Source organism: Rosa rugosa, chromosome 4 (assembly GCF_958449725.1).
Source record: "Rosa rugosa chromosome 4, drRosRugo1.1, whole genome shotgun sequence".
NCBI classification, from domain to species: domain Eukaryota; kingdom Viridiplantae; phylum Streptophyta; class Magnoliopsida; order Rosales; family Rosaceae; genus Rosa; species Rosa rugosa.
In genome coordinates this window covers 7542844-7614932 of record NC_084823.1, presented here as the reverse complement: position 1 = coordinate 7614932, position 72089 = coordinate 7542844, and the positions used below count along the sequence as shown (strand labels likewise).

The following is a 72089-nucleotide window of genomic DNA, read 5'->3' as shown; positions in this document are numbered from 1 at the left end:
ACCAAAACTCTCAAATAAAAATTCTCCAATCTGCAACAAAATGCACATCTTTAAATAAAAAATAAACACAACATAATCAGAAGCCAAAGAAAGCATCAAGAAATCCCAAAGCCCAACAAAAGCTCATTCACTTATTGTTACTGCTTTTTTTTTTAGCCAGTAATTTATCATCAAAGACATCAGTCATCACTCATGAGTCGGTACATCAAAGAGACAAAGACATCAGTCGGTACACAACTAACACAAGTACATAACGAAATCTCATACCATGATACCAACCGAGACAAGTATTGGAGATCAAAAAAAAAAAACCCCTAAAAGAAGTATCCACCGACTGACCTGACCGAAAGAAGTATTGGAGATAAAAAAAAAACCGAAAGAACTCAAAGAAGTATCCACCGAAAGAAGTATTACAAGTTACTGGATTGACCGACCATGATCAAGATCCTCACTTGAGTCACTTCCTCAGCTAACATGGAATCTCTCTCTCTCTCTCTCTCTCTCTCTCTCTCTCTCTCTCTCTCTCTCTCTCTCTCTCTCTCTCTCTCTCTCTCTCTCTCTCTCTCTCTCTCTCTCCCCCAATCCTTAACTTATACAGAAAAGCCCAACTCACAATTAGTCAATTACATCAGAATCGGCGAGAGGAGATCTGGGATTTCTTTGAGAAAACCCCATTGGGAATCACAGAGCAGGAAGAAGAACTGAAGAACAGAGATGTATCAAAAATAAAAACAGGGGAGATCGATAGAGCTTCATACCCCGTTTACGAGAAGGCTAAAGGTAGTGTGACTGTGTGAGGCTGTGAGCTGCTATCAGTGTTGTGAAGCTGTGGTCTATGGGAGACTGGGAATACGCGAGAGACGCGACTTTGATCAGTTGATGGATAATTTTTTTTTTCTTTGGGCTGGTATGGGCTGAAAGGTAGATATATATATATATATATATATATATATATATATATATATATATATATATATATATATATACCTAAGGGTTTTTAGCCCAAAATCTTGTCTAGGCTTGAGCCCAGATAGCCTTCTAAGTCCATCCACCACTATTCCTAGGCCCAAGATAAACCCCTTCAGCGCATGTGAAATGCTCCAACTGTGCAATGCAGCACAGTGCCTGGCCACTTTGACAGCTTCGAGGTTCAAACCTAGGTTGGGGAGCACACCCAACTAGGCAAGAACCACTAGGCCACTTTGATAGTTTCGAGGTTCTGTTCTAAATTTGTTCAGTTGATAATTAATTTCAAAAACATCTAAAAAATCTATCATAACAAAAAAAGTATTTAATAATGCAAAATATGGTTTAAAAAAAACGTACTTACTCCGTACTCATTCATCCTGTTTTTTCTTTCGACTTATCCCCACTCCGCCTTTCCTCTTATTCTGGTGGGAATCATAAGTACAGAATGAGCTATGTCAACAAAACAGACCGACCTCATCTTGATGGTTACATATTCATTTTTGTATGGTATGAATGCTCATTTTCAGGCATACCTCTTTTTTTTTTTTTTTTTAAATAAATTTTCAGGCAAATCTCTTTTTCCTTTCAGAAACAGAGTAAAATATATTTAAACTAGTCACGATTACAACCGCTAGAATTGACATTTCGATTCTTCAGTTATCCAAGTATGATTTAACACTAAGGCAAGAGAAATTGTAAGGCGTAATACACCAATCGGATCTCCAATTGCAACAATGACGCTCTCTATTTGGAAATGAAAAAAAAATATGACTACAAACTAATGATGTATGTCATTGTCCCAGAAACTGCTTTGCGTGTCAATGCACTCGATTATGGTGCTTATAGTATAGTTAACTAACACTTGTTGTTGCGATAAAATGTAATGACCACTAGCAAGTTGCAAGAAAAGAAATCTACACCAATGAAAAAAACTGACCATTTGGCTACTAAGGACCTTTAATACTAATCTAGTCAAGAGACAATGTCTTCGAAGTAGGCCTGGGCTCGGTGCGGGTCGGCCCGGTTTGAGGCCCAAACCGCATCCGCACCGTATTTTCGGTTTGGCTATTTTCGGAACCGCAACCGGTTTTTCAGAGGGCTGGGCCGCATTTTCGGTTTACACCGAAATGCGGTTCGGTGCGGTCCGGTAACCGATTTCTTTAGGCCATTAACAGACCTTTAATCACCATTTGAGGCCCTAAAGACCAGGCCCAATACATTCATGAAAAACATTCATCAATTCTTCAGTTCAACACTGCAATTGAAACTGCAAGTGAAACTGCAGTTCAAAACATTCATCATAAAATCCAAGCTGCAAGTGAACAATCAACAGTTCAACACTTCATGAAAGTATCAAACTGCAAAGTTCAAAGTTCAAACTGATCAAATTAAAACCAACAAGGCAAAGTGCAGTTCAACACAATACACAGTTCAACCAACTTCAGAGTTCATACTTCATACATAAAACCAGCAAGAAATTACAAGCTATAAGTCTAAAACATGCCGGAAAATTGGTTCAGCCTTCATTCTTCAATCTTCATCATCAGAATTCCCTTCAGCTGGATCTATCCAAGTATTCAAGTATTCAACAATCCCAACATAAAGCAACAAAACAGAAAATCAAATCGAAAGTTAGAATTCGAAACAATGTTTAACAAAATGCAAGAAATCTGAAAGTTGTTCCAGTTTTTCAACTTACCAATTTCAAGTTTTTCCAACACAGCGTACAGGTCCATCTCATCTTTGGTGGGCTCCTTGTATGCACTAAAGCCTCCTCCCTTTAGTCAATCACTCAAGCAGACCAAAGCCTCAACCATCTTAGGTGTGAGTGATGCTCGGAAAGGATCCACAACTCTTTTTCCAAGGCTGAAGGCAGACTCCGAAGCCACAGTTGACGCCGGTACAGCAAAGACATCCTTGGCTATTTTGGATAGAATAGGATATCTAGGAGCATTCTCCTTCCACCAGTCTAAAATATGGAATTTTGAATTGGAAGGGTCTTCTGCAGCCTCCAACAAATACTTGTCCAACTCATTCTTGATCACCACGACATCTTTCTTCTGCCTTAGAAGCTTGAACTGGTGCAGGTTTGCTGCATGACTATCCTCTTGCTCTTGCACAGATGTAGACTCGATTTTTGGCATTGTGACATCCCTTGAAGCTGCTGCTGCCACTGGATCAGATTCTACAAATAAAAAAAATAGTTGAGATTAGTGTATCATTATTAAAACTGCAAGGTTATAAAGCGAAAAAAAGTAAAAAACTCATTTACCTTCATATTCTGTATACAGGTTACGCAATACATCCCTCACTTCATCAATCATGAGACTTTGTAAGGTCTGATCTGCTTGCAACTTCGGGAAGAAGAACTCAAGATACAACAGTTTGTATCTTGGATCTAAAATCACGGCAATGATCAGAATCTTGTTTAAATCCGTAAGATGCAGCCAATACTTGTTAAACTTCTTTTTTCATCGAGCTTGCAATGGTAACTAATAAAGGATCATCACTGCTCAAGCACTTCTCCATCTCACCCACGATTGTGCACATCCAAAGCAAAGGCTCATTTGCAGTTACAAACTTTGTGGCACTAAATTTCAGGGTGGCTTCATAGAAAATCTTTAGGAACTTGACGAGCCTTGATGCCTTATCCCAATCAGCATCTCTAGGGGGCCCTTCTCTCTTATTTCCACCCACTCTCTCTTGGAAATAGTTCTCAAACTGCTGGTCTTCATCCTCAAGCCTCGCAAAGGCCTTCTTATACTTCACAGCGATATCCAACATAAAGTATGTTGAATTCCATCGGGTGCAGACATCTAAAGGAACAATTCCTCCCTGATGCTCAACCTTTTCTTGAGCTGCACACTTCCTAAACTTATCTAGCCTTGCCGGTGAAGATCTAATGTACTTCACTGAATTTCTAATGCCATAAATGGATAAGTCTAGCTCCTCCATTCCATCCCTCACAATGAGGTTTAGAATATGGCAGCTGACAGGACCCGCCCCGGATTTCACCCCGAAATCCGAAGTGGCCCTGCGGGGCCCACTTTAGAAGAAATTCTACCAAAAATTTGGCGGAACTTCCCCTAAAAGTAGGCTACCCAAAACCTGTAGGAAAACATTTACACTTCTAAATCATCCATCCTTATTCTCCTGGAGCCATCTGCTCCCCAAATCACAACTCCAATTTCACAAATATCAGTCTCAACCCAAAAACAATATTAATCTCATAGATTATCAGAGCAATACTAATCCCCTAAGTAACAAAGAAAACAGAAATAGAATGAGTACGCGGAAGCAATGCTGTTGGCTATGCCTTGACTCCATGTACGCCCGACCTCAACTAATTTCGCCTGCAAACTGGGCATTTAAAACCGAAGGGCCCAGGGGAAAGTATTGAAAACACGTTAGTGTGAGTGGACAAAAATAAATAATTAAGATGATTTAAATGAAACAAACTTAAATACTTTCCCACTTATTTAAATTTATAAAACCTCGATGCATGCCACGTTTATAAAACACATTTCTTTAAACTCAAAATCTCGTGAAAACATACCAGCCCCGCTGATTAAGAGATATCGGACTAGGCCCCGCTAGTCAAGTAATAATAGGATATGGGGAAGAGATATCACCATACGGGTAAAGGAGCCCCTTAGGCTCTACCTACCCTCGACTGCCACCCACACATAGATTGTGTGAGGAGGAGAACTAATAACCTCGACTACCACTCACGTGAGGAGGAGAATAAACTACCTCAACTGCCACTCACAAACACAAAGTAAGTGAGGAGGAGACCTAATCGAACGACCCGAGTATGGTGAGGAAAAACAATCGAAAACCAGTAAATCAGTAAGGCTTCCCCAACCTCGCAACAAAAACACGAGTATGAATCCCATCCATACTCGGAAAATCTCAAGAAAATATATACTCCAATGACGTGGCCCCGCACGCCAAAATATTCTAGAATTCATAAACCATTAGGCGAGAAATAATCGATAAAATAATTCAATCAAAAATCCCATTTTCGAAAAATATTCCAAAAAATCTCAATATCGACGAATAAAATATATTAATAAATTCCGGAAATCACCTCGGAAAGTAATTCGTCGAAAATCACTTAAATCATGATTTCAAATAAAAGCCATATATCGGAGATACTTATCAAAGGCTCAAAATCCATTCCCGAATCATAATTGAAAATAAATTATAATTAATCTCCGAAAATTTAATCATATTCCGAAAACAAATCATAAAATCCAAATCTGAGCATAATAGATTCGTATCTGAAATTCATATGGAAAAACAATGCCAAAATTATAATCCAAGGCAAAATATTATGCTCGATAATAAAATGATAAATGAATTATTATTTCGGGAAAAATAAATGCATGCATCATTCTTTAAAAATAAAAGTCCACTCACAGTACTATTCAGGTGATCACGCATACGAGTTCCTTCGTCGAGCAATCGCTCGGTGCGTCACCCTTCGACGCCGATTTGGTGGCCGGAGGTGGTCGGAATCGCCGAAAAACCCCAACTGCTACAGTGATCTTCTTAGTTCAATTCCGAGCTTTTCCGGCCAAATCTTCGAAAACCAAGGTTACTAGCGTGTTGGGAGGGAGGGGGCGCTCCTCTGGTGACCGGTTGCACGCCGGCTGGTGGCCGGAAAGTGAAAAATCGAAGGGAGGACGAAAATGGCCGAACCGGAAAAGAGAGAGGTCGGGAGAGAGGAGAGAGAAAGAGCCGGGTAAGTTTCCCAAATTTGGAAACTTACCACAGTAACTTCCTATATTTATAGAAACTTACCGTGAACAGTAACTTTCACAATTTCGCTTATAACTTTCGCATACGAGCTCCGATTTTTACAAACCACATATGCACGCGCTCGGTTTAACGTCCTCCACAACTTTCACGAAGGAAGTTTTCTCAAATTTTGACCCGATCAAAAAGTCAACTTTTAGGGCCACTAAAGTTACCGAAAAAGAGTAAAAGTAAATCGAATTGTCGTTTACTGTCCAAATGACTAGTAAACCGGTGAATTAAGATACGGGATGTTACAGCAGCAACATCTCAAATGCGAAAAAGAACCTCCCAACAACAACTTGTCCCAATTTCCTATCTTCTCCTTCATGTAATCTAAAGCAACCTGATTGGGACTTGCATTGTCCACAACTATAGTAAAAACCCTCTCAATCCCCCACTTTATCAAACACGATTCAACTAGATTTCCTATGGTTTTCCCTTTGTGATTTGGAATCACACAGAAATTCAAAATCCTCTTATGCAGCCTCCATTTTGAATCAATAAAGTGCGCTGTCAACACCATGTAGTTGATGTTTTGAATACTTGTCCAAGTATCCGTAGTCAGCGACACTCTCTGCTCATTAGCAACAAGAAATCCCCTAATCCTCTCCCTCTCTGCCTCATATAACTTCAAAACATCCCTAGCTATTGTTCTCCTAGAAGGTGACTTAAATAGAGGCTGAGTCACCTTCATGAATTCTTTAAAACCTTCATTCTCAACAAAAGAAAATGGCAGTTCATCACGAACCACCATTTTCGCACAAGCTAGCCTAGAAACACGCTTTTCATAACTCATAGCAATTAAATTACCTCCATTTTCTGGGCTGTCAAAGGTCAGCAACTTCTGCTTCTTGTTGGCGACATAAATGGGACACTTTCTGCACTGGTAGAGCAAATGGTTCCTCATTGCTGATGTGCCGTTGCTTCTGGTGTCGTTGGCGTATGTCTGGGGGCAGTACTTGCACTTTGAACGAGCTGGCTTCATGATACTCCCATCTGTGTTCTTGCACTTGTCGAAATGCACCCACACGACCGAAACGACTCTTTCTCTCTGCATTCAGTTTCTGCATCTCACACCAAACCTGGCAAACCACACGAGTCGTCTTGTTAGCATTTGCAATAATCAAAAATCAAACTTGATGCTCACTTGGAAATTTTCATTGAAAAAAAACTTCAAACCAAATTAAATTGTATCAGGAGCTTACCCACTTAACTTTCACTCCTCTTCAACCTCCAGCTAGCACTCTGTAATCTCAAACGGATGATTTGGTTTTCTCCTGCTTTACAAATTCAAGCTCAGTTGCACATCTCTGTAAGAATATCGAAACCCCAAAACCTAAGTAAGAATATCGAAACCCGAGCTTTAGAGAAGCAGATCTTTCAGAGGTCAAGAGAGATTTAGAGAGCTTACCCTCGCAGGTTCTCGGCCGAGAGAGAAGCAGATCTTTCAGAGGTCAAGAGAGATTGAGAGAGTTGGGAGAGGTCAAGAGAGATCGTGAGAGTTGGGAGAGGCGGAGAGGTCGAGAGAGTTTGGCAAAATGGCAAATGAATTCGTGCGGCCAGAGGCTGAGAGTATTACCCTATTAGGGTTTCTGCAGAGATCGGGTGCATGCAAGCTCACATAGGCTTGGTTTTTGACCAATCATAATTAGACAAGTATTAAAATTAATTCAAAAATAAATAAAATAAAAAATTCGGTTCAGGCGGTTTCATTCGGTCGATTCAACACCTGGAACCGATTCCGAACCGTTAACAACCGGTTCGATTCGGTTTGACTCCAAAACGGCGCCGTTTATGTTCGGTCCGGTTACCAAACCGGAAAATCCGGTTCGGACGGTTCGGTAACCGGATTTCCGGTGTGTTATGCCCACTCCTACTTCGAAGAACAAAGAACCCCAAAATAAATTACCTAGCTTCCCCCCATATCCTATATTCGAAACTGAAAACAAATCTCTTATGAAAATTAAAACAAAAAAATAATTTCACGGAAAAACTCTCTCAACTCTAGGGTTCTCTTTAGAGTTTCGTTAGTTTTGGAATAGCCGTCGAAAGTGAACGATGGTGGAGGATGTCTCGACTCGTATGGCTGTTGCACTTGCTATCACAGACAATGGGTTGGTTTCCTTTGGAGTAGCTGGTACGGCGGCGATCTACAGCAATTCATATGCCATTGGGAGGCTTCTCTCCCAAAAGAAAAACAATTGATCCTAAACCTTTCATGGCCACCATGGCTAACGTTTGGGGGCCAAAACAACGACTCATGATCAGAAATCAAGGGGAGCGTTTCATCTTGAGATTCAACAAGGAGGAAGAGAGGAACAAGATTTTGCTCAGGGGGTTGTGGTTCTATGGTCGTACCATGTTTGCGTTGGCAGCGTACGATGGACGTAGCGATGCAGCGGTAGTGTCAATTTCGATGATACCTGTTTGGGTAGAGGTGTTAGGGCTACCTCCGATCTTGATGATTGTTGAAGCGATGCCCATAATTGGTGAATCGTTGGGCAAGGTGCTGCATCTGGATAAGTCAAACATCCGACGAGGAGTGAAGGCTAGGGTTCAGATTTCTCACGACATAACGACGTCGGTGAAACAATGGCCTCCGATGTTGTTTGAGTTTGGAACTGGAAGCTCAGGAGTCTCCGCCATGGTTAATTTCAGGTATGAGAAGGTTTATGGGTTTTGTCATGTCTGTGGTTTGTTAGAACACCCAACAATGGGTTGTGCATGCTTGCCGGATAGGTCCGGTGTCCAAGTGGCAGCCGGGGTGCAGGAGGAGGGGAGCTATTCTAATTCCAACCCTAACCCTAACCTTAGTAGAGCTTTGATGATTGGAGGACTCAGGTCGGGTTCGAAGGGGGCACATATGCTTCCATGTGTGGGTTGCAGTACGGCGGTGCTACCACTAGTCATTAATCCCTAAGCTCCCTCCGGCTTTGTGCTTTCTATTCCAGGAGTTTGGCGGAGGAGCTAACTAGGCAGTTAACACATTATAGCCCTAAGGAGGTTCTTCCAGCAATCTCTCCTCCTCCACGTTGTCCTGTGGTGGAGCGTGCGGTGGCTAGTGGCATGAAGAGGTCTACGAACACCATGGAGCTGCTAACATACAGTAAGAAGGCTAAGGCTGTGGTGCCTATTCCTGAAACTGCTTCTATAGATTTAGGGTTTGTGGCTGAGCAATCCCTCAACAGACTGTAGAACTTTTGATCTCCTCTCCCAGAAAGCGCAAAGTTAGATGCCCTTTAAGTGTGAAGAACAAGCCAAATATCAAAGATATCAAATCCTTGGAAGCTTGAGGCTGCAGCCACGAACAAAGGTAAGAAACGTCTGTTTCATTCTGCTAAACGGGTTTTGGAAATGGAAGTGGATATACAGTGGTGACTGAGGATGCTGTGGTTGCTGTTAAAGAAGACACTTCTATGAGTGTGGTTACTGTGGAACCTGGGGATGCCCCCTCAACATAGGGAGGTCCAAGGTTTCGTTGAATAAGTTAGGGACTTTTTCTGCCCTAACATTGTCTAATGTTTGGTTCTTGGTCCTATTTTTATGGAAATTTCATTAGGATGCTTTAGGGTAGCCTGTATGACTTAATATTGACATGGCCCTCTCGGGTAAGTCATGTTGTGTAATTACCTACATTTGGTTCTATTAAGTCGTGAGTCCTTCTTTAAAAAAAAAAAAAAGATAATTTAAACAACCCATTAATTAGTCTCTTGCATCCAAACTATCATGGAAGGGATGGAAACCTAAAAATAAGCCACCCGGCCATGGGTCTAAAAAACTCCACACATTCATCAGTAGCCTTTCTTTACCAAAGAACCAGACCGCTCAACCACCAGCACAAAGCCGTGATCCTGAACTAGCAATAGAGACGATGTTATTCAGGGTGTTGCCTGACTTCGAAAGTCATAATAATGATCATGGGCGATTCAGTCTAATATTCTTTCAATAGATAAAATTCTGCCACAGAGTTTAATCAAATCCCAAAGATGAAATCAATGTACCATGGATTAACCATCAAGAAAGGCCAATAATATTCTAGAACGCGGCTATTGGTTGGGCCAATAATATGGATGATGGTCCTTATTCATCAGCGGAGAAGCACATCATGGCTGAAGGTGGAGATCTCACATAAGGAATGTGAAAATTATAATATGAGATTTTGTCCATTTATCCTACTTACCTCATTAATTTTTTTTTAGACTATTTTACCTTCATCCCTTTCTTACATAGAGAGAGAGAGAGAGAGAGAGAAATGAAAAAGAGAGAAACTATAGGAGACTTCGCCGGAGTCCAGTCACCGGTTGCCGGAATCCGGCCAACGGTCGCGGGAATCCGGTCACCGGTGCTAGGCCTGGGCATAGTCGGGCCGGGTCGGTTTCAGGCCCAAACCGAAGTCGAACCGACTACAATCGGAAATACCATTTTTGACACCGAACACCATTTTGTTGCTAGCTGGGCCGAAAATTCGGTTGGGCCGAATTCTGGAATCGGGGCGGGTCGGTTTCGGTTTTATTATGGGCCCAAATTTTCATTTTCAAGCCCAATGTGAAATATTATTTCTAGGCATATTATAGTCAATTTTCAGCACATAATGACTTTTTCAGTCTATTTTCACTTTCAGTCTTTCACAAACGTGAAAAGAACTAAAGAAGCATCACAAAATCCAAGCACTTGCAAAATCTAAGCACACTAACATTACAAACATGATTCAAAATCCAAGCACAAAACATTCAAAATCTAAGCATGAATGGATGATAACCTAAAATTTCAACCATAACTCATAACATGATAACATCATAACTCAGCACATCTGCAAATGCATCAATCATCATATTATGTTATCAACATTTCAAACCTGCAAATGCATCACCATCACAGACAAACATGCAGCAAATGATAACCATTTCAAAATTCAAACCTGCAAAAGACTTGGACCCAAATCTAAGCAATTCAAACGAATCAAACCTGCAAATTATCAAACCTAAAATTTTAGACATCACTAAGCAGTTCAAGTGTCCAACATTAGTCTCTCAAGTAAGTTCAAAGCAATGAAACTAAATAAGTTAAGTTATTACAAACCGAATAGCTAGCATTGTAGGGAAAAAAAAAAACATTGCTGCCATAAAAAATAGGCCTTCAGGAGCTAGCTCAACTCATCATGCCATCATCACAAGCAGTTCATTCCTCAGATGCCACCTGAGTAACCCCTGATTCTAGTTCAAGAAAAAGAAAACAGATAAAAGAACATGTATTAGACAAAATAAAACTAAAAAATATATGCAAATAGTCAAATACATATAATGACTGAAATTAAACAAACTTTTACCTGATTCAAGCTTTTCCAATCTGAAGGAAATTATAACTTCGGCACATTCAGACCAACTTACAAACAACCTCCAATCTAGTAACCAAAGCACCCGAAAACAGAATAGTTGCCCCCACTATTAATTTCAATCCACCAAGTCCTAGAAACATATGGGTTTCAAGGACCAACAGTGGTTGCGTATCAACGCAAACTGGAGATGGGTATTGTCTAGTTCTAAGAGAATCTTTGTATATATGAAGACATAACAGTCCATATCAGGCAACCCAAACATAATTCTTCATACCAAATTGGGTGAGCAATCGAAACAACAGAATCACAACGAGAAAATCTAAGACAGAACTGCTAGATTCTGCACGACCAGATATCTGCAAATATCTTCTGAAGATACTTCAATACAAGCTTATTCATTAGAAAACTGACGTTCATAACAAACAATAAACTTGCAGTTATTGCAAACCACTTCATAATCTGAGCAAACAACAATAAAAAACAAATCAAGTTCGTGACCTTAATTAGTTAATTTCATAATCTGAGCCCACAAGGCCACAACAATAAAAAAACAAAACCCACAAACACCAACACACAAAGATAGAAACCAAAGTTGTAAAACCCACAAACAATATCAGAAATCAAAGCAGAAAACTAGAAAACCCTAAATCTAAATTCCCAATTAGACAAACATGCATCACATACCGGAGCCCGGAGAAGAGAGAGACGTCGGAGAAGAGGGAGACGTCGAAGATGGCTGAGAGAGACGCCGGAGATGGAGATCCGTGGTTATTGTTCGTAGAGAATGAGATCGCCTGTGTTGAGAGATAGAAACAAAAGTTGTAAAACCCACAAACAATATCAGAAATCAAAGCAGAAAACTAGAAAACCCTAAATCTAAATTCCCAATTAGACAAACATGCATCACATACCGGAGCCCGGAGAAGAGAGAGATGTCGGAGAAGAGGGAGACGTCGGAGATGGTTGAGAGAGACGCCGGAGATGGCTGAGAGAGACGCCGTGGTGTTCGTTCGTAGAGACTGAGATCGGCAGATCGCCTGTGTTGAGAGAAAGTGACTCGAGAGAAAGTGAGATCTGAAATGAGTGAGATCGGTATCGGGTATTAGGTTTTCTTTTAGATGAATAGATTCAGTGAGGTAAGGTGTACTGAAAGAAAAAATAAAACCAATCAAATATTGACACATAATATAAATTATATATTTTTAATATATATTAGGAAACAAGTTCAACCGGTCGGAAACAAGTTCAACACCGATTCCGACCCGCATACAGTCGGTTTCGGTTCGGAAAATAAGGGTTTTTTCCTTTCTTAATTCGGTTCGGAAACCGAACTGATTTTTTCGGTTCGGAAACCGAACCGATTTTTTCGGTTCGAAACTGTTGGAAAACCGTATGTGATTCGGTTATGCCCAGCCCTAACCGGTGCCACCCACCTGACTTCTCTAAAAACCTTGTCGGAGGTCCCCAAAGAGGTCGTCGGAGATTTCATAGGTTGCCGGAAAGGTTTATTGACCCCAAATAGACCTTTATTGTCCCCGAATAAACCTCTATTGCCCCCCAATACACCTTTATTGCCTCCCAATAGAACTTTCGGTCACCGGAATAGGAACTAATCTCTCTAAAATTAGACAAATCAAAATTTGATTAAAGAAAAAAAAATGAGGAGATTACATCAATTCAAAACGTCTATTACCTCCCAATAGAACTTTTTTTTTTTTTTCATTTTTCTTTCCTTCTGGGCCTTCTGCCACCATTTTACCAAAAAAAAAAAAGATTTGGGCACCCACGTCGTCTTCTTCTCCCTTCGCTGCGCCGGTTGCAGCTTCTCTTTCTCCTTCTTCTCCTTGTCCCCCAACTTCAAACACATTCCGCCTGTATATGATAACATCATCAATTACGTCAGCAAATCAAAATTACAACTGCCACTATTGGACTGATGAATTTTCACTTACCTCCGCCACTCTCTCCGTCACCTCGATTTCAGCCAGAGTTTGAGTCAACTGCTCCTATCAATGTCGGACTCATTGCTGGCTATAGGGTCGTCCGGCAGTGAAGTCGATTTTTGGTCTGGAGGGTCCCATGGTCTGAACGCAGCAAAGCTGGATGCAGGAGGCGCCTGGACCGGCCGGAGATCGGGGATCGTGTTCTGATCCAATCGGGATCTGGGCGCAGTGATCAGTCGACAGGGTCTGGGCGCAGTGATCAGTCGACAGGGTCTGGGCGAAGTGAAGGTTCGGCGGTGGTAGGCTTCGTCCTCTAGTTCCGGAGCCGCGCGCCATGGCAGACAGAGAGAGAGAGGAGAGAGAGATCAGTGTAGAGATGGGAGGATAGAGAGAGTAGCGTGCTGTAATTTATTAATTAGATTCAGGACAAAATTGCCATTTCACTTTAAATTGAGTTAGTGATAATAAAAATCTGTTGCTGAGGTAAGTGAGATAATTTTGGCCAATTTTAGTGCTTTGGGTCAAGGTAACTTGTTAGTATATGACTTATTCCTAATTACACTAAGACCTTTTGAGTTAAAATCTATTACTTAATAAGTGGTTAAGTAGGGACAATATTAATACAATATCAAGCCACGGACAATGCTTTTTGTTATTTAACACGTTATAATAAGAAAAGAATCTCATACATTGATAGATTTCGATGAATATTTCTAAAAACTAAATATCTCTCTCCTCCTCTCTATATGTATTGAGATCTAAAAACTAAATGTTGTAATAGAGTCATTTAGAAAGTCTACTTGAGAGCCAAAAAGTGCACATGGCTTTTCATACTCAGGTAAAACTCATAGATTTTCAAATAGCCCATAGTTGGTCGACTAATGTACATTGGACTCTCCCCTTGTTGACAAAACAACTAAAAATTGGATAAAATTAGAAAATATAGGGACTTAAATGTTTTATGATGTAAAAATAGAGAAAGTAAAGTGAAATTTAGAAACAAAAAAAATTGTGTGTATATATAAGCCCTTACTTTTTTTTTTTTTTTTTGAGAATAAATGTCAACTCCATTAATAATAAGAAAGATTACAAAAGACAAATGTAGAAACTACAATATAAATGAAAAGTATGAAGATAAAACAATGAACATAAAACCTAGCAAAGATACGATGGGATGCAAAAATGCATCTGAGGACGCAGCGGGTGTAAACCGTGCTATGTGAAAAGTTACTAATAGTATGACCGACCATAAAAGGGCAATCTTCTATCAAAGCAACCGGTGGTATGACCGACCAAGCAGATTCCTCGTACATCTTACGTCGAAAAGAGAACAATCTTCCACCTAAGTTATCGATAGTGTGATCGACCACTAAAGGGCAATCTTCTAACAATATAACTGGTGATGTGACCATCCAAACATCTTCCACGTAAAAAGTACGCCAAACAGAGATCAATCTTCCACCAAAGGGACCTATGAAAAAAGCTAAAAACCAAATAAACATCAACCTCAAAGCCCACATCCAGGCCCAGTACCAAGCCCAAAACCAGATCCGACCAATGATCCGGATCCAAACCCAGCACCAGATCCAAAGCTGGGTCCGACCCGGATCCCAAATCCGGATCTGCAAACCAGTCTGCACCCAAATCAAGTACGGCAGCACACCAGACCGCCTCCAGTCGACGACGCCGGACGGGGAGGTCATCCACCGCAGGTCGTCGCCATAGTCGCCTCTCCCAGCAGCAGCCAATCCTGCTCCAGCACGGATCAACGCTGCATCTGTTAGCCTGGCCGCGCAATCCTCCTTGTACGACGCCCAATCACCAGCCATCGTCACCGCCCAGCCGCCTGGCACAAAACGAAAGCCCGAGGAGGCAGACCTCCCCCCAGTGCTCCACTCCGCGACCCGACGAACCAAACCTTCATTGCCTTGAATTTTGAGAATCCGACTACGGGGAACCCCACCATCCTCAATCCCCCAACGACTAGACGAGAAGGAAACCCCATCTCCTCTAACCCAATTCGCAGAACCGCCGCCAGGAGGCCACGACTTCCACCCACCTCTCAGAGAGAGTAACCTAGACATCTTATGGATAAACCAGTCCGGTTAGTTTAATTTTTAAGCCCTTACTTATCACAACCCCAAATTGAACAATTTCTTGTTTAAAATTGTTTAGTGAAGACCAGAACATAAGTGTATATATGCCTAATTTTTTGACGCGTACGTACACATGCATAATTAGACTATATAATCGATTCAGAATACCTCCGTCCTCTTGAGAATTCGGCCTTCCACTATTTAGAGGGACAAGTGCACTGTAAATGAGATATATATGACACTGCGCAGATACATTAATTTAATATTATTATATGATAATCTTTAGATACATCTCAACAGCTTAGCTAGGTCCGCAAATTATTTCAAGCATATCGGTAGAATGTCCATGTTTTTATTAGGAGATGGAAATCTGGGCTGTACTGCGCTAGTTAAACTCAACTCATATATACGTACCTAGATTTAGAAAAAAAGTATATATATATATATATATATATATATATATATTAACTTATTAAGTATCGAGACTTTAGAAAACAAATCATGATGATGTTTTCGTGATTCATATGCATCAATCTCTGTTAAATAGAAGACTACATATCCCAAAAGTTTTGATCAAATATCAAATAATGTGGCTTTAACGCACTTCACAAATTGGGGCTATTGAAACCCTCTGCATCAGGTTTTCTCCTTTTCTTTTGAGAGTCGGTGAGATTCATCCTCGTCCACCTTAGATGCTTTTGCTTGGGGTTTTTCTCTGATCTGAGGTATCGAGCCTCTCCTTTTCCTTTTGTTTGTTTCCCTTTCTGTTTTATATATATATCTTCTGTTTCAAGTTCGACTTGACCCCAATTCCTTTCTCTCCATATTTCTCCTCCTTCTTCCTCTCAAACCATTTACTACTCTCCACTGCCAAAAAAAAAAAAAAAAACCATTTGCTACTCGTCTCTCGCTACTTCTAGCGGCTTACATTTTTTTTTTTTTTTTTGCCATGGTCTGTACATATACTCCTCTGAACTCTATTTTAAACGAGGTTTAGCGTTATAGTAAGTACAGGGCATTCATGATGAATTTAGAAGTACAGTGGTATATATAAATGATGTATGGTATAAAAATCAAGGAGGTAAAATGAAATTTGAGTAAGAGTAAAATGGGAATTGGCCTACTCATTTCATTAAATAGTCTCTTTATATAGGGAGATAATTACAATGGAAATATCAATTACAATAATGACAGTAAATGATGATTGAGCTATAATCGCTAATTCCTTAATTCCTTCTTCGTCAGTTACTTTAACGAAGGCACATAATGTGTTTTTCCTTTAACACTCCCTCTTGTGCCAAGTCAAAGACGAAATGGTGCATGAATTGTTGCCTCACTAAAAAACTTGCCAAGTAAAAACAAAAACCCTGTGGGAAAGAAAAAAAACACCTTGGTCTAAGGAAAAGAGCACAACGCACCTATTACATTTGATGATGACATGTGTGTGTTAGACTCCCCCTGATCCTTACATTAGTCAAGGGAGCTTGGAAAGTCTTCGCATTCTTATGTTTTTCAGATGTCTCTCAAATATGGCCTTAGGCAATGATTTGGTAATCAAATCTGCCACATTCTCCTCAGAGCTTACTTGATTCACTTGAATCTTGAGCAGAGCTTGTTGTTGCTGATTGTAGAAAAACTTTGGCTATATGTGCACCCTTGATATAACCTAGCTTCATATGTTCGATGCAAGCTGCATTATCTTCATAAATGTAAGTAGGCTCTTTAGTGGTAGAACTCAAACCACTAGTCCCTCGAATATGTGTAATGATAGATCTTAACCATATACACTCACGAATCGCCTCATGTAGAACAATGATCTCAGAGTGGTTAGAGGAGGTAGCCACAAGGGTTTGCTTGGTTGATCTCCAAGATATCGCCATGTTGCCAATGGTAAATACATAACCAGTTTGGGAACGACCTTTGTGTGGGTCAGAGAAGTACCCAGCATCAGCAAAACCAACCAAAACATTATTTGGGGTTTCGGTGTAGTGAGTGGCGTTTTCGCCATCAACATTTCCTTTGGGGATTGCAGTTCCATCGGCGTCCCCTCTTGTCTCTCTGAGGGGAAATAACAGTCCCAAGTCAATGGTTCCTTTTAGGTATCGGAAAATATTCTTGATACCTTTCCAGTGAAGCTGCGTTGGCGCTGAGCTAAATCTAGCTAACAAGTTCACTGAGAATCCAATGCCTGGTCGAGTGCATTGGGCTAAGTACAATAATGCGCATATTGCACTTAGATAGGGAATTTCAGCTCCCAACACCTTTTCGTCATCTTCCTTTGGACAAAATGGATCTTTCCTTGCATACAAACTTTAACCGATCATGGGAGCGCTAGCAGGATGCGCTTTGTCCATGTTAATCGCCTGAGCATCTTTTGGACATACGCAGACTGGTGGATTAGTATTCCACAAACTTGATGTTCTAGTTCAAGGCCTAGATAGAATCGAGTTTTCCCAAGATCCTTCATCTCAAATTCGGATTTCAAGTAGCTCGCGGTTTCTCTTATTTCATCAAGAGTACCTATTATGTTCATATCATCGACATATACAGCTACAATTACAAATCTGGAACTTGTTCTCTTTATTAATACGCAGGGGCATAATTCATCGTTCTTATATCCCTTCCCAATCAAGTAGTCACTTAGACGGGTATACCACATCGGGCCGGACTGTTTCAATCCGTAAAGTGAGCGTGTCAACCTAATTGCAAACGTACTCCGTGGTTTAGAGTCACTTGATTTGGGTAATGTAAGGCCATCATGCACTTTCATATATATCTCTGAATCAAGATCCCCATAGAGATATGCAGTAACCACATCCATGAGTTGTATTTCCAGTTCTTCGGAAACTACAAAGCTAACTAAATAGCGGGACGTTATAAAGTCCATTACGGGAGAGTATGTCTCCTCGTAGTCAATTCTAGGGCGTTGTGAGAAACCTTGCTTCACAAGGCGAGCCTTATACCTTAGGACTTCATTCTTCTCATTACGCTTTCCGACAAATACCCATTTATGTCCTACAAGCTTTACACATGGTGGGGTTAGCACTATCGGACCAAATGCCTGTCTCTTTGCTAGATAATCTAGTTCTGCCTGGATTGGTTCTTTCCATTTAGGCCAATCTGCTCTTTGTTGACATTCTGCAACATAGCGCGGTTTGATATCATCGTGCTCTATGATTTCTTGAGCAATAGTGTATGCAAATACATCATCAATGTGTATGGAAGATCTTTTCATCAACTCATACACACTCTCATAATCCATTGAGATTTCTTTGTTCTCTGGAATCATTTCAAACATCGAAGCGTCCTCTAGTATTGATTCATGGACATAACTATAATAAAAAACAATCTCATGAGAGGGATTCTCTACATTGATGATTAATGGATCAGTTTGTGACTTACTCGCCCTCTTCTTCCTTGGGTAAGTGTCAGTCAAACCAAGTGGCCTCCCCCTTTTCCTTTGGGGAGCCACGGCCTCAAACACACCTCCACTAAGTGTGGTTGTAGCGCCTCTATCTGCGGCGCCGTGCCCCTTGTTGGGGACTTCTAACCTTGCAGGCACATTTGCAGCTAGTATATGTGATCTTGTCACTTTTGCGATATCAGTAAACACATTAGGCATAGAATCTGCTACGTTATGAAGATTATTGCGGGGATCAAAATGAGACAGAGTGGGGACAAACCACGACAATTCCCGTCGTTCCCTTGGAAAACCTTTTTCCTATCTCCCTCTAATGACGGGAAGACTGTTTCATCAAAGTGACAATCCACAAATCTAGCGGTAAAAAGATCGCCTGTCAAGGGTTCCAAATAGGGAATAATGGTTGGCGATTCGTATCCAACATCGTCTCCTAGGACCCATTTTTGTGCGATGTGGGGGCGCTATAGGCACATATACTGCACAACCAAATATGCGTAATTGTGAAATGTCAGGCTCATATCCAGTTACCAACTGGCATGCATAAAATGGTTGGCTAGCAGTGGGTCTAAAACGAATAAGTAAAGCTGCATGCAATAATGCATAACCCCAAGCAGATATAGGCAGGTTGGTGCACAAAACCAGTGCCATAGCCACCATCTGTAGCCTTTTGATGGTGGCTTCTGCGAGACCATTTTGTGTATGCACATGGGGTATAGGATGCTCTACATCGATCCCAATAGACATGCAATAATCATCAAATGCTTTTGATATAAACTCTCCAGCATTATCAAGCCTTATAGACTTGATTAGGTGATCAAGGTGGTAAGCCCTTAAACGTATAATCTGTGCTAGGAGTTTTGCAAATGCAGCATTTTTTGTGGACAATAAAGTGACATGTGACCAGCGTGTCGAAGCATCCACCATAACCATAAAGTACTTGAATGGTTCGCATTCTAGATGAATAGGTCCACAGATATCTCCATGTATCCTTTGTAAGAATGGAATGTTTTGTATTCTATCTTTAGCATAGGAAAGTCTCGATCCTGTTTTTGCTAAAGGGCAGGCTTTGCAAAGCGAGTGACGTGCCTTTGAAATAGTCAATGAGGCATAGTGGGATGGAGGTAGTGCTTCTTGTACTTCAGAAGGCAATAGCTACAGTTGAGCAATACTATGACCCACACATTGTAGTGTGGCAGATTTTTGTCCCATTTTATTTTTCACTCGAAAGAAGGATGTCCGTGTGAGTTCTTTAAAGTACGAATCATGATGTCACGACCAAGATGCCCTAGGCGGTCATGCCAAAGCCTATATGAGTCAGTGTCCCACATTTCATTGTTTGTGACGGCATAGGATTCAATTAGGATTAAATTATGTTTAGTCCATGTACTATGACCCTTTTTTCGTTTCAGTCCCTGACATTCTCAATTAATCTGAAAAGTCCCTAACGTCAAAATTTCCGTCTGATTGGTCCCTCTCGCGTTAAATTAGGAGTTGATCTTAGGTGAAATGTCCAATATACCCCTCTGTTATTTCTTTTTCCTTTTTAATTTCTTTTTCTCTTTTTTTTTTCTTTTTCCTTTTTAATTTCTTTTTCTCTTTTTTCTTTTTAATTTCTTTTTTTCTTTTTCTTCTTTTTTTCTTGTTCCTTTTTTTTTTTTCCTTTTTAATTTCTTTTTTGCTTTTTCTTCTTTTTTTCTTGTTCCTTTTTAATTTCTTTTTTTCCTTTTTTTTTCTTTTCGTTTTGCCTACCCTCAACCCACCAATCTCATTCCGATCAAACTCCACAATCCATCTGTTTCTCTCCCCAAATTGAAACCAAACCCAGCAAAGACCTAGCTTGGCGGTGCAAAGATGGACATCGAGCAAAAGCAAGAGGCTAGGAGCTGATCGATCACTTCTTCACCTTCTCTGAAGCCATCTCCCTCTGTTAGGATCCGCCCTCGCCTCCATCGTCGCCGACGCCATCTCCCAAACACAAGCAGATCCCAATCAACTTGGAAATTCGCCGCTAAACCACTCCCCTCTTGTTTTCACAGCCTACTTCTCTCTCTCCCACTCAAATCTCACTTTCTCTCTCCACATCAAGCCTCAATTTGGAAACTTTTCACTGAAAACTACCATTTTTTCAGACCCTGAGGTTTTTGGGTCTTGCTCAAAATGCTGATTTGGATTTTGGGTCTGGTTGAAATGATGGTTTTTGATGGCCAAGTTGACCAAAACCAGAAGTGAAGAAGAAGAATAGTGATGGTAAAGAAAAATGGCCGCCGGCGTGGAGAACAATAATTGGGGTTTCGGGTCGATCTGGATTGGTTCGCCGACGTGGCGCTACCGATGCAGTAGGATACGATGGTCATTAAAAAGGAAAAAGGAAAAAGGAAAAAGAAAAAAGAAAAAAGAAAAGAAAAAGGAAAAAAGAAATTAAAAAGGAAAAAGGAAAAAAAAAAAAAAAAAGAGGGCCGCCAACGTGGAGAACAAGAATTGGGGTTTCAGGTCGATCTGGATTGGTTCGCCGACGTGGCGCTACCGATGCAGCAGGATACGATGGTCATTAAAAATGAAAAAGAAAAAAGAAAAAAGGAAAAAAAAGAAATTAAAAAGGAAAAAGAAAAAAAAAAGGAAAAAAAGAAATTAAAAAGGAAAAAGAAAAAAAAGGAGAAAAAGAAATTAAAAAGGAAAAAGAAATAACAGAGGGGTATATTGGACATTTCACCTAAGGTCAACTCCTAATTTGACGCGGGAGGGACTAATCAGACGGAAATTTTGACGTTAGGGACTTTTCAGATTAATTGAGAATGTCAGGGACTGAAACGAAAAAAGGGTCATAGTACAGGGACTAAACGCAATTTAATCCATTCAATTATCTGAATAGTAGTGTGGTACAGTCCACTAGATTGACTCATTAGTTTCTCTAAAATGCGTTTCCTTCCACATTCATTAGAGGTAATGTAAAGGTATTCAGTTTCATTCTCACAATGGGTTTCTATATGATAACCGTTGGCACGAATATCTTTGAAAATTAACAAGGTTCGATTAGCTCTTGGTGCATATAGAGCATCTGTGACTTTAAACATTGTGCCGCTAGGCAGCAAAAATTTGGCAATTACTCGCCCTTTTATTACTTGTGACGATCCAATCATCGTAGTCACAGAGGAATTATAGGCTATTAATTTAATGAATAATTGCCTATTCCTCAATATGGTGTGGGTAGTCCCACTTGTTTGGACCCAAAATGAGCATTTTGGCCTGACAAGGCACGTCTTGGAGAAATTGAGCCAATGTCAGTGGCTCAAGCTATATATTGTCGACAAGTTCGAAATATATATTTAGAGGCTAAATAAAGCCTACTATGGAAGCATGAAAAGTCAACTATAACACATTTTCCTACTTCGGCTAGGAGAAACCGAGCTAAACAGAAGGAGCGGCCGCCTAACCAAATGAACTCTAAATGAGCTGAAACTCTGCAGATCTATTCTAGACAGCCCAAGTGATCACACTCCTAGTCCTAGTCTTCTCAGAAGCCGACTTTCAGTGCCACCAAACCCTCTGTCAACGTACTTCGGTCCTAGTCTCCTCGGGAGTCGATTGTAGTACCACGACCACAACGGTTACGAAACCAGCCAAGCAAGGGTAACGCCCTCGCAAACCAGCCAAGCTAAAGTCACGCTTTAGCCAGTTCTCTCTACTTCCCAGTGGTTCTCGCTCTGCTCGATCTACAACATCGAGTATCGATTGTGATTTTCAAGAAGCTCAGCAAAAGTCCTCACCACGAGGCATAAAGAATCCCACGACGAGGTTGGTGCTCTCCTCGTCTACAATCGCTTGAAAGAAATCAGGTCAATGGACACCCCCGACGACCGCACCCGAACGGTGCTGGCACGCCCGCGCAGAAAATAGACTGTTTACCAACTGCAGCAAAATTGGAGCCAAACATTTTGGCACGCCCAGTGGGACCTACTGTGAGCTGTAAATCACACCATTATTAAGAAGTTGAGGTTAGTAAGGGGTTGTGAATCATAACGGAATAGGTGAAGTCTATTTTGTTGATATTGACCTAAACTCCTTATTGGTGCCTAGTTCAGGTCCCTTAAGGTTAAGGGCGGTTTTTATTAACACTTGTTGAACTGTCTTCACACTTATGATCTTTCTCATCTTAGTAAGTATAGCCTATGTGAAATGGTGTCTAGAAAGAGGACAACGTTCATAACAGGTTATTGAATCCAGAAGTGCGTACAAATGGGCCTAAACCACTATGTGGGAGTAGTTCATGCCAAAATGGATTCTGCGTCTTTTGTTCGCCCTCCCCCACCTGGCCATTTCAGTAAGGTTGCCCAAAGGATTTGAAAGAAAGTTTGTGTCTAGGCGACTATACTTGGGCCGCACGTCTAAACCTTGATTCACAGTGTCTTATTGAATTCAGCTACTTTCAATTCAGACTTCCAGAAGCCATTGGGAAGTCAAGTGCAAACCCTTATCAAAAGGTTTACGTTAACTGCCCGAAACATAAGACCTCCAGTTACAGACCGCACTCGCGTGCAGACTGTCGTGGTCTTTCTGAAGAACAAGTAATCCAAAGATTTTCTCCCCACCCTCCATCGACAGAGATGTCAACTGAACGAGGAGGAAATCAACATCCTACTACTGAAGGCGAGAAAGTTCCCACCGCCCAGCCTAATCAGGCTGACGATACGTCTAGCTGACACGCTTTGAGCAAGCGCATAATTTAACCCTGAAAATATCGTTAGTAGTATAAGCAAATAGGGATCGTTCTATTCCGGGGATTGAGGGTACACCTGTCATTGTCAAACAATTAAACAATTAAAATTAAAACAAAGTATAATATTCACAAAGATATTCACAAGTATAAACATTATTTACGAAATTAGGGGGGATTTTTGGTTTTGGTTTTCAAAAATTAAACTAAGTTAAGAAAACAAATAAAACACAAAAACATAAAAACACAAATGGAATGAGAGAACAAAGATCAAAACCGAAACTTATGATTAAAATTGATTCAAACCCTAATATTGTTCATCTAAGTCATGAGAAAGGAGTTGATCATGTGAAACATTCGAAAGCAAATGATTTCCCATATTTTACTTTTTAATGCTAATTAACCTAAGCGAAAGCACCTAGATCAATCCTATTAAACATGTAATCAAGCCCTAGAAAGCTAGTCAATCATGACACGTTTAACGCATTAGACATAGAGAAAGGCTATCAACTCAAGTGTACAACTTAGTATGGAAAAGTCCACCTAATTGCAATCCTCGTTAATTAAATTCGATCTTTGCTCAAAACCTTTACTACTTTGATTCAAGTTTACACAAAACGAAAAGTCGATTTCATGTTCTTAAACCTAGCACCATTCATATCGAAACCCTAAGTGTTTGCAACCACATAAGATTAAAATACAAAAGATATCTATAACGCAAATTTAATTAAACAAACCCACATAAGCAACTCTCGAAGAACAATAATATGAATCTGAAAATTCTCAATTAATCATAAAAATTCCAGAAATTAATATTCATTCAAACATATATGTCAACTAGAACAAAACCAACGAAATTCAAAACAAATGTTACAAAGTAGAGATTGAATTACACCGTGGATGGAAGATGAAGATGGATGAATAACGATGGAATCCTTGAATCTCGAAAGCAAGCTTCAAAGGTGGATGGTGGAGGAATGGTCACGGCTTCTTCTTCTCTTCCTTGGCCTTGCTTGAACTCGTGGCTTGCTCTAGAGGATGGAGGAACTCACGGCTATGCTAGAGGGATTTTCTGATTTTTCTAAGTTGTAAAACGTAAAGATTGGGCTCCTTGACGTTGAGAAAGGGGGAGTATATATAGGAGCACGGCCAACTTGGTCTCCAAGCCGTGCACTCCTTTATTTTCCACGGAATTAACATGATAACTCCACATAATTTCCTCCAATGCTTGCTTGCCACATAAGCCCTATGAGGTGGTCCAACCAATCACAAAACTCCATTTTAATTCCCTAATAATCTTGGCCGAAATTCCCTTGCAAATATTCTGATTTTTTTTCTCTTTTATTTCGGCCAAACTTCCTTTAGGAATTCTAGGGATGAATCTAGACACCTTTCGAGCTTTTCTTGGTCTCCACACATATTTTCTTTCCTTAAAACTCTCTAGAGAATATCTCTTTGCCGAAATCTTTTATTTTCTCTTTGATTCACACGGCAAATCCTTCTTTTCCTCTTGGCTTGGACGGCAAAAGGTTTTCTAGGGTTTATCTTTCCATTAAAATTGCCCTAGAAAATCTCTTGCCGAAATCTTCTAGGTTCTTCTTGATTCTCACGCCACTTCCCTTATTTATCTCTTGGGATTTCACGGCAAACTCTCTCTAGGGTTCTTCATTGCGTCACAAACCCTAATTGCATGGGCTTTGTGGGCCTTTGATCCATTTTGCTGAAAATCCAATAAGTCTTGAGAGTTCTTGGGCCTTGTTGCTTCAACTTCAAGCCTTGTCACCTTCCAACGTCATAACACTTTATTTTTCCATTTCTTTTTCATAGTAACGTTGGAAACTTCATTGGTAAGCTTTCCTCCTTTTCGCAGGGTTTCCTGGTTGAAGCAGGAAAACTTCTTTTCTTCATTTCTACTCATTTATGTGGCTCATTGTTTCTCATTTTTGCTCCCCTTAATGTTCGCAAGCTCCTCTTTCCATTTATGAGTTCATTTCCACTTTTTAGCTCCGAGGTCCTGAAAATAGAAACTAGTAAGAAAAATAAAAACTTTCCTAAACTGAAAATGGAAACTTTCCAAAAATGAAAAATAGAAACTACAAAATAGAAACTTTCTACAAATAGGAACTTTCCCAATCGAAGAATGGAAACTTTCCCAAACAGAGTTTTATTAAGGAAATAACGCAGAAAATGTAGGGAAATGCAGTTAAAACGTCGCATTAAAATGCTCCTATCACTAGCATCACCCAGGTAGCCGCGAGCGCAGTTACAACTATTGACTTTGTGCCTATTCTCGTTCCAGAAAATGCGACCATAGAAGAGCGGCTTAATATCCTTCAACAGAATTCTGCTGCATACCATGAGAAGATGGAAAAGGCCCTTGCGGAGGACCGTCGACGGCTTGAGCTAGGGGCACAACAAACACAAGGGCAATTGAATGGCATGAACCAAAAAATGCAGAAGAACCACGAAGAGCTGTTGGTTGCAAGCAAACACATCGTTTCAGAAGTCGCGACGATTCGCAAAGAAGGATCCAACGTCGCGACCCAGGTGGCCATGCAGAAGGCTGACCTCGATCAGGCCAGAGAGGTTCTACATAAAACACTGGGAGATCCTAGCGCCATTCTAGGCTCTCTAGGTCAGTCCCCCATATCTGGCAAGTACATACCACCAAATGCTCGAGAAAAAGCAAGCGGCGGCAGTTCAGCCACATCCGCTACTGCCGCATCAGTCAGAGGTAAAGAGACTACTCTGGCAACGGGTGGGAAGAACAACGCCGCGTCATCAGTCACGCAAGGGACCAGGACTTTGAAAATCAATGAAGGGGCCTTTGTTGATCATAGCCTGTTTTCCCAATATGACAGCGACGGAGTTGAATACGTGCACCACGATCCACCTCCAGCAAACCATTATGGTACCGACCGGGTTGAAAGTCCAGCGAAGGTCACCTCCAGTATGCCTTACCAGTCGCTGCGCAGGAATGCGTAGAAACTGACGCGATTGGAGAACAGCAGTTGTAGATCACTTCAGCCGCAACAACACCGGTGGAAAAAGCAGTGTTCCTTAAGACTGAAGATGCTAACAGCAAGGGTTTCTTCATGAGCTTCACAAGACCCACGCCCGCCATGGTGCAACACATGCGAGCTTTGTATATCACAGTGGAAATTAATGGGACTAAGGTCAGCAAGATAATGGTTGATACCGGCGCGGCTGTGAATGTCATTACTACAAGGACCATGCAGCTTTTGGGAATCAAGAAGGAGAAGATCTAGTCTATCTCTCTCACATTGAAGAACTTCGCGGGCACAGTAACCAAGACGTTAGGTTTACTGTTCCTAAAAATCAAGGTGGGTCCTGCGGAAGGCGTTTATGCGTTCTTCGTTACGGATTGTTACGCGACCTACAGTGCCATCCTGGGAAGAGATTGGATTCATCGGAGCTATTGTGTTCCGTCAACACTCCACCAAGAGCTGATCATGTGGAACAGGGTGACAGATAAGGCTGAGATAATTAAAGCAGACCCTCGCCCTTTCCCTGTTTCCGCGAATTACGTAGATGCCATGTACTATTTTGAGCCAATTACTCCATTGCAAGTCAGTAACATAGACAACAATGGCCGCCCCACAGGGGTGACGGCTTCTGAGTTGGCACAGTGGGGGCTCACGCTCGCAAAAGAAGACCTAGCGAGGCCCGGCCATGCTGTGCCCCACGCAATGGATAATTAATGGATTACGACCTTCCAGAGGAAGGGGTAGAGACCTTCCACTCCTTGTACGACAAGTTATCTTCGTACTTAGTGGAGAAAGAGGTCTATGATCAAGTCACAACATTAGAAGTGGTTAGCAAAGAAATATCTGGAGCTTTTCATTTATAAAATCTTAGAGAAATGAGCTTTTCATCTCAAGGACATGGATGGAGATGTCCATCATAACCCTATCAATGGGAGATACTTGAAGAAATACTCTCCCAATGTCTAGGACTCGGAGGAGTCGTAGACAGTTTATTCGCATAAGACATGGGGGACAATTCTAGTGTTCCTACACTCGCAAAGCCCATTCATGAAGGCCTGTTTTTGAGGCCCATAATCATTTCTTCGCTATGCCTAGCAACACTAGGGAGGCAACACTATACAATACTAAGCCCATTTAGCCTAAAAAAAAAAAAAAGTCATAAATACAACTCTTAGGGGGCAATTCTAATTGTTCCTACACTCGCGAAGCTACTAAGCCGAGTCAGCGGCTCCGAAAACTTTTTCCAGCTTTGCCCTCGCAGGAAAGGCTGAGCTCAAGGGAAGTGTGAGAGCCACCACCGTGACCGCCACCTCCATCGGAAGTAGTCTTCATGTTGCCAAAAATGTCTTCACCGTGCATGGGGAACAGAGGAAGGGTTTCAATCTCCATGTTCATGGATCCATAACCACTATAGTTCCCCATTTGCCCGTTAAAAGCAATCACACCAGCTGAAGAAGCAGAAGCAGATGCAGAAGATCCGAAGTTAATATACTGATCCTCAGGTTTCCAATTGGTACCATTACCAACAGGCCCTAATCTTTGCATGGGCACATGAACATCCGAAGTGGACCTCTTCCTCTGCTTCTCCCAAGCCTTGTAGTTCGCAAACCAGTAAAAGACGTTCTTGCACTTGATCTTTCCGTACCGTTTCAGCTGGAGATAGATCCTCTGAACTTGCTCTGCATTTGGGGACCTAACTCCCTTGTTGTAGTAAAGCTCCTTGATGATTCTTATCTGATCTGTAGTGGGAGTCCACCTGGTACTGCTCCGCCTACAAAACATGTTAGCACTACTCCCGGCTGCTTTGTTGCTTCCTCCATCCTCGGTTGGTTGCTGGGTTTGTGGTTCCATTGGTGATGGGTTGAGAGAATGCGAGAATTGAAGAGCGGTGATGATGAATAATTAAGAAGGGATTATTGGCGCGTGGGGGAACCGAACGGTTTTCGAGGAAGTAACTGTTCTATTCACGAGATTATTTTTCCACAACCGTTGTTGTTTTCAACGAGTGATTAATGCCCTAAACCTCGGAAAAGAATGGATTATTGGCGCGTGGGGGAACCGAACGGTTTTCGAGGAGGTAACTGTTCCATTTTCAATATTATCTTCTCACGGTGGAGTTTTCAACAGCTAGTTAATGCGAAGTTAAAGACCCATTAAGAATATAAAACCAAGAGTTTTTGACGCAGAGCATATTTTAAAAGTTTATATTATTTTCAATATACAACTATAGGGGCCTATATTCGGGGCCTTGTGAGACACAATTATTGGTTTCTCACGGATATTTGAATATCAGGATAAGAAAACATTATTGTATTCAAAAAGTGGCTTTGCGGCCAAAAGTAGTACATTCATTACAAAGCCAAAGGTGGCTAAAATACAAAACAGGAATCTTCGGATATCTTTTGAATCTTTCCTCAAGTGGAAGCAGCTATGGAATCCAACGTCAGGTTGAGCCGAGCCATTATCCCAAGGAGGGGCAGACTTCAAGGAAGGAAAAAGAAGAGGAACGGAGCCCTCGCGCCCCCTTTACAGGGAAGCTGCTAAGAAACCCAACGTCGGCTTGAGCCGCGCCATTATCTCAAGGAGGGGCAGAGAGTGAAGGAACAGAATATCGGCTTGAGTCTCTGCACCCCCTTTAGCCTTGGTAACCACCATTAGTTGGACGTGAAGTATGGGAACAGCCATTCTGTAGCTTGAACCCATTCCTTCAAAGAGTCCATCCCTTCTCATCCCTCCAAGATTCTATCAAGAAGAGAGAGGGGGTAACCAAAGCCCCTTCCATCTGGAGGGCACAACACGGGCCGGGTCCAGAAGGAAGGAAACAGAGGAGGGAAGACAAACCACAAGTGGCCTTCCTCCATTTCCCCGTTTCGCTCCACGTATGGGATTTTCTCAAAAAATGATCTCGCATGATCGTGGATCCCACACTCGGAGCCCCCTCGCGTTTCTAAACCAATCTGAAGCCTGGCATTTTCCATCCAGATTTCCAGAAGGCTGAAACAAAGGGTTGCCTAAGATTACGCCATAAGGCCTAACCCAGGCTTAAGATTACGCCATAAAGCCTAAAATTTAGAGGCTAAAGGTCATTTCATGAGGGGAAGATTTGTGAAGAAGGAGAAAGAGAAGCAAGGACTGAAAGGTCATTTCTTGAATATTTCAGAAGATTTGTTGTGAGTATTCCCTGCCTAAAATACAACTATTTATAGGGACTTCAGGCAAATCCCCAGCCTTGGATGGACGGTCGAAGAGAAGAGTCAAACTAAGTGTTAGAAAAGCGTGATTAAAGTTGCCCTAAATCTCGGAAAAGAATGGATTATTGGCGGGTGGGAGAACCGAACGGTTTTCGAGGGGGTAACTGTTTCATTTTCAATATTATCTTCTCACAACCGTTTGGCCTTGATCAAACTTGATCTAGCCAGCAAAGCAGCTCCAAACACCTACATTTGAAAAAATCAACAGAAAGCCAGTGATCAAGGCAGATACTTGCTGCTATACACATGGCGAAGCTACCACCAAGGAAAAGAAGGATCCTCATTCGCGATCAAAACCAGTCTCCTTCGCATGGGGGGCACGCTAAAGTTCTGATCTCCTACAACCTGCCCAAGTTTCGCCAATTCACTGCATACCAGACATCAGATCCATGGGGGGCAATAAAGTTGGCAAAGGAAGCGTCAGTTCATGACAAAGGCAATCCAGATTGTGGCATTCAAGCTTTATGGCCTATTTAGAGGCCTATATGGAATCAGTCAAGCCAATACCAGTGGCTTTTGGAGCAACAACATTATAAGAGCAGTGTTGATTCAAGACCTCTTCAGTCAAGACGAAGACCTTTGACTTCGAGGTCTGGGGGCAATGTTTGGACCCAAAATGAGCATTTTGGCCTGACAAGGCACGTCTTAGAGAAATTGAGCCAATGTCAGTGGCTCAAGCTATATATTTTCGACAAGTTCGAAATATAAATTTAGAGGCTAAATAAAGCCTACTATGGAAGCATGAAAAGTCAACTATAGCACATTTTCCTACTTCGGCTAGGAGAAACCGAGCTAAACAGAATGAGCGGCCTCCTGACCAAATGAACTCTAAATGAGCTGAAACTCTGCAGATCTATTCTAGACAGCCCAAGGATCATTTCTTATGAAAAGTACCAGAGCTATTTTTGAGTGGAAGGCCTTCAAACAATCAATCCAATTTTCTGCAGAAGCAAAACTGGAAAACTGGACCTGTAAGAGGTCCAGCAGCATTTCCGGCCCAACCACATGGAAATAAATTCTGAAATTTTACCACAATAATCTACATTCATGGTGGATCATTTCATATGAAGAAATCAAATGTTGAATCTGAGTTCTTAGTGGAGATAAAAATTGAAGGATAAGGGAGCAGAAAATGACTTAAACCTAACAAATTACATTAAGTGTTTAAGTATTCAAACCTAACATTCCATTAATGTTTAAGTGCTAAAACCTAACTCATTATGAGTTGTTTAAAGCCAAATAGTGTTGCTTGGTAGCCTATATATAGAGGCTACAACAAGTATCAAGAAAACAGACAACAACACAATTCAACAAACATCTCTAAGATGATCTAAGTTCTCTCTAGAGCAACTCCTCTCCTTTCTTTCTCTTACCGGTGATCACACTCCTAGTTCTAGTCTTCTCAGAAGCCGACTTTCAGTGCCACCAAACCCTCTGTCAACGTACTTCGGTCCTAGTCTCCTCGGGAGCCGATTGTAGTACCACGACCACAACGGTTACGAAACCAGCCAAGCAAGGGTAACGCCCTCGCAAACCAGCCAAGCTAAAGTCACGCTTTAGCAAGTTCTCTCTACTTCCCAGTGGTTCTCGCTCTGCTCGATCTACAACATCGAGTATCGATTGTGATTTTCAAGAAGCTCAGCAAAAGTCCTCACCACGAGGCATAAAGAATCCCACGACGAGGTTGGTACTCTCCACGTCTACAATCGCTTGAAAGAAGTCAGGTCAAGGGACACCCCCGACGACCGCACCCGAACGGTGCTGGCACGCCCGCGCAGAAAAGAGACTGTTGACCAGCTGCAGCAAAATTGGAGCCAAACACCACTATCAACTAAGCACTCAAGTTCTCCTTGATTCATTCCTACAACTAAATTTTGAAAATATATCTCATATTCTTTAGAGTATTTCTATTTAGGTAGAATGATAATCTTTTCATTCTAAATTTTTTTTTTCTAGATGTATTGCTTTACATCTTTATAGTGCTATTTTGAACCATGTATATATGTGTAGTAAATAAAATCGAATAAATTCAATGCTTCAGAATAAAATCTGAAATTTATTAATAAGCCAACGATAATCAAATCAAGGTTCAGAAATCTAATTCATCAAACCATTATTTAAACTTCAAGACCAAGCAATAGTCTAATTAAAAATAAAATGAGGTATTATTCCTTCACAACTGTCTTTGGAAAATAAAATAAAACAGATCAGTCAAAATCTAGAGCATCCATTGACTGAGCAAGTTCCTTGTTGCCATTGAAGTTTGCAATTGTAAGGTTGACGTCTGGGTCATGGCCTTCTTCTTCCATATAGTGAGCCTATTGTTCTTTAGACTCCCTATATCTCTTGTAAGTGGCTACTACTCTGTTGCTTGCTTGGCAGTTCTTGAACCAATGCCCACTAACTCCACACCTATAGCATGGTTCTTTGCCAACTCTTTCCTTTTTGACTGAAGGGTTCTTAGGTGCCTTTTGCACCTTGTTTCCATGACCACTAGGGCCAGCACCACCGTCTCTGTGCCATACATTGGGAGGGCCTCCACGGCCCATACCACGACCCCCATGTCCCTTTCCACGTGATGCATTGTTGCCACGTGGGTAGGGATCAGCACGTCTAACCCCCTTTGCATTGGGGTCCTTTCCACCTTTCACTTTGCCATAATTAGCCTCGGAAATTTTCTTTGTCCCAACCGGCCTGGCATTGTTGTTCAAAAGAACCTCATTATGCCTCTCAGCCACTTGTAGTAGGTTGATCAGCTTATTGAAGGTTGTGATTCTTTTGTTGTCATACTCCAGCCTATACTGGTTCGCTAGTATAAGTGTTGAAGTAGGAAAAGTGGAAAGAGTCTTCTGGATCATATCATCTTCTGTGAGTTCCCTTTCACATAAATTAAGACGTGCCTTTAGGCGCAACATGTCCTTGTTGAAGTCATTGACCCTTTTGTAGTCAAGCAAGAGAATTTCATTCCATTGAACGGTCAGTTCTGGGAGCAAAGTGTCATGAATGTTCAAAAAAATGTCCCTTAAGGGCATCCCATAGTTTTTTAGGTGTCTTCAACTGAAGGTATTCCAGCGTAGGCTAGGATCAATATGTCGCCTTAGAAATATTAAGGCACTTGCTCTCACCTTGTTAGACGGTACATCGTCTTTGGGGTCGGTGATGGTGGCAGTATAGTCTTTTGCCACAAAGGCGGTTTCCACATCAAAAACCCAACGATGGTACTCAAGTCATTCTGAGTCCAAAATGCCAAATTCAGGTCGAGTTGGATCAGCCATCTACATAAACAAGAGAGAAAATATATAAATTACGCAGCCATAAAGACATCCACGTGAATTATTTTTCCAAGAATAGGAATTAGATTTTAAGATCAAGATTCGTAATGGTCACTTTTTTTTTTTCCGATGCTATGTGAAAATGCTTTATCACTGTAATTATGTATTTATAATGCACATGAATTTTCATTATTAGGGCAAAATTCAATTTATATATATCATACTAAATAAGGAATAACCATAGCATGTTTAATAATGAATAAAACATATATAGCATATAAAAATCACAATTATATAGGGCAGTAAGCAATAGTAAAACTTGCTAAAACATGCTTTAGAATTCCACATTAAAAACCATTATAGAAGATAGTAATATCAATTATAGGACATGCTCAAATTTCACAAATATATAACAAAATATATGCTACACATAATAATCAGCAATAATATAGCATGCTCAAATTTCTACGAATAATAAAACATATATAAAATAACAAGGCATGCTAAAAGGATCAATATTATCTAACCAAACATGCTCAAAAAGTTCTAATTATAAAAAAAAAAAAAAATTTAATTTACCAGAGTTTGAAATTAAATAAATAAAAGAGAACATACTTGGTTTCATGAAAACAAAACGATCTTAGGAAAAAGGAGAACCCAGATGGGTGCTGCGACGATGGAGAGCGCCGGCGGCGAGGATGAGGAAAAAGGAGGAGGAAGATTGAGGCATGTGTGGGCTGGCAGAAGAAGAAAAAGTTTTTTTCTTTTTTCTTCTAGGGTTTTGATTTTTTTTTTTCTTGGCTATTGGCTCTGAGCGTGCTGATAACGTGTACAAGTAAAATGGAAATTGGTCTACTCATTTCATTAGATAATCCCTTTATATAGGGAGAGAATTACAATGGAAATATCAATTACAATAATGACAGTAAATGATGATTGAGCTGTAATCGCTAATTCCTTAATTCTCTCTTCGTCAGTTATTTTGACAAAGTACTGACGAAGGCACATAATGTGTTTTTCCTTTAACAATTTGCTCTTTTTTTTTCAAACATTAGCGATATAAATCTTTTAGATTTCTTTAACAAAAAAAAAATTAACAAAAAAAAAATTGAAACCCCCTTCACAGGTCCCATGAATTCTGGTATTCTGCTAATATTCTTCTATCATGAAACTCTAATTAATGCCATTTACTCATCTAGCTTAATTACATGCAGTTCAATCTTATCAACCTCCGATCCAATCCATTTTCTTAAACACACAAGGGAATGCGAGTAGTTTTTCGAAACACAAAAGAAAGTGTCAATATCACCTCCTTTTATTTTTAAACACCTTTTATTTTAAACAATAGAAGTTTTGATTAAGAAGTTGTACATGTCTCTTTTTACGATGGGGCAACGTCTCATTTGCAACAGCTAGCATTCTAGTTAGCTTTAAACTTTGAGTTTGAGAAAGATTTTCTTGTTTACAGTCATTATTCTAACACATTACAAATGCATGTAGAAAGAAAAAAACAAAAAAAGGAAAAGAAGAATCATTTTGATCCCACTGTCGTAGCTAAAAGAGTGTTGAACGTGTTGGAAACATGATCGATGTCAAGTTCGATCAAAGCTTTATGTTGTTGCTTTATTCTAAACAGGTGGGGCTCTAAAGAGCTGATCACAACTTACAAATGGAAATGACATTACAGCTAATACAACTGTTTAACAATGTACCTATTGTCCTTTAGGGATCTTTATTAGATTTAAGTAACTGATTAGTTCATTCTCCTTTCTGTGTTGTATTTGTTTTTAAGAAACCATATTGGTTTTGGTTAGACACAAATGTTAGTTACCGGAACAGACAGCTACCACTCCACATAAGTTTTAACTCCTAAAAGTTTCTAACTGGTTTCTATAAACACTTCTAAAATTGATGTCTTAGATTCTCACATGCAGTCACCGATGCAAGAAGACATGGTATGCTTTATCTAGAATCACACATGTTGCACAAAGTTAAGTGGTTTAGTGCTTTATATATCACAATTTGTCATTTACAACAAATATGGCTTTGGTTGCAACTTTCATCATCTAAAATGTATTAATATCAGAAAAGTAATATCACAAAGAAAATCTGCTTAGTATAATAGCAAATAAATCACAGCAATCCATACATGAAAGAAAATCACACCGGTCTCCTCCAACAAGGAAAAGGTTTGGCCTTACGCTCATATCAGAAGCCGAGGGGCTGGGAGTGTGCCCGTGGTATAGCTTCTTGAAAAGTTTTCAGAGCACTATCATATTGTGCAAAGTTCAGAAACAAACAATCAGTGTTGTAAATAGAGATGAGGTGGACCATGGATGTCTTTTGCACCTGCCGTAAAACTGCTTGGAATGGAATTTACCGCTTTAATTTGATGTAATGGATAAAACACCTGCAAATAAGAAGGAATCTTGATATAGTGGAGAATTTTTGGGCTTATGTGACAAGACCCCTCCCTGATTTCAAGGTGAAATCTGAGGTGGTCCTATGTGGCTCATTTTAGGAATAACACTACTGAAAATTTGGTAGAATCACCCTTAAAGATGAACTACCCAAAACATGTAGAAACCTAAAATACACTTCCCAAAATCAACATCCAACCTCAACTCCCGGAAGCCTACATGCTCCCCACAAGCAAATCCAACTCCACAATATATTACGTCAGTCCAACCACCTCACAAATGTCAACTGAATAACTGAATTTAACATATCTCGAAATACACAAATCCAAACTCTCAAATTAAATACAAATATCTCATGGTTAACAGAGCAACCTAACAGAAGGAAATAAAAATAAAATTCACATAGGTTAAACAGGTAACCTACAGTCAAAGATATAGCAGCGGCTGGTGTTATGCCTGAACTCCTACTATGCAGGCTGGGTATTTGAAAATGAAAGGCCCATGAAAAAGTATTGGAGAACATTAGAGCAAGTTCACCCGATGGGTCACCAGGTCACCTACTATTCACTACTTTTTAGTGTTTATTTCCACTCTCTGGGTCACGGGCACAGTTTCCAATAAGACCTGGGTCACCAGGTCAGCTTGCAGGTCACCAGGGTGACCCAGAAGGTGACCTAGGGTGACACATGGTCACCCATGGCACGAAATACACTGTGCCCGTGACCCAGAGAGTGAAAATACTCATAAAAACAGTGAATAGTAGGTGACCTGGTGACCCACGGGTGAACTTGCTCTTAGAATGAGAGGACAAATAAAGGAATTAAGCACAATTTAACACTTTCCCATTTGAAATGTTCATAAAGACCATGCATGCAATTCACTTTAGCATAAAAATAATGCTTTATTCAACAAAGTTACAAAAAACACCTTTATCGAGAATTGTCAGCTCTAAAAAACGAGATTAGAGACTAATTCCTTACCCAAGCACACAACGGTGGCCATGGGGTTTAACACAACCATGCACACACAATCATACAAGTCTTAAATTATGACAACCAAATCTAGGACACAACTACTACCACACCCAACGGTACATCTCCTCTCTTCTAGTGTCTTCTTCTAGAGACCACTAGTCTATCCCCTCTCTCCTAGTGTCTACTCATCATCAACCACATAGCTACCGATACATCCTCTCTCTCCTGGTGCTACACTTCTATGAGACCACTAGCCCATCTCTTCTCTCCTAGTGTCTCAAACAATATAAATCATAATTTCAATAAATCGAAAAATATCAACTAAAATATTAACTCACATATCAATAATAACTCCATTAACATAATTCTCAACATTCCAAAGCATTTTTCAATCCAGATATTTCAAAGCATAGCCAAAATCCATATCTGAAACTTTAGTGATCAACACATTTCATATTGAAATCAATCATAGCAATTTCAATAGTCATACCAATTCTCGAAATCATAAATCAAGTCAAAGGGTTCAAGGAAATCACAAGTCATTAATCAATTGATAAACCAAATCCGATGTAAGATTCATATCGAAATATTTTAGATTTCATAATATCGCAATTCAATTAATAATATCAACTAACTATCGAGTCACATAAAAATATCAAGTAAACCAAATTTAATTCAAACACAAGAAAATTACCAAATATATGTGAGATCAAATATCACCACTCAAATTGCTAAAGAATGCTTGATACAAAAATTATATCCGAAAATAGAATCGTTTGCCTTTATATTAAAAAAAAAAAAAAAAATCACTTACAGTACAGCTAATCCCAAGCGTAGGGATCCTCGTCAAGCGATAGCTCTACACGTTGTCCTATACACAATGTTTGTTTGTAAATAACTGTTTGAGCCCAAAAGTATTTTTGGCAATATCCCTTTAGGGAATTTAGCATAGCATGCCGATACCTGCGGCCCAAAAATAAGCCTACTTGGGTTTGGATTACAGCTTCACCCATTCCGAGATCCATAAGGAAAACGAGCCCTTATTTGAATCAAGTAGCGGAGATTGAATAGGAAACTTCAATCAATAATCCTTCTATGGCAAGGAACAGTCGAAACCCTAAGGTATAAATATCAGGTTTCAAGGATGAAAAAGGACAACTCTTCAATCAACTAATCATACAGATTACCAAAGCCTCTCCGGAGCAAACCTACCTGCAACCTAGTTGCAACCCAGCGAAGCAAGGGTAACGCCCTCGCAACCCAGCGAAGCTAAAGTCAAGCTTTAGCAAACCTTGTGCTTTCTCCTACTTCCCAGTTGCTCTGCTTAGTCTACAACACTAAGTATCGATTCGGTGAACGCAAGAGATCACAACCAAAACCCTTACCCGTAAGGCAAGAAGTCATTTTCCGAAAGGCATAGAAAAGAGCCAATTGTGACGAGGTTGGTGCTCTCCTCGTCCACAACGCTTGAGAAGAAGTCAGGTCAAGGGACTCCCCCGACGACTACACCCCACGGTGTTGGCACGCCCGCGCAATCACAGCAACAAAAGAGACTGTTTGCAACCCAGGACGGTTTTGGAGCCAAACAATAACAATTCAAAGGATTAGAAGTTAAATTCGAATTTAGAATGAAACGCGGAAACTCCTTGTTTGCACAAATAATTCGTTTAACATCCAAAATCAAATCAGATTTGACTCAAACTTCAAGGGTTTCGCCAACTCTACTATTCTAACATCTTAAGAAAAATCGATGACGATCTAACAGTCGGATTTTCATAATCGAAATCCAAAATACAAAATTTCTGATCGATTACAAAAGTTCACCAATTTCAATGAAAATCATATCGACACGCTCATATGACCAAGCTCTAGCTGACGAGCCAAGGCAATTTGGCAGAAGCAGCGGGGGCATTGGTGTTTTGCATGTCGATATATAGGCTTCGCCCTGTGAGGCCCTGCCATGTATAGTCAAGATTTTGTAGTAGACTTCAATGGCATTGGCTCCAGCAGCGGGGGTTCTATACTGCTGTAGTTTGTCATTTTGTATCAAGGGCTCAATGGCATTCTTGAAGGCATAGCATACGTTCGTGTTATGCCCAGCATCTTCATGGTAAGTGCAATACTTACCAGTGTCTTCCTTTTATTTGTTCTTATTGAACTTCCTCCTTAGTGGCTGTGGGATGCTGTCCCAGTGATTATTCCAAATTTCATCGTAGGAGGCAGTTAAAGCGGAAAATACTTCATACCAGGGTGCTGGAGGAGGCTTAGTATATGGTGTGTCCCAATCACGGTTAAAACCAGTATATTGTTGAGTATATGGTGTGTCCCAATTACGGTTAATCTTGGCTCTCGCCGTATTGGTGTCCCCGCTTATCCTGGCTTTGTTCAACCTTGTGTTGGGGCCATCTCTTGTTTTTACCGTCCTGTTGTGTTTATTGCGATGCCGGAGCTACCGATGATAATGGTACCGAATGTAGACAAAGTAACGGTACAAACGAGTGTTTTTGAACTTACTCGATTTGGAAGCATGTGGATCCTTATATAGTGGATATTGGAGTTTTGTTCCCTTAGTTTTCCATTTGGGAAAGTTAGTTTCCCCGTTGCAGGAAGATGAATATATATCCATGCCGTGTTTAGCTGGTGGCCGGGTTTAGCCCCCCGCAACGGCCCTGGGGTGTTCCTGGTAAGCCTGCAACGGGTTCCAGGTAGGCCGGTTTGGCGTATTCCTCCGGTGTTTGTGTTCGGAATATATCAGGTGTAAACATACATAAAGATCGAGATCTCAAACATCGACATATGCAAAAATGCAAAGAATGCATAAACCTCACTGCAAAAAAATAAAAATAAAAAACCTCGTGCCGCTGCATCCACGGTTTCTCTTGCAGCTTACCGATCCCAAGGACTCTGAATCAATTTTTTTTTCTCTAGCGTCCAACTATAAGTACCGCCCGATCTGAATCGACCAATGAAGGTGCTGTTCATATGAGAACATTAATGTAAACAGACATGTTACCTGGTACATACAGTGATCAAACAATGAGAATATGCCACACATTTTAGATGACTTGGGTCTTGGGCAATGTAAATTGAACTTTGAACTTGAAGAGCTGAACATGTCTCTACTTTTTCCTTCAGGGTATAGTGGCCTGGAAATTTTGAGAGTTGCTATATTTAAGCAAAACCTTATCTATAATGACCAAATCTTAAGGTTGGCCACCATACTTACTTGGGCTTTATACTAGGGTTTTGTTTCGCTAGCACCGAGTTTAGACGCTCATTTTCTTTTCTTTCTTTTCTTTTGGGTAAATAAACCAACAGGCAACAGCTATGCTGCAGACAAAAGAATATGGGGGTACTAGAGGCCTAGAGGCATCATATTTCAGAACAAAAACAAAAAGAGGCATCATATTTACACAACTTTCCTCCTTCCAAATTGAAGAGGCATTAGCCAGATCGGACTTGATTCAGCATCAGAATTGGGTAGGCAGGGATGATATCCCCATTGTAGTTTTAACTTAATGTGTGAGGTCCTCTAACAGAGTGGCTCCAAACCAGAGCCAAACAATTGCCAAAACCCAGTCAGGACACCAGGTGGTTTCTAGAGCAGAGGTTGCAACTTTCTTCTCCTGGTCTGTTTAGTCCTTGCGCACACAGTGATTGTGCATTCTTGTCATGCACTCCTTACGCACAGGACAAGTCCTCTCCTCACTATTTCTATAGAAACTCCCTACAATCAGGAACATCCAGTTGCATTCGTAACAAAAGTCACAGTCTGAAATATGATGTACATAATCACAAATGTCATTTACAACAAAATATATGAATTTGAGTAAACCTCCCTCATTCCAAATGTTTAAGAAAATATGGGGTTCTAAAAACAAGCATATTACATTGCAATTCCACTACTCAAAACAACATAGAACATAGACATTAATGCTCATGTATTCATCTATGGACTTTTCTGTGACACAGCAAAGATTTAGCCTTACACTCATTACAAGCTGTGGGGCTGGGGGTGGGGCTGCACTGCTTCTTGAAGGTGTTTCACAGCACTATCATAGTTTACAAAGCTCATAAACCAGAACTCATGGTTGTCAACAGAGATGACCTGGATGTATTTTTCAGCTGCTTTGACTTTGCTCGTTGATGGGTTGACTGCCTTTAGCTGATGTAATGGAATAACCACCTACATATGAGAAGGGATCTTGTAAGACTATCGTGATAATGGATACAAAGACGATCAACGTAGTGCAGTAAATGCTAAAAGTAGTATAGTGTGAATATATCAAGTTTTGAATTTTACTGTTTATAACCCTTTATATGAAAAAACACTAACGTTTCCAACAAATCACATCTCTGAGATTATAAATAAAAGCATGATACAGATAATACGAGTACATGCAAAGGTACATGGTTGAACTGACAGGGAAAACAATTGGAAGAGATTTGTGACAATTAAAGAGCTGGCAATCCCAAAACTTTATGCTAATACAGATAACATGAGATGTAGAGGTGCATGGTTGAACTGACAGAAAAATTGGAAGAGTTAGTGACAACAAAAGAGCTGGCAATCTCAAACACATCACTCCAATACAACAGTATATTTCCATCAAACTCTTTTATGCCTTTACACCTACTAAGATCACTCATTTCAATATGCAATATCTGCTGATATTCAGATCACTGACCCCTCTGTTGTATTCATATTGCTTTTCATTATCATCATTGCTCAAGGAGAAGACTTACAAACCTCGATCATTATCATTATCCACCCAGCCAGATATCTCAAGAAAAAAAGGTCTCAATATACATCCAACGCCTATGAAGCATCCACCATATTCTACTAAGATCACTCATTTCAATATGCAATATCCGCTGATATTCAGATCACTGACCCCTCTGTTGTATTCATATTGCTTTTCATTATCATCATTGCTCAAGGAGAAGACTTACAAACCTCGATCATTATCATTATCCACCCAGCCAGATATCTCAAGAAAAAAGGTCTCAATATACATCCAATGCCTATGAAGCATCCACCATATTCTACTTCATATCAGCTAAAAGAATCATTCATTACCAGGGCACTAATAATATCCAAACATTCAAAATGCACTCCCGAGTTTAAAACAAAATTGCTCAATGTGTTACCATCTCGATGCCAAGCATTAACACCAACTCCACAAATGATTTCACACACATTCCCCTTTACTTTGAAGTATACAAATCTCTTAACATAAATGGTATATTATCAGTTGCATCATTTGTAGATAAACAAAATAAGGAAACAATAGAATACCACCTGACCAAAAGCAGTCAAGAAATAACAAACAAAGATTTAGCAAAGAGAAAGTCATCATACAGAGAACAAAAGTGATACAAGGTCTGCATCTTCAAAATAGCATACTTCTTTCTACTAACTATTTATACAACCTGTCTCAATGTTGAGCTATCTGACTAAGGATTTAGATTGCCAAGTGAAAGATTCTTTCTATTTTATTACCCAATGAAACATGATTTGATCAAGTAAAACCCCTAGTCAAATGACAAGATTTTATTTTTTATTTTTTAACAGAAGGAAATAAACTCAAAGTGTTGACTCTGCCTTCTTGTGTGTAACATCTGGGGACACTAGACAACTGCTTCAAAATGTTTGACACTTCCTTGAAATTGACTAGCTGGTTAGGGACTTCCTACAGCCTATCATACACAGAAGAGGCATCGAGTTCCACTAGACATTCCAGTCATTAACTATCAAAACTGGTGAACTCAATGTTTGCATTTATATGGTCATAAACTAAGAACTAGGTTCATTACTTCATTGTCTATGTTTTTACTGCTTAAAACTTGATTAAACCCATAAAAGAAATACAGAATTGGAGGCAAACTAGTATAGGATCATAACAAGAACTTATAGATTATAGAGTAAATTGCAGTGTCTCTGCTTAGGTTATATAGAAACCTCCCTCTTAATTCTCAGAAATCATATCACCTCCCTTTTCACTGTAAGAAGATAACTTTTATATTTTCATTGCTTTTCAAATAAAGAAAAAAGTGTAACAATTATTCATTATAGCCATTCTAAAAGCTCACCAGAATAGAAATTTTTATTCTGTACTAGAAGCCATCTCCAAATCATGAACTATATGTCCATAACTCCAATAATAAAAGGTATTCAACATAAAACCAGAAACAAGAGGTTAGATTAATCTATGCAGATACTACAAAGACTCTTCTATTTTCACTAGCCTAAAGAGGTTGGCATAACTTGCTCTATATTACAATATCAAATCTTGTCTGTGGAAAATATGAAGAAATTCAAATTGCACTCCAGATTTGGCAAGCTCATGCAGGGGTATCTACAAGGCTTTGAATACTATTTGGCATGTTACCCAACTTGAGAGGTAGCTAAATACTCTAGGGTTATAGTAGTTTATCTATCTTTTATTTGGTCTATTGGTTTCTTTTCACGTTCAAGCAATTTTGTATACGAACTCATAAGAAATTGTTGTAAGTATTTTATAAGAATAAAATTTAATAGTTATTCTACAAATCAGAGGTTGTGAACTTGGGATGCTATTATGGCTGCTTAACCTACTATAAATATATTATATCTTTGTTATGAGCCTTTGTGGCTTATTAATATACTTCAAAAACCAAAAGTTAGTTTCTCTTGGATCACTTTGCCTGTATAGGTTAAGTAAGATTGTTCCAACTCGGGATGCTATGGCTGCTTAACCCTACCATAAATATATTATATCTTGGTTTATTTATATAATTCAAAAACCAAAAATTAATTTCTCTTAGATCACTTTGCCTATATAGCTTAAGTAAGATTGTTCCAACTTCAGTCCTATGCCCCTTGTTCGTCTATTGCTGGAAGTTTTTCTATTGAGAATTTTCCCTCTTATATCAACCAGACAGTAGCCCTAAAGCTTCTACCTTGTGTCACAACTAACAGGTATTATTGGGCCCTAGGTTGCGACTCTAATCAAAGAAAAGTGGAAGCTGGTTAAAATACCAATGGCCAAGCAACATTATCCACTATACCTTATAATAGCTCCATGCAGTCTGATCACCAGTCTTGTATGAAAGGGGGTCATCACTGCAAAATGCAAGCTTTGCTGTTGACAAATATATAACTCCCATTACGGGGCCAGCAGATGTGGACAGATAGCAAGCAAATGTCTTCAGAAGTTGCTCGTCAGGGACTGTCTCAAAATTTTTCTGAAAGATCTTCTCATAACCACCTTCAGCAATCACTTTTGCGCTCTGAGCAATTCTTCCTACAGCAGCATCAGCAAAACTGGGTCCTGTTTTCACTGGTTCAGGGAAACTTATATGCATTATTCTCTAAAACAAAGATAGCTCAGACAAACCCAATATAAAATTCAGCAATGGTTTTAATCCCAGAAATCACCATATGCTCAGAAATTACAGATCAATCAAAATGCCACAAAACTTAGTGAAAATCCAGAGGCAAAAGCCATAACTCTATGATGAGTATGATCCACATCCAATTAGATGCACACATGTTTATAATATTAATGGTTCTACTCCCATTACCAAAAACAACATGTTTCAAAGAACGATCACTTAGATCAAAGTTCAAAGTTAGAAGAGACTCTGTGAGGGTTACGTATACACTTGTAATCTGTAAAATACTTGGGAAAGAAAAAGCACTAAGAAAGCTAAACATCCAGGTTTTACCCCACCCTGAGTCTATAGGCTCAAACTAAAAGTATATAGACATTTCTTCGCCAACTAAGGTACACACGACTTGGCTTTAACAAAGGAGGAGAAATACTCAGGCATACATCTTACATCTCTGCAAAATGCACTATCAACCAAATATCAACCTTCTATGCACAAACCATTCGGACCAAAAGAAAAAATAAAGATAAATACTAGGAAGGTTTCAGATACACATTTCATGGGAATCCTAATTTAAGTATGAAAAGAAAAAAGAAAAACCCCTACTCCTGCCACAAAGAACATCCGAGCATATGATAATGTCAATCCACTACATTCCGCATACAAGTCGATAACAATCGCATACTAAACATCAGAAACACTATAAAATCAGCACATATTCTACAGGAATCGAATGCTTACAGTGTTGCCACATGTTGCCCGCAAGATCCTGACCCTTCTTGGTAGTCTCCACAGCCTTCTTTCCCCATTTTCCAAGAACATCTTTCACTGAATCCACCGTATCTAATCTCACAAAATACAAAGCGACTTGCATCAATTTTCATTCCCAAATTCACCTTCGCCAAAATCAAAACCCTAACACATGCATAACAAAACTCTAACAGAATTCAAACCAAGTCTCGGTTACTCACTCTTGACGGACGAAGAAGGAGGCGGAGCCGGATTGGTGACGTAAGGGTTGGACTCCAGCGGCATGGTGGTGGCGGCGTTGTCCGCGGGGATCGGCGGTGCCCGAGCCTCGGGGTGTACTTCGGGATTCGCGACGGACGGCGCTGACGGGACTGACGGCGATTCGGACTTTTCTGAGGCGATGGAGACGGAGGTCCAGGTTTCGGAGTGGGGAGGCGGAGCGACGTCGTTTGGATCGAGCTTAGGGTAAGGAGCGTAGTCTTGGGAGTGAGTAGGAGGCTTTGTGTCGCCGGCTACCTGATGCTGCTCACTCATATTCGTTTGGTTTTGTCTTAATCAAAACGACGACGGAGATTCCGAGAAGGACGATCAGAGTGGACAAATGGCCGACGAACCAGGCTTAGGGAAAGAAATGGGAGTTTTATTGTGGAGGCGGATCCGGAAGTTACCAAAGTAAAACAGTAAAAGTTGGAGTCCACAGCACTCAATAGCCCATATCATATTGGACTTTCAGCCCAAACTATAACCCTTGGGCTACCTTCTCATGGCCCAAAATGAAACAAATTTTTTTTTTCGTTTTTGGTCCAATTATTCATTTTACGATATCCAACTCCACTTCAGGCCCAAATAGTATCCCCAGGCCCATCTCAGAAATGTTGGTTCCTACATCCAGACGACGCCGTTGAGCAATACTTAGTGGAGCCGAATCCAATTAGATTTTTCTTTTGTAACAATTTTTCTGAACACAACCATATGTCTATCTTTCTCATGACTCAATATTTGATTATTAGAAAAGAGAGTTGCATAGTTACAGAGAATGCAATGATGGTAAACAAGAATTAGTCCGAACCACAAAGCTATTGCTTTCTTGCTTCTTCATTTCCTGAACTTGACAGCACAATTGCACAAAATATCTATGTCCTCCTGCTCCAATTTTCAGAACAAGCATATATTAGTTGCTGTCCTTTACTTGTAGCTTAGCATAGGCTGCTCATTCATAGCTAAAAAGCCTATTGCCAAAAGTGCATCCCAAAGCTAATGTCATTCTGGTCCGACTCTACCACAACAACTTTTGAATTTGTGATAACCAGCTAAATCTATTGGAATTACTGGCCAATACAATGCTTAATTCCAAGACCACAGATAGCAAATAAGCACTACTAGCAACAGCTGTCTTGCAGTTTTCAATTTCAATATAATTTTCAGAGATCTTTCTTGGTTGGTTTCGTCAAGTCCAGTAAATAGCGGTAACTGCTTGATCATATGCTAGAAGATGTACTACACTAGCAAGTGGAGAAGACATGTTATCCTAGATGATATACTTCGTAGAGAAAGTCTTGGATCTTTGTGGATGTTGGGACATCCGTCTACCGACCATAATCTAAGGATATTAATAATATACTCAAAACGGTTCGCTCTAAGTCAGTCGAACCACTAACTTTATCTGACAATTGTCTTGTACAAAAATTCAAAAAACGTCTCTATTTTTTTTTTTCAAATTACACTCGTGACAAAAACTAACAAATCTAATGAACCAACCCACCGGCCTATGTAGGATGTGTTTCGTACAGTACTACTATTACAATTTGTACTTTAGGAACATTTGAATGTACTATATAGGTTCCAAATTATAAGTTCATGCTTGTAAAAAAATTTCATCTAGGCTTTAGGTATGTTTACATTCTGATTTTAAGCTAAATCTGATTATCTGAAGATCTTTTATCTTTTTCATTTTTTTTCCAGTGAAGTCACTTGTCTGTTTTAAATCTTTTTAACTTGTTGCAGCAGGGGCTGGAGTGCCTTCTCCACATGGGTTGTTTAGTAGTTGCCTCCTCTGTCCTTTAGCAATTAACATTATCCTTGATTTTTTTGGTGCAAAATTTTTTATGAATTTCTGGATCTAAAAATGATGGGCTCCTATTTAAACAGATATCCTAAAATGCAAAATTAATTTAATAAATTAAAATAAAAAAGTTCATGTAGGTTGATTGAACTGATTGGCCCTGTTTGTTGTGCAGAATAGAAGAATTCAGTCTCTCAGGGGGTAATGAGTTACAATCTTCTTCATTTTGTGGCATCTTTTCTCGAAACGTTGCAATTACTAAAATATACGTCGCAATTAGTTTCTTGTTTGCAAACTTCTCATCCGCCAACCAAACTAGTCTGTAGCATTTGTGAAACTATAGCTCAAGCTGTTCATAACTCACTTGCAACAAAAGCAGTTGCAACATTTTGTTATAGTTGTAAATGTATTGTCACTTTGAGGAGCCTTTATGGATCTACAAGTTGTGATGCCATAGGCTGAAGAGAGAGAAAGATGAATGGTAGTACTGAACTGTCTCTAAACTTAGTTGTCAAAAAAAAGAACTGTCTCTAAACTCTGTTTTCAGGTGAAAATGGGTATTCATTCAAGGCTAATTAAGGAGGCACAGAAATGACATATGATAGTTTCTTCTTCTTCTTCTTAACAATCTTTTTGTCATAACGTTTGAGTGAGATATGGTCTGGAAAACTATTGATGATGCTCTCGTGTTGCCTAAATGCCTGCCCAGAGGAACAAAACTTTAGTGACCAAGTCCAAATTTAATTAAGCTTAAAATCACAACTACATGAGATGATAAGTGATATAACAAGACAGTTAAAGGCTTAGCTATGGTATGTTAACATTTCTCATACATGTATTATTCTATGTAATATTTACCATTTTGAGGACTCGTGTTACAATTTTAAAGACTCGTGTGATAATTAGAAAAAAGTCTTCATCATGGTAAATAAGGTCTTTGTTAGAGTAAAGTAGGTAACTAGAAAAAAGTCATCAATAAGATAAATAAGGTCATTGTTAGAGTAAAGTAGGTTCTTATTTGAGTAATTAAGTTCTAGAGGTGGTAATTATAGTAGGTTCTCATTTGAGTAAATAAATCCTAAAAGTAGCAATTGTATGAATGTCATATGTTAACATATTGTATAATTTTCTTAACAAGACATGCTAAAAACACTAACATGAACTTTCAATTTGAATTTAAAAGGATGATACCTAGGTTTAAATCAAGTGATTTGATAAGCCTTGCAGTGCAGCGTTATGTATCAGACAACTCGTTTTCTAGATCCTTTGTTAAAGATCATGATTGAAGGAAAATCAATCAAATGAAAAATCGTTTAGTCAACAAATTACACTACTCATATTGTATTTTCAAACTTATTACGATGAATACTTTAAATAAACTTGTAAATCAAATGTTCCATTGCCGGCTTCTGTATTGAAAGTGCAACTGTCAACTAAATCTTCAAACTATCTCCATATTGATCCAATCCATCTTGATCCGAACATAGATTTATGCTTTAGCTAGTAGTTAACCTAACCACTATTAGTGTACAGAAGTCATATTTGGCTGCTTAGCACATGAGTTTTCTCAATACAAAGATTGAGCCAAGATTATGCAATGACTTCTATCATTTTCTTTCTAATATGACAAACTTGTTTCTTCTCCATTTGTCAACTGTAACCAGTAACCAACTTATCAGAATGGCCTAAAATTTGCATTATTTGACATTGCGTTTGAACCTCACATAATCATAAACATTGATCTTCAAACGCGCTGCTCTTGTACAAATACATCCAATTTCTTGATGGCCCATCAAAGAGATCTTTTCGTGGTAATATCAACATCATAACATAAGAAAGGATATATTGGTGAATCTAATATCGTGTAAATTGTGTAAAGGTTATATATGAACAAAGAGATGCAAAATATTTTTCTATATATAAAAGTGGTTTTACTTCTTTTATTTTGTTTGTTAAATTGATGAAATCGGGTTTAGAAATTTTGAACACACGAATTGGTCCTAGAATTTAGGATTTTGGGAGTTTAGTTTCATCAACTGAACTAGCTTTGTAAGCATATGCTTCTATCAAGTATCAACACGCTTGTATGAATGTGCATGCATGTCAAATAAATACATTGATACACGTACAAAAATCATTCTGCACACATAGTTTCATATTTATTGTTATTGTACAGTTCTTGTGAATCCGATTATATTAAAAAAGATAACAGCCACAGAGAAAACTGGTCGACTCATGTGGTATCAATTGAAGTAACAAGAGCATATTACATTACTCTATGTGAAACACGAAACATGATCTTGGAACAAAGTTGCAAGAAAATAAACCATTGGAAATGTTGTAGTAGTCCTCAAATCTCCTCAGTAATTAGTGCCCATCAAAATTTTCTTCGTATCAATAAGTTCTTGAGTAACTCCACTCACGTACATCAGACTCCAAGACAATATAGAGAAACCTGATAAATAAAGCTTAACAAAACTAGAAAGAGATCACCATAATCTTATAATGCCACGAGGAGGAACGCTGGCAAAAGGAGTAACTTTGAACTTCACCCGAGTCATTTCTTCTATCGGATTAAAATGCAACATCCCCATTCACTTTTATCATACGAGGAAACATTTTCCAATTACATTAAGTTTTACTCTAAAGAGATAATTTTGACCAAAAAGAAAAACATGAGTAACTAGCTAGTTTGTTCATAGAATACTATCACAGATAGAGTAAAAGCATATAATTGTGAACCGTGAAGTGTATCTCTTGGACTTAACCCAAAAGGGGTGATACCAACAAAGCAATAAAGCTGCCAGATTTAACTAAAAAGTAACTGCATCTGGAGCGTAAATTTTTCCAGGTATGAATCATATTCCCTACCCTAAAAAGTTGAAAGCCAACTCAGACTTTTGTTTTTGCCAAGAGAAGAGAGAAAGTAGAAAAATAACAGAAGTCTTACTGGTTACCATTTTTACTAGTGCTGCAAACAAAACTAAGATAAAGAAAGGAAAAAAGAGGGTAGTGGGGGAAGTTGCTCTGACGCGAATATAGTGCGCGTGCATATGACGCCAAATATAGTCTGCTAGTTTCGCCTTTGTCAGCTTTTTGCTCAAACATGGTCCAATGAAAAACAACTGTTTACTCCTTCTGGATTGGCCCGTCTTTTTAACCCGTATAGTCATATCTCTACTTACTTTTCTTTTAGAAGAAACACCTCGCTATAATTCATTCAAATTCTCTGAATGTGTAAAAAAAAAAAAACAAAAAATTATTTTTGAGAAAAAAATTGAAAATTATCTGCAACGAGAATTATGTTATCAACAAATAGTGTACAATTTTTTTTAACTTTATTTTGTTGTTGTTGTAATAATATACATTAATATTAAATAGACATTTCACATTAATATATACGTAAAATTATTCATGTTTTTTATACCACTCTTGACAAAATAAATTTCTGTAAAAAAAAAAAAAGAATATTACATAAAACACTATATCAAAAAAAAAAAAAAAAATTTCACAACAAAATAGTATGGCTTGAGTGGCGTTGTATATATATCTTATGCTACAGATGATTGAAGTTATTAAAGATTGTGTGGCTTGTTCTAATAATTGTAAATGAGTTTTAGTAGTTGTAAATGACGAAAAGAGCCTATTTGTCGATTTTGACAAAGTTCTGACGAAGTTGAAAGAGATTGAAACCGAGTCTTGCTAAAAGGTTGATCTCTACACCTAAATTATCATATATAGTTTCAAACTATAGTAAGTGGACATAATAACCTCAAGAAATATAAAGTTCAGTTAGAAATTACATCCATGAGTCAATTGGACTCATCCCTCAACTAGATAAAACCATGTCTTCGGACAAACATGGGCATAATGTCTCTTGTGACCAAGATCTAAACTTTGGCGTGTAATAGTCAAGCTCTTATCATATTTGGTGATGATAATACACTCATTTGAAAAAAATAGTAAAATAATTTAACTGCTAACAGGCCTAACAGAAAAAAAAAAAAAAAAAAAAAGTAACTGCAAAATAGTAAAAACGATAAAAAGGAAATAATATAGAATAAAAAAGGAATAGAAAAGAAAAGGAAAAAGACAAGTTTTGTAAAGGCAAAAACCCCCAAATAATGGAGCAGAAGGTGTGGAGAGCGCCATTGGATAGTGCCAGATTGAAAGAAAGAGAGAGTGTTTTGTAAGAAGGGAAGAGCATGGAGAATCCCAATGCTCAGAGACACTGAGAGACACGGACAGCACAGCCTACTGTTCACTCTCTCTCTCTCTCCCCCCCCCCCATCTGTGAACCAATTAAAATAATCCCAACCCACATCTCCTCAGACTCAGCTAGCTCATATCACCCACCTCTCTCTCCTTCTCCTCCTCCTCTCTCTCTAATCAAACCCTCCCCCCCCCCCCCAAATCCAATTCACTGCTCAGAGCCCATGTCATGATCTGAATTAAAAAAAAAAACCCCCAACGCAACAGCAGCAAAAGATTCGATTTTTGATTCCGGGTTTTTTTTTTTTTTCTATTTCATCACCAAAACCCAAACCCAGATCAAAATCTAGAGAGAGACTAGTTTGGGGGGGGATATGGGAGAGGACCCTTCATCGTCCCAAATGTCCGAAGACGACGACCGATCTCCGCCGTTGGATCCCATCTCCTCCAACAAAGCCCGCAACTGCTCCGGGTCGGGTTGCCCCAGCAGCAGCAGCAGCAGCAGCACCGACTACATCATCCCTTACCCGGACCAAGTCCTCGAGAACGTTCTAGAAAACGTGCTCTGCTTCCTCACCGCCCGCCAAGACCGCAACGCCGCCTCATTGGTCTGCAAGTCATGGTACCGCGCCGAGGCCCTCACCCGATCCGAGCTCTTCATCGGCAACTGCTACGCCGTCTCGCCCCGCCGGGCCACGGACCGGTTCAGCCGGGTCCGGGCCGTGTCCATCAAGGGGAAGCCCAGGTTCGCCGACTTCAACCTCATGCCGGCCCATTGGGGCGCCCACTTCGGGCCCTGGGTCTCCGCCATGGCCAAGGCTTACCCTTGGCTCGAGAAAGTCTATCTCAAGCGCATGTCCGTCACCGACGACGATCTGGCTCTGCTGGCCGAGTCGTTCCCCGGGTTCAAGGAGCTCGTTCTGGTTTGCTGTGATGGATTTGGGACCAGTGGCCTCGCTGTGGTCGCCAGTAAGTGCAGGTAGTTTGCTATTTCCTTAATCACTACTACTACTACTATTTTTTTTATCCAAATTATAGTTTCTTAATTTGGCTCGGATTCAAAATCATTTGGCGTCTTGTTTAGTTTAAGCAATGGCTGATTAGATCCATGAAATGTGTATTAGGTCTGCAGTTTAAAGGTGATGCTTTAATTGGATCTGATTTGGTGTTTTTTAGATCTATTATGGTTTTGGTGGTTTGTTTGGAAGTTAATGACTTTTTTCTCCTGATTAAGTATTTGAAGCTCGAAATTAATGCTCCCTCCGTTTCGGGGTGAATGTCTATTGAGGGCCCTAGGATAATGTGAAATTGCAATGGGGGAAATCCGCTCATGAGGTTAATAATGTGTGTGTTTTGCAGGCAGCTTAGGGTGCTTGATTTGATTGAATCTGAGGTTATCGACGACGATGTGGATTGGATATGTTGTTTTCCTGAGAGCCAGACCTGTCTGGAGTCTCTGATGTTTGATTGCGTAGAATGCCACGTAAATTTCGAGGCATTGGAGAGGCTGGTGATTAGGTCACCTTCCTTGAAGAAACTTAGGTTGAACCGCTATGTTTCAATTGGGCAGCTACACCACTTGATGGTTCGAGCTCCACAGCTCACTCACCTAGGAACGGGCTCATTCAGTTCATCGGAGGGCAATGCTCAGGGGGATCAAGAACTGGATTGTGTCTCTGCTTTTGCTGCTTGCAAATCCATAGTCTGTCTATCTGGGTTCAAGGAGATATTTGTGGATCAGTTGCCTGCAATTTACCCCGTCTGTGCTAATCTGACCAATCTGAATTTCAGCTATGCAAATATCAGTGCAGAACAACTTAAACCAGTCATACGAAACTGCCACAAGCTCCAGACTTTCTGGGTATGTGTTCTGTCTCCTTATTTGTGAAAACTGCAAGGAAATGTAGCTTTGAAGCTTACATTTGGTATCTAAATGCAGGTACTCGATTCAGTATGTGATGAAGGCCTTAAGGCAGTGGCTGCAACTTGCAAGGAACTGCGTGAGCTTCGGGTCTTCCCAGTCGACCCTCGTGAAGATATTGAGGGTCCTGTGTCTGAGATTGGTTTCCAAGCCATTTCTGAGGGCTGTAGGAAACTGCAATCTATATTATATTTCTGCCAACGTATGACGAATGAAGCTGTGAAAGCCATGTCAAGGAACTGCCCAGATCTTGTGGTGTTTCGTCTGTGTATAATGGGGCGCCACCGGCCTGACCATGTTACTGGTGAGTCCATGGATGAAGGTTTTGGAGCAATAGTTATGAATTGCAAGAAGCTCACCCGCCTCGCTGTGTCTGGTTTACTGACTGATCAAGCTTTCAGTTATATTGGGCAATATGGAAAATTGGTTCGAACTCTCTCAGTTGCCTTTGCTGGTGACAGTGACATGGCTCTACAATATGTGCTTGAGGGCTGCCCTAAATTGCAGAAGCTTGAAATCCGGGACAGCCCATTTGGGGATTCAGCATTACGCTCTGGCTTGCATCACTATTACAACATGAGATTCCTTTGGATGTCATCATGCTTGTTAACTCGGCAAGGTTGTCGAGATATTGCTCGAGCACTGCCCCGCCTGGTTGTGGAAGTGATTAAGAGTGATCAACAACAGGTGGAAACGGGTGAATATGTTGATATACTATACATGTACCGATCCCTTGATGGGCAAAGGGATGATATTCCAAAGTTTGTTGATATCCTGTAGACTTTGCAATTGCAAGTTGTTAGAAGTTGTTTCAACTATTCTTATGGCGGCATTGGAGCAAGTGAGACACATTTTACTGGCGGGAAGTATCCTGCGGGTGACTTTTATATAACCCGCTAGGTGGTTCCTGCATCGCCAGATGAACAAAGATGAGTAAACAACTTCTGGTCTTTATTGAGCTTAGCTTTTGCAATGGCAGTCAGATGCCACAGTTGCGAAGGCCATCAGATAAGCATTGCAGACCACATTTCTTCTTCTTTGGTTCTTCCGAGTTCTTTGGAGGATGGGGTGCTGATGCTGAGGATTAATGTCTGCGAGGTATTGGATTACCATCATCGAATGTTTGTATTGGTACACTTCTAAATTTCATGTTTGTTTTTGTTCCATATTCATTTGATCATAAACAACGGCTGCCAGAGGCGAAGGGAGGGTTTTCGAGCTGATCATGAAATTTTCACGTTCTCAAGCAAACCATACTGTTTATCTCTTCTTGAGCAAATCTGAAGTGGACAATCTGAAAGGTGAAAATTTCCACATCCCTCGCCTGTGCCGCCAGTAGAGAAGTAAAGGGAAGAGAGCTTAGTCTGTTTATTTTCATTCAAATGGTAGTTTTAGTTTTTAAGCTGTAACTGGTGAGATCTAAGTGCCTTAGACTGATACATCTCTATGTTTCTCTATCTCTCTTGTCCCAAGTGTTTGTTTCTTTCAGTTTCAGATGTGTTGTTGTAGCACCTGACTGTTGAATTTATTATTGTTATTGTTAGCAAATGCAAATGTGAGATGGGTAATAAATGCCGAAATTTGCATGGACCATGTTGTACCATTGATTTATTTATTTTGTTGCTTAAATGTGGAATGATCAATTGACAGTGAGATTTCCATTAATGATGTTTTGGAAAGTGTTTATACAAGTACATACCTTACAGGAGAACCTTCCTTCTCTGCCATAGAACGATATGAGTAAACCTCGTTAATACTCCTGACTGAGCACTATAAAACTATCGGTAGAACTGTGTTTTATTTTTTTGACGGTTCTACTTGCTTTTGAGTTGCATTATTGATGTTGATCCGACCTGTTTATGGTTAGGAGTAGGGCCTTTGTTCTGATGATTTGTCACACCCCCGTGATTGCGTTATAAAGCAGCCAAATCCAATGACTCACCATCTCTCTGTCCATCTCTATCTCATTATTAGGAGAGAAAAAAAAATCCATCTGCCTTCTTTGTTGGTATTCCATCTATCTAGCTAGAATGCTAGATGGTAAAAGCTGACTTCTCTCAGCAAAGTGGGATCTGACTGCGCATTTGAACAAGTGATTAAAGGACAAAGAGAAGCAAACATATATGAGAAAAGAAAAGAAAAGAAAAAAGAAGTTGAGGGAAGCAAAAGCGTGACGTTACCTTCTTTTCCAGCTATTTGAATCATGGAGTCTGAAGCCCCTGCCGAGTTTTTGGTATTGATTTTGTGCCGATTTCCAAATGTGGTGGTGGACTAGCTTCATATGGTGGTAGAGCCCTTTAGTTGATGAAAAACCAGTTTCATTTAGATGAGTGACCAGCTTTTATGTGTTAAACTGACCATCAACGTTTCTGATGAAACTTCTAAACTCACATATGTAAGCGAAAAAAATCAACTTTATAGATATTAGTAGGGATCCTATTTCGAAGTCATGAAAGGTGATCCAAAGTCGGATAAGTATAGGATAAAAATGTGCTTGTGTGCGTGTTTGTTCAATATATACGAATGATATGATAAAAGAAGATTGAGTTTTTCCGTACTTGCTTATATTGGCTTATCCACACTGCATATGGTGGTGGGATGGAATAGTCCCTTGGAGGATGACCTTTGCCGAAGAATGAAAGAATGATAGCCTTTGCTTTTTGATTCTATCATTCTCCTAAGTTTGCTTTTTAATTTTTCTTTTTCAGCAACCGTCCTTTGTCCCCAGAGAAACAAGTGAGGAAAAAAAAAAAAGAGAGAAAACCAAAAAAAAAAAAAGAAGTGATGGGGACTCAACACAAGGACGAAAGAGCGACACATCGATCAATCCAAGCCGTCCGATGCCCTTGTGAGAGATCTATTTCACCTACTGCATACATCATCCCATCATTTTATTTGATTAAAACTTTACCAAATTAAATGGTCCTGGGTGAATAAGCACACAACCCCCATTTGCCATTTGCTTAGCACATGCATTACTACAGTTTAGCGTTTTGCTAAGCACACACAGTGGAGTTAACTAATAAGTAATAATTGCTGAGGGCCCACATAATTCGGATTTTATAATATAGTAAAATAATTATTGACTTAATTTAACTAAACTCATCATATATCGATTGTCGAAGGGACGTATGAGGTTTTTAGTTCTGAGTTATAGTTTTTCATTGGGATTTTGTCCATTTATCCCATTTTTAGGGATTTTTTTCCCACTTACCCCATTAAGTTTTTTTAATTCCCTCTTACCCAATACACTCTAAGGGACTCTTCCCTAATACCCCATTAAGATTTTTTTTTTTGTTTTTAATTTTTTTTTAATACCATTTTACCCCTCACCCCTTTGTTACTTAGAGAGAGAGAGAAAATGGAAGAGAGAGAAGCCATAGGAGACTTTCGCCGGAGCCCGTCACCGGCCGCCGGAATCCGGTCACCGGATTCCGGCTAATTTTCGCCGGATTCCGGCCAACTTTCGCCGGATTCCGGCCAACTTTCGCCGGATTCCGGTCACCGGCCGCCGCATATCGGACCTTTAGAAAACCTCACCGGAAATGTTTATTACCCCAATAGACCTCTATTGCCTTCCAATAGACGTCTATCAACCATGTATTGCCCCCCAATAGACCTCTATTGCCCCCCAATAGAACTTTTGGTCTATTGCCCTCAATAGACGTCTATTGCCCCCCAATAGACGTCTATTACCCTCCAATAGAACTTTCGGTCGCCAGAATTGGAACTAATTTCCTTAAATTTAGACAAATAAAATGTTGATTAAAGAAAAAAAGAGAGGAGATAATATCGATTGAAAATATCTATTGCCCCCCAATAGACGTCTATTGCCCCCTAATAGACATTTAATATACCTCTATTGCTCCAATAGAACTTTCTTTTTAAGCCAATAACAAAAAAATCATGCTTCTGAACTTTTTTTTTTTTTTAACCAACATTCAATAACAAAAACCAAATGTCCAAAATCGAATCCTAATTCAAAACTCTGTCAAATCCAATCTATCCAGAAATGAATAAGCTTTAAAATCCAATAACAGTCTGATCCTAAAATCAAAAACGAAAGAGTGATTTGGGCACCCAGAGAATTGATTTACGCTCCTGGATGCACTCCCTCAAGTACCCGGCGGCGATCATCTGCTCTGTGATGTTGAGGAGGTCAATCACCGCATCGGAGGGGATGAGATCGAGCTCCCGGAGGCTACCAGTGGACCTGTAGCTCGAGGTGTTCGATGAATCGCCGCGGCGGAGGAGGACTTGGGAGTGGAACCGCCGTCATCGTTGGCGGAGAAGTCGTCGACTTCGAATTCGGCGCTGTGATCCGCGAAGAAGTGGTGGCTGGAGGAGGCGAAGGAGCCTGGTCAACATCCCCAATCTCCGATTCACTTCCTTCAGGTTCAGCATTCTTCCGATTTGGATTAGGACCAGCCAGTCGTCGAGGTCGACTCCGATCTGGACCGAGTCGTCGAGGTCGATTCCTCTGGTGACGACGCCGTGGTCGGCGGCCTGAGTCTGGAGGAGAGAGGTAGACTGCCTGGGTCAAGCGCCGGAGCCGTAGACGGCCTGGCTTGTGCGCCGGAGCCGGAGGTCAGTAGGAAGGGAGGGAGAGAGATATCGGGACTAGAGAGAGATTGATATTGAGTGGCAGTGGTTGTAATTATTTAATTGAGTTGAGGGTAAAATAGTTATTTTGTGTGAAATTGTGTATGTGGGAACAAAAATCTGTTGCTGGGGTAAGTGAGAAAAGTTTGGCTCATTTTGGTGCTTTTGGGCAAGAACCCGTTTTTCATTATTATGTAGTTTAGGATATGGCATAGTGCTACATTATTTGTATAGGTGAAGTTATTAGGTGGCATCTCTTTCAAAAAAAAAAAAGTTATCCAATTTAGAGAGCCTCTCTACCAATATATATACTCCTTTAAAAAAAAAAGAAAAAACAATATATACACTCATTCCACTAGACAAATTAGTTAGTTAAATTGTCTTCTCCATCAAAATTCAATTAAGCCAGCATTGTTTCTTTTATTCGAATCACCTAACTTCATTTGTTTCTATTAGAACATCTATGTAACATTACAACCACATGCTCTGAAAATTTTAATTTCATAAACCAATTTGAGAAGATTTTAATAATGTATGAGGAATGTTATCAACACTCTCAGAGAGTCATTACATTCTTCATGTTGATTTTTTATCTATATAAATTATAAAATTAGAGCTTTGCTGAATAATTAAACTTTTTAAACCGCAACCAAAATCCATCTATTGATTTATCAGTATCATAATGGCAGTTTGGTGCATCATAGGAGGAGGGTTGCAATTACGGTTTAGATCGGGCATATCACTACCAAATTAAAATTGGGAGCAAAATGTGTTCAATATTTCTCATAATCGACACTTTAAATAAATCAATTTAGATACTAAACAAAATTGAAACTAACGGCATCAGTATGTAAAATTTAGTGAAATGATCGGTGTTTCAATATTATTGGGTCATCCAATGTGATCATTGAGTATATGGGTCACGTGTCCGGCATGAGGACTTGCCGGGGATACATTTGCTATCTATAAATTATGAAGTATGCCCATTAAAATATGAAAGGCTAATGGAGTATAATCATGCATCTATTAACAATAATATATGACTGTTGTTGTTATTAAACAAATGGTCGAAGGCAGAGAGCAGAAGCTACAATACAAACAACAAACTGAACCAACCAATGGCGGTAGTAGTGGTGGTGTTGTGGTGGTGCTGATGGTGGTGGAAAATAGGAAAGAAACCAAGTCGGTGAAGCCAAAAATGAAAAGGGTTTGGGTTTTCTGATAGCTTTTGTCTGTTAAGCACATTCATGGCTGAACTAAGCACGAGGTCAACCACTAAAGTATACTCTTTCATCTTGCAATACATCACTTAATTAATTAACTAATTGATTAGTTTAATTTTCCCTATAATTTAAGGCTTTAAGCATACTTTTATTTTCTATAGTTTGCACTCTTTCCCAGCAATACTTTTAGTATTCATCATCGTCGTTTTATCGATGTAGTTTTCTATAGTTTCAAGGGATTAGCCGAAGGTTTGCTAAGAAAAAAAGAATTAGCTAAAGGAAGATGGGAGAATTCAGAGTACCTCGACTTGCAATTGCACCAATATAAATGGACGGTTGATTACATTAAATACACTTTTTGTTTGTTAAAAAAAAAAAAAAAAAAAAAAAATTCAAACAGTACATGAACCTTAGGCCACTGATAATTAAGGTTCCTCAATTTAGACAAATAACATGACTAACAAACCCGACCCAATTATTGTACCTGCCGTTAATAACACTGTTAACCTTATGGCATATTGTCATTATTCATTTTTCAAAGGGTAGTATGGTATTTTCACACACACTCTCTCTCTCTCTCTCTCTCTCTCTCTCTCATGATCAAATCTCAGCTCCAATCTCCTTTCCCTGCTTCCTGCAATCCAAGCAGAAATAGCTTGTGCTCATCCTCCGTCCATGGAACTCCTGATCAAGCAAATTCACACCAAAATTTCAACAACAAATCACTAATTCAAGACTCTTACTTAATGATCCGATCAAGATCGATCAACAATTACATGAATTTGGCACATGTAAAGCAATTGTTCACAGAAAAATGCAAATTCTAAGCAATTGACTAATTGATCAGAGGAGATCATTTCTCTCTCTCCCTTTAATCCATCATCATTCCTCGCTCCTTCTCTCTGCCTTCACCTACTCTCTCTCCGTTTGCCCCCTCCTTAGTTTCTTCCCTCACCGGTCGCCTTCGATTCCCCACTACTACAGCCTCAAGGTTAGGTCGGCTCTGTGACAGTTCAAAGAAGAAGAAGACGAATGGAGCTCGAGGACGCGCCTTTGAACGACAAGGCAAAGAGAGGCCCAGAAGCCCAAACAAATTGTAGCTGCCATTCCTCCAAGCTAGGTCGCCGTCAGCCGCCCCAACCTCTCCAGGTCGTGCCCCGCGTCTCAATCACTGGCAGACCACTACAGGATCTGAGAACCCGAACCGCACCCTGCACCGGCTGCCACAGGAAACTTCCTTGCCCCGAATACCGATGCATCTGAACCTAATTTTTCTCTCTCTCCCTCTCTCTCCCTCTCCCTCTCTCTCTCTCAAAGTTTGCAACTTCGATCCATGGTTTCCCGACCCATAAAATAAAATTGATAGCTTGGCTGAAATTGGAGATAAATAAGGGAAAAGGTTAAGTCTTTGAATCTCCAATGCGGTCTCGAGAAGACCCAAAAGAAGAAGCAGAAATTCAAGTCGTGCTTTTAGACGACAAGTGCTTCTGCCACCCACAAAGGTTCGGTTCGTGCAATGGAACAACCCCAAGAAATTTTCTTTTCTTTTTTATTTAGAGAAATTTTATTCACGCATTGCTAAATACTAGATACACATCTCTTGCTTAATACACCACCTAATCACTTTTTTATTTTAACATTTTACTAGAAACACAACCCTAAACTTCCTAAACTTTCCTCATTCACAATACACCATACCAATTCAGTAAATACGCATCCCATTTCTTTATACCATCTTAACTCGAAAAGAAAAACGAAGGGTTTTTTCCCGTATGCCCAGAAACACTCAGTATTTTGCCCACTTGCACAAACAAGTTTGTATTGTGCCAATTTACACAGATCTTAAAGGAAAAGACTCATAAGGGTAGTCCTTTATAGAGTAGTGCCTAGTGTGTCATATGCTGACTTTTAGGTTTGAACTTTACTATTTCTTAGAAAGCCTTTTTCAAACTTCTGAGAAAAACAAAACTAGTCTTCAACATGCCCAAGTTTTTTACCTAACGGCTCCCTGCTTAACGGTTACTTTAACAAGCGGAATCACTGCTGCTTGTTTCTATCCTAAGCATAGGAAAAACTTTCTTAGAAACAGAAAATCTAATCTTAAAGCTGGTACAGGATATAGGCAGAAATCATCATAACATAAATTAACATAAACTTGAAATATTGAAATATTGAAATATTGACCAGGTGGATGAGCAATCTGAAATTATTTATTTAAACATAATTACAACCTAAGAATTCAGAGCCTCATTCTTAGGTAAACAGCTAAAAGCTGTTTAGCTATCCATGAGTATGATTATAGTACTTACTTGAAAAAGAAAGCACACCACTCCACACTAGATAGGAAGGAAAGAGCACACTGCTACTATGGCTTTCTTACTTCTTGAGAGAATACTCTTCTGCTCAATTTTCTAATGCCTTACAAACTGAAACTAAAGCTCCTTATATAGGGAGCGGAACTCAAACTAGAATTCAAAACATCAAAATGTACAGCACAACTCAATTATTTTCTGCTCTCGTGAGTGCTCCGGATGAGTGAGGTCGATTGACGGAAAGCAGATTCTTTTAGGGTGAAATGTTTTTCACCTTCATCTTTTTGAATAGCAAAAGCATCTTTTGGAAAAAGCCAAAGTTGTTTTCGGTCCTTTCTACACCTACTGCTTCATATGTTTTCATCTGTTTCAGAATTATGGCCAAGGACAAAAGAGTTGCTTTCCATCCTGGCTTTAGTTCCATTTTCCTCTACATCTGTATCTGCATATATTTTGTAGTGGTCGTCATTTTCAAGCTTTTCGATCCACTGTAAACAGGCTAACGTGGAGTCGATTTCTTTTCTCTTAAGAGATAGAAAAAGGTCACTGCTAACAACTTCAAGGTAATCATAGGCAGTGATTATGACTTTTTCTCCTGCTGCCAGGAATGTATTTTCAGTGTCTTCTTCGATGATCTTTTTGATGTATTCCAGAGACATAGCTTTCATCCAAGTAATGTTAGAATTAGGTTGGCCATTATATCCTACACATGCAGGCTGAAGATATTTTCCTCGGATAATTCTCACATAATGATATGGAGAAATATACTCAACTTCACTATTTTTCTTTTGAATCTATTCTGGAGGAGTGGATCTGAACTTTAACCTAAGGATGCAGTCATTTTTTTCTAACATTCTTGACTGTGTTGACAATGATGGGTGGTAGTCTTTTGAGATCATCATTGGTTTTAGTCCAGAGGTTATGGACGAAACCATTTTCAACAAGCCACAGCTTGTGTTCTTGAGGATGTTCACTCTGAACATTGACCATATATCTTCCAACATAAGGTCCAAGGACAATGAAGAGAGTTGGGGGAAGACATGAGTCAGAATTATGACTTCCAATAAGGTTATGGAAGTCGAACCAATCTGATTCTTTTAGTGCTAAAACAGGAACTTTAACACTTTCAGGATCTTCAAGATACTGAATTTTTTCATTCTGAACAGCACTCTGCTGTGTATTTTCATAAAATTCTTCAAACTGTGGTCTGGCATTTTCATGGAGTTCTTCAGCTAGAGCAAACAAAGCTGGGAACATGAGTCCAGTGTTTCTTTCCTAAAAAGCATATAAAATGTTATCTAAAATAGCTTTCTGATAGTATGCTAATCTCCTGCCAGTTCTAAACACAGGTTCTTCAAAAGTTTTTAATTCATAATTAAAGACATTTATAACTCCAGATGGAGCTATTTTGCTTTTTGGCAAAGCAACAGCCTTAAACAGTCTTGATGAGCCTTTACCATCTGCCGTTTGAGACAGGCTAGCCAATCCTTTACTCTGGGATTGATCAGTTGAGGCTAGTCCTTTTGGACCTAGCAAAAATCTTTTGAGGATTTTTTCTTTGGATTCCTCAGCATTTTCAGTTCTTTTCCTGTTCTTCTATTTCTAAGATTGCGACCTTCATCGCCTTCTCTTCGGCTGAACATTGTCATTTCTCTGGTTAGGGCATCTAGAAGATAATTCTTGTTTCCTGCAATTAATTCAACATTATAATCATATTGGTTAATAATTGCCAATTTGCAAATCTTCCTCTATCAGCATCCTTATCAAGTTTAAAATTTTTAAAATTCTTTACTCTAGCACAATCGGTGAGTACAGTAAAGGGTTTTCCTAAAAAAGCTGGAGAATTTAAAATTGTTTTCTTGACAGCCAAGATTTCTTTTTCTCCTGTGAGATAATTTTGTTCTGTAGGGCTGAACTTGCCACTACAAAATTTACAGATCTTTTCAATGTTAGTTCCAGGCGTTTTTGTCAGAACAACACCGGACCAGTAATTATCACTAGCATCAGTTTGGAGTATGATTTCATCATTCTCGTCTGGTTGTTGTAGAGGAGGGAGATTCTTGCAGAGGGATTTTATCTGCTTCACAATTTTTTCATCATCTTCTGTGAAGTTCCATTTTCTTTTGGAACTTGTTTTAGGAGATAACATTGCTGTTAATCCTGAGATTTTGGGAATGAAATCTCTTCCATAGTTGATGACTCCTAAAAATCTCTCTAGACTTTTAGCGTCAGGAATTCTGTCTGGAAATTTCCAGATTTTCTCGAGGATGTGAGGTTAGAGTTTTATTACTCCATTCTTGATGTTTATACCAAGAAAATCAACTTCATCTAGGATAAAAAAGACTTTCTTTTCTCCTACGATGATTCCATGCTGAATTATCAACTTAACAACCTCGTGAAGGTGTTTTATGTGTTCTTCTCTGTTTTTGGAGAAGACGAGGATGTCATCAATGTAGACGACACAGAATTCAGCAACATGTTTGAAGATGTCATCCATCTTTCTCTGGAAGATTGAAGGGGCTTGTTTTAGGCCAAATGACATTACTAACCATTCGTAATGACCTTGCGGTGTTCCAAATGCAGTGAGAAGAACACTATCTGGATGCATCTTGACTTGCCAAAAACCTGACTTTGCATGGAATTTTGAAAAGACTTTAGCTCCTTTAAGCTGATTGATCAAGACTCTTGCTTGAGCTATTTGATAACCGTCTTTAACGGTCTTCTTATTGACATCTCTGTAATCAATCACCATTCTAGCTTTTTCTCTGACATTTTCTGCATGGTTTCTCACGTAGAAAGCTAGAGCATGATGAAGGCTAGTAGAGGGTCAAATTAATCTCTTGTTCAGGAGATCTTCTATGTCTTTTCTGAATTCTTTTTTATCTTCCTCTTTATACTGAGGAATGGCTTTGACATGACATATAGCATTCATATCATGTAATCTTAATTCACAGACCACTGGGTCTTTTTCCCAAAATTTCTTAGGGTCGACATCTATATTATGTTCGAGCATTTTCTTGATTTTATCAAGAGTAGGAATTTTTTTAGACTCGAGCTTATTTTGAATGTGCTTGAGATTATGCTCATGGATGAAACTAGCTTCTTCATCTCTGCTAGTTCCTTCTTCTTCTTCTTCTTCTTCAGAAGAATCTTTGATAAGCAATTCTTTTTGTTGCTTAATTTGAAGCACATGTTCAAATCTGGGCTTATAGGACTTATAATCACCACTATTTTGTTGCGATCTCTGATATTGAGTAGTAAAGTTTAGACCTACTACACTTTTTGCTTGGGTAAGTCTATCGGCCCAAAACATTCTGTCTCCTTTTCTGAAGCCCATAGCTTCTTCATCTTGAACAAATCTCTGTTGGAGAAGGAAATCATTTCCCAACAAGAAATCTGACCCTTGGCCTTCTGATTGCCAAAGAGTATTGATGATAAATGTTCCTCCACCAATGGTGATGTGAACATCTCTAGCTACCGTTTTCATGGTTAAATGGCTTCCATCAAATTGGACACCAGTAGCAATTCTTTTATTATCTTTTTTCTAGAGTTCTTTTGGAATTGCAAATCTTTTTGCCACTGTAAATCCTGATCCATTATCTACAAATTCATGTAGATGATACTTTCTCTGATCAGGGAATTTCAATCCAATCTCCATGTAGTTGCTATATTTACTAATAGAGATGATTTTTTATTGTTGAAGCTCGTTTTCTTGAGCTTGTTCTTGTGGTATGAATGGTTTGCATTCTTTTGGACTGTTTTCTAGTTCAACAAGTTCTATGTTTTCATCTACTTGTTCCTCTATTTTTTCTTCTTTTTGAGATGAAAGAACAGTTGATGCTAGATCTAGAACTTCTGAATCTTTCTTTTCACAAAAATATTCTTCATATTCTTGTTCTACTAATTGGCTGATAAGACCATTCTTTGTTTTTCTTCTTGCTTCAGCCATGAAGCATTCTTTGTGGTAAGTCTTTTTTGACTCTTCACAAAACATAGGAAGTCCATCCTTTTCATGACATAGGCAGTAGTCACAAATGAATGTACCAGGGTTAACCTGATATGAAGACATTATTTTTTTTGTCTTACTTTCTTCCCAGTTTTGGATTTTAAGAACATTCATCTGTCTAGATTCTAAGTATTTTATTTCAAAGTCAGATGAGGATTCTTCTTCAGACCAGGCAGAGTATACTGACCTGTCATCATCTTCTTCATTAGAATAAGCTATTTCATAGCCTTTCATATTTGTTGTTTCTACTATAGGCTCGTATTCTTCAAATAGAGTTTTTGTAGATCTTTTATTTTTTTCTGGACATTCATTGGCATAATGCCCTTCAGGTTTACACAACTAGCATCTACACGCTTTCTTTTAAGGTTTATTCTAATGGTTATTTTAGTGATTCTTCTTTTTCTTGAAGAATTTCTTTTTTGGATCTCCTTCTGGTTTCTTGAAGTTGGAGCTTTTCTTAAACTTCCAATCCCTTTTGCTTTCATTCTTTCTGAACCGTTTTGAGTAATATTTTTTTTTTTTTCTTATGGAACTTGGATTCATGACATCCCTAGTTGGTAGGCATATCCAAATATTCCATAACAAAAGTTTTCAACTCCTTTAAGTTATTTCTTGGCCATTTTGGCTCTAAGATTTGCTTTGCATTATTCTTTTAGTAATTGCCTGATTCTGTTGGCAATTCTTCCAACTGAAAATCTTTCAATTGGTTTTTCAACTATGCTTTCTCTTACAGCTGTTCTCCAGAGTTCAGGAAGTTTCATGTGTAACAGGTTCACTAGATCAGCGTTTTCTAGTTCAACTATTGTACAGTAGTATTCTTGGAATTCATTTAGATATTCCTCAAAATATCTCATGTCACAGATTTTGAGAGCATAGATATTGGATTTGGCCACTTCTTTGGCCTTTTCACTTAGGTTTGAGAGATCTCCACAGAATTGATCGTACAGGGGTACTGCAAAATCATATGGTGATTTCGAGTTTTTTATTTCTCCTAACCAGTCTCTTCCTCTGGCAATTTCTTTGAAAGACAAGTAATATTTCTTAGCTACTCCAGTGAGGGTAGTTTCAAAATATACTTGAAGATCTGATGCTTCAAATTTTCCAAGGGTGAGAGCAGCAGCCATCATGAGGCTATCTACCCATTGGTCAATAGCTTTTCTTTTATCTAGAGCTTTGTCTAGATTTAGCCATATACCATAATTTGTGATTGGCACCCTAGGCATATTGTCCTCTGGGACAAATCTTTGAGAATTTCTTTCTTGTTTTTTGCATGTAGGAGCTTTCGGTATAAAGAGTTTCAGTTTTCCCTTTTCTCTGATGATGAAGTTTTGGAATTGGAGCTTTCTCCGTCTTCCATTTCTATATCTTGATAAGGAAGGACTTTTCTTACCTTTCCTATTTTGAAAATTTTCATTTATTCGATTAGTTGTTCTAATCGTTTAGTATTTTTGCAAGATTCTGCTTCATCATAGAGTTCATAGAGCTTTTTTGCTCTAAGCATATTTACTGGTCTATTTAGATCAGCTTCTAGTTTTTCTTCAGTGATAGGATTTGTTGGTTCTTCTACAACAAATTTGGTGCTAGTAGTACTTGCTTCTCTAGTACTGTTGCATCTTCTGAAATTTTTGTTTATCCTGATATTCTTAGGACCGATATCACTTTTTTTGTGATCATCAAATTTTTGGACTGATATCTCCAGTCTTTCTACTTTCATAGATTGCTGCTTTAGCACTTTCTGGTGGTTTCTTTAGACCAGATAATTTTCATTCAATAGGGAAAGTTACTTCATTCCATGTAACTTTGTGAATTTGTTGTGAATGGTTCTTCTGACTGGTGAGAAATCCAGTAGTAAGACTTGAGATATTTGATATCCTTGACTTAGGTTCTACTGTGGTACTCATCAGTTTATAGTATATTTTGTATACTATTACAAGTTCTTGCATATTTTTTTTCATGGTTATGCCATCTGTCTTGACTCTCAGTCTCAGACAGTGAGCAACATCTTTCAAGCTTGTTGAGAAGTTTGGGAAACAGTTGAAATATGTCACTTGATTGCATAAAGATGCTTCAAGTGTTCCCAACAGACTGGCTTGAAAATTTGTTAGTCTATTGTTTTGTAAGACACATAGAACTGAACAGTTTATGCCTTCTCGGGCAAGTAATTTTATGCATACTTGGACTGCTCCAATATGCATAAATTGATAATTTTTGTCTTTGCTCTGGCAACATCTTGAGGAGTGATCATTAAAAGATTTGTTTCTCCTGTTGCGGAAGGAGTTGTAAATTTCAATAATTTGAAATGATGGTTGTCCATCAATTCAAACTTTCCTCTTTTATAGATTTGTTTGAAATCTAATTTTGGAATTGCAGAGTTTTTTACCTCTTGTTCTATTTCATTGTATTCAAATTCTTCAGCATTTAGGAGTTGTACTCCTTTCTTTTTTCCAAAGATGCTCATCATCTTGACATCTCTTGCTACCAAGTGCTTTGGTTTTTCATACCTGATACTAGCCAGGCTAGTAGAAGGTTCTAGAAAAATCATGCTTGGAGTAGGATTCTTCTCAGGCTTTTCTAAGGGTTTAAATCTATTAGATTTCTTGGATTTAACTGGAGGCTTTTTCTTATCCTTCAGTAAATTTGTCATAGAATCCAGCATTTCTTGTTGTTCACTGATTTTTTTGTCAACACTTGTTAGCTGTTCTTCTTCCTTTTAGGAAGTTCTTTGACATAATCTATTTTGTACTCCAATTTTTCTAATTGGGAGATTATATCTTGTACTTTTTCTAGATGATCTTGACATCTAGATAATTCTTTTATCAGATTCTGATGTTTCTCATCCGAAGATTTTAATAGAGAATTCAACTTCTCTAATATCAATTCAGACATTTTCCCCATTGGGGATTCCCTTTTGAGCTTTTTCAGCAAGCTCTGATACCAGTAGATTCCGGATCTAACCGATACTCAAATAATCAAGAGATTTTTGTTCCTCTTCAAGAGTGTCTTTCAGATCTCTAATATTTTTCTCAACTTTATAAATTCTCTTTTGAACTATGAAGATAATATCCCAGTAATTGGGAGTTTCTTTTTTAAGCCTTGATCTATAATCTTTTAATTTTCTCAACTTTTCTCTTTCTTCAGCAAACTCTTTGCTAGTTATTTTGCAAATAGCAATTAAATCTAGAAAGGATAGAAATTATGAATAGTGAAAATTAACTGTTTACCTTCAAATATAGAGGATGAATTTTAACTGTAATTGCTATCTAAACAAATAACTTCAAGATATGGACCCACCACGCTCCGTCATAAAAATAACTGACAAACTTTACCACTATTCATAGTAATAGTAAAATAGCAAAGGTCAAAGAAAGAAAGGGAAAAGGGGTACTAATGGTATAAAAATAGGTGAGATGGGTAGGTGAAAAGAAAAAGGAAAAAGTTTTGTGTGAAAGGGAATAAAAATAAGTTTGTGGGGTGTATGGGAAGTATATTGGTATTTTAGGGGTGTATGAGCATTTCCCCAAAAACAAAACTCAATAAGAACAAATAGATTAAATGTCAAAGATGGAGAACTAACACCTTAATTGAGGATTGAGAAATACCAATATCATTAGTTATTACGCCATTTCCAATTATATTTGGAACCATGAATGCTCCTCGATCATTGTATTTTATTTTTTATTTTTTATTTTTTTGTCGAAACACAACTAAGAGCTTTTATTCACAATTCTGTTGAGACTTTGACATGTTAATTGGCATTCTGGAATTAACAAACCCCTAAGTGAATGCCCTCATCTGAATTAAGTAAAGTGGTTTCCACAGCAACCCCGTCATTCCACTCATTCCATCAATCACCATATCAACAGTGATAGTGCCCAATTGTACTTTGCCATGTTCTACCTTCAGTTTCTTCAGACGTTCTTGTTGTTCTGGAACCAATCCCTTCAACAACTGAGAATGAAGATCAAGATCGGAAGAGGTTTGCGTTAGAACCCATATGACAGAATCTCGGAGACTAGATTGTTGGCCAAGACGAGAATGGAGCTTGGAGACACCATTGAGGAAGAAGGCCATATATCCAGGGTTCTAAGTTTGCAGCTTCTAGAAGGAATATAGTTTCCAGCAATAATTTTTAATGTCTCTTTTACTAATTTAATGTACTCATAAAATTTGATGTTGGATATATGAAAAAAGGGATGTGTATTTTTTATTTTTTATTTTGAATAAAGAGTGGTGCGGCTGCCCTCAAGCCTTCATTAATGAAACTGTCGAATACAAGGGGGGGACAATGAACCAAAACCCCTTATTACAATACGCAACTAGAGAACATCCTGAAATACTATCATGAGTCTCTACTAAACAACTGTATTCAACAAAGCACCAACTAGCAAAGAGCGCTCTACTGGCATCTCTATTTGCTTTGACATAAGTCACACAGCGGTGACACGACGAAAAGATAACTTGGTCTGCAATTCGATTACAGCTTAGCATAATTTCCATACGCACAGCTTTCCCATCATGTTGCCACTGGAAATTAAATCCAGTGGCACTCAATTTCACTCTGCCACTAGGAGGCAACGACCATTTGACCAAGCAAGGAACTCGCCGCCTACCTAGAGCAGATACATTACTGCCACTAGAAAGCTACGACCATTTACAAAAGCAAGGAACTCGCCGCCTACCTAGGGCAGACCAGGCACACACAAGGTGCAGTCCGGGACCAAGCCCACGTCGCCCTACCACAACTCGGTAAGGACTTATTACCGGCATAAAGCCACAAACTACTAAAAGTAAACAACTCAAACTAACTACAACAAAAACAACTGAACACAAAAGCCTGTCCAAGCAGCAAGGCCCAAACACCAAGGCTCGGCCCAACCTCCCCTTCCCACCAGAAACCAGCGCCGCACTCCACCAAGTTTGCTGCTAGCGCCCTCCGCCAACACAACACCGCCACCATGCACCTCGCGGTCTCCGCCGCGCATCCCTACGCCACCCAGTCCGCCGCGCCTCAACCCTACGTCGCTGCAACGCTGCGCCCTGACGAAGATTGCCCCAAAGCCCAGCCAAAGACTGAGATCGGAGCCCCAAGCGAAGCAGAACCTCTCTGGGCTCGTCTCCGCCATGAGAACGTAGATCCAGCCACGACCCAGATCCCGACCGCAGTGGCGACGTCAGAGCCCACCGCTGGCCAGTACCCCAGCGTTGCTCCTTGCCTGTTCTCGCCCCCGATACCAGAACAGATGTAGATCGATCTGCCCTCTCCGAGCTTGACCACCCTCTCTTGGATCCTGGACCGTATCGCTGCCATTGGACCACGCTGCTTGCCGGAACCACCATCCTCTCCCGGACCGGAATGCAGCGGCCGGAGCGCCGGCGGAGTTCGACCGGGAGAGGGCTCACTTTGCTTTTTCTTTTTCTCTCCGCGCGTGTTGCGCATTCTGTTGCTCCTCTGTCCTTTTACTACAGTTTATTAAGGGATGTGTATTTAATATTTAGAAGTGTGTGAATAAAATTTCTCTTTTATTTAAAAAAAAAAAAAAAAAAGACTTTCCAAAGGTGGATCTACGATCAAGATCACACCACCAATTTTCTTTTCCTTTTTATTAAAAAAAAATTGACTTTCTAAAGGTGGATAGTCAAGAGACAACTTTACCCTTGAAAATATGCCAGGTGGCATGCCAACTAACGGAGTTATTGATGGCGTGTACCAAAAGTTTGTCAGATTTGTTAGTCCAAGTACCGAAATGTTATTTGTCTAAATTGAGGAACCTTAATTATCAGTGGCCTAAAATTCATGTACTATTTAAAAAAATTTCCCTTAAATAAAAGGTTGATTATAAATATCAAGGGTTGAGATCATTTTATAAGTGTTGAGTCACTTGCACCGTCGGTGCATACAAGAATTTTCAGAAGGAATATATGAAGTTATAAACTGAACACATATTTTATCTATTTAAACATCAAAAGTATTACTCATAAATTGGTCATGTTACAGAGGATCTTTGAGGTTGGATAAGACCATGGTATGTTAACATTTCTCATAGATGTTCTATTCTATGTAATATTTGCCAACTTGAGGATTTATGTTACCACCTCGACTAATATAGTAACTAGAAAAAAGTCAATATTGAGGTAATAAGGACTACATTCGAGTAAAGTAGGTTATTATTCGAGTAATTAAGTCCTAAAATTGATAATTAAGTAGTGAGGATGGAGAATCTAGTCTTTGAGTTAGGATTAGGATAGGTCAAGGGTTCAATCTCCTAATATGTATGTTATATATTACTCTCTAAAAGATCTTATTAGGATTTTTTTGCATAAAACTCTCCTAAATTAATATTATATATGTGAATAGGGCTGTCAGTTATGACATTACTCGATAACATGACTCAAAATCCGCATGAAGTAGGATGTGTTGACCCTATATTGACCCATGTATTAAACATGTTTTGGTGATTGACCCGCAAATTACATATTTTTAATTACGGGTCAATCCACCAAAACACGATTAATAAATGAGTGGGTAGAGTCAACCATTCAACTCACAAATGACCCGTTTATTCAAGACATGTCAAGTGTTTCAGAGCTGTCAATGGGCAGGTCGGGTCCAAATCATGTCGTGTCAAGATCTTAAACGTGTCACAGTCATAGTAATATTCGGGACGGGAATTAAACATAAAAAATACGTACGTGAATAATTCGGTAATTTTTAGTAATAAATACTCCAAAAAATTCGGCCATAAATACGGAAATGTTACATTATAAAATTCGATACGTACGTGTTTAAAACGGAATGTAATGAAAAATACGGACATAAAAATGCGGATATACAAATATGAATATATGTCATTTCTAGTAATCATATGTAATTCTCTTGCTTTTATATGTAGTTAATATGACATCTAAAACATAAATTTTGAAGGAAAAAAAAATGAGGATCCATACTTGAGTAACCTTTTAATTATAAAAATATAATTAACAATTATTCTTATACTTTTTTTATTAAAAAATTAAAATAAAAAATATTTTTTTATTTATAATTTTGGCTTCGGCAATACGTGTAGTTCGGCTGACTTAAAAAAAAAAGGTGAATTTTTTTGAACCTTTAGAAATAATTCAAAAAAAGGGTGTTTTTTTTTTTTAAAAAAGTTTGTTAGTTATTAACTAACTAGGGTCACAACAAACTCAAACTCAACCTATATAATAATTGGGTCATAAATACAAACTCAATCCCAACCTGTTTATTAAACGAGTGACCCGCGATGACCTGTACCCGTTCAATAAATAGGTTGTATCGGGTTGAATTCGAGGACCCATTTAAACTATATAACTTGACCCATTTTAGATATTTAGTTGAAAAACATGCATGAAATCTTGAAATAATAGTGTATAACTTCACTACTTGACCCATTTAAGACATTAAA

The 72089-nt window shown here is 39.2% G+C and overlaps 3 protein-coding genes across 3 annotated transcripts; 1 reads left to right on the top strand and 2 right to left on the bottom strand.

Annotated features, from left to right (window-relative positions):
- Positions 1 to 27600: 27600 nt before the first annotated feature.
- Positions 27601 to 28137, bottom strand: LOC133743679 (protein WUSCHEL-like; the record flags this gene model as incomplete). The annotated part of the gene is made up of 1 exon (XM_062171693.1): positions 27601 to 28137. A coding segment is annotated over exon 1 (537 nt), but the record flags the coding sequence as incomplete, so codon positions are not given.
- An 11836-nt stretch (positions 28138 to 39973) lies between these two features.
- LOC133743903 (GEM-like protein 1) lies at positions 39974 to 44955 on the bottom strand. Its single transcript, XM_062171972.1, has 4 exons — positions 44549 to 44955; positions 44319 to 44420; positions 43254 to 43525; positions 39974 to 40389 (listed from the first exon to the last, which is right to left on the bottom strand). The coding sequence occupies exons 1-4, from the start codon at positions 44859 to 44861 to the stop codon at positions 40198 to 40200; spliced, it is 879 nt and encodes a 292-aa protein (XP_062027956.1). The 5' UTR covers positions 44862 to 44955; the 3' UTR covers positions 39974 to 40197.
- Positions 44956 to 50533: 5578 nt separating this feature from the next.
- LOC133742482 (transport inhibitor response 1-like protein) lies at positions 50534 to 54112 on the top strand. Its single transcript, XM_062170154.1, has 3 exons — positions 50534 to 51580; positions 51961 to 52462; positions 52541 to 54112. Exons 1-3 carry the CDS (start codon positions 50976 to 50978, stop codon positions 53300 to 53302), a joined length of 1869 nt encoding a protein of 622 aa, XP_062026138.1. The 5' UTR covers positions 50534 to 50975; the 3' UTR covers positions 53303 to 54112.
- The last annotated feature ends 17977 nt before the right edge of the window (positions 54113 to 72089 follow it).

Coding starts and splice junctions, on each gene's coding strand:
- LOC133743903 (XM_062171972.1), bottom strand. CDS start 44,861: ATGAGTGAGCAGCATCAGGTAGCCGGCGACACAAAGCCTCCTACTCAC. Junction 43,526..44,318: donor GGGCAACATGTGGCAACACT/GTAAGCATTCGA, acceptor TCCCTGAACCAG/TGAAAACAGGACCCAGTTTT. Junction 40,390..43,253: donor CTGCATGGAGCTATTATAAG/GTATAGTGGATA, acceptor TCTCATATGTAG/GTGGTTATTCCATTACATCA.
- LOC133742482 (XM_062170154.1), top strand. CDS start 50,976: ATGGGAGAGGACCCTTCATCGTCCCAAATGTCCGAAGACGACGACCGA. Junction 51,581..51,960: donor GTGGTCGCCAGTAAGTGCAG/GTAGTTTGCTAT, acceptor TGTGTTTTGCAG/GCAGCTTAGGGTGCTTGATT. Junction 52,463..52,540: donor ACAAGCTCCAGACTTTCTGG/GTATGTGTTCTG, acceptor ATCTAAATGCAG/GTACTCGATTCAGTATGTGA.